The 72,089-nt window shown below is 36.5% G+C and overlaps 1 non-coding gene across 1 annotated transcript; it reads left to right on the top strand.

Annotated features, from left to right (window-relative positions):
- The first annotated feature begins 26,483 nt into the window (after window positions 1–26,483).
- On the top strand, window positions 26,484–26,590 carry LOC118483597. The gene has a single exon (XR_004870884.1). It is a non-coding gene; the product is annotated as a small nucleolar RNA R71 (small nucleolar RNA).
- Window positions 26,591–72,089: the final 45,499 nt, after the last annotated feature.

Below are 72,089 nucleotides of genomic sequence, written 5' to 3' on the forward strand. Positions count from 1 at the left end.
TGCGGTACTAGCGGCACCATGATGTCCTCCATATGGACCTTCATGACAATGGCGGAGAATTCTTCGTGCTTCGCCACCATGGACACACCTTCGGATGAGTTGGTCAGCACACATTTTGAAAAGATAAGGATCTTCCCAAAAGTAATGCTTTACATCGGCAAAGAACTTCTTTCTTTGGTGATGTGGCCATCCCTTGGTGACTATACCGCTAGCTAAGTAATTAGCGTAGTCGGCATACCATGATTCTTGTCTGCTTTCCACCATCTCCAAGGATTCTGTTGGAAATTTTTCGTTGATCTGTTCGTCCCTGGTTGCCTCCAAAGCTGGGTCTTCTAAGCGTGAAAGATGATCTGCAGCAGTGTTTTCTGCTCCTCTTTTGTCTTTGATTTCAATATCAAATTCTTGGAGGAGTAGAATCCATCTGATCAAACGTGGTTTGGCGTCTTGCTTCTTGAAGAGGTATCGGATAGCTGCATGATCTGTATAGACTACAGTTTTAGAAAGAACAAGGTAAGAACGGAATTTATCAAAAGCAAATACCACTGCTAGTAATTCTTTTTCAGTAGCTGTGTAATTTTCTTGTGCATCATTAAGTGTTTTACTAGCATAATAAATTGGGTGGAAATGCTTTTCTTTTCTTTGTCCCAAGACTGCTCCAACAGGAAAGTCACTTGCATCACACATGATTTCGTAAGGTAATTTCCAATCGGGTGCTATCATGATAGGTGCATTGACTAGCATTTCCTTGAGGGTTAGAAATGCTTGATTTCAATCCTTGTCAAAGATGAAAGGTGCATCTTTTTCAAGTAATTTTGTTAGAGGTCTTGAAATTTTTGAAAAGTCCTTGATAAATCTTCTATAAAATCCGGCATGTCCTAGGAAACTTCTGATTGCTCTAACGGAGGAGGGTGGAGGTAATCAAGAAATAGTGTCTACTTTTGCTCGATCAACTTCCATTCCTTCGCTCGAGATTTTGTGACCGAGTACTATTCCCTCTGTTACCATGAAATGGCATTTTTCCCAGTTAAGGGCGAGGTTAGTTTCCTTACATCGGGATAGCATTCGTTCGAGGTTATCGAGGCATTGGTCATATGAATCTCCAAAGATAGAAAAGTCGTCCATGAAGACTTCCATTGTTTTTTCTATCATATCATGGAAAATGGCAACCATACAACGTTGGAATGTTGCAGGTGCATTACATAGACCAAATGGCATGCGTCGATAGGCGAAAGTTCCGTAGGGGCATGTGAAAGTTGTCTTTTCTTGGTCTTCAGGTGCTATTGGAATTTGAAAGTAACCTGAAAAACCATCCAAGAAACAGTAAAATTTATGACCGAATAATCGTTCTAACATTTGATCAATGAAGGGCAAAGGGAAGTGGTCTTTCCTCGTTGCTTCATTTAATCGTCTATAGTCTATACAAACTCTCCATCCTGTGACGGTTCTTGTTGGTATTAGTTCATTCTTCTCATTAGTAATTACCGCTATACTTACTTTCTTCGGGACTACTTGGATGGGACTTACCCATGGACTATCGGAGATAGGATAAATGAGTCTGGCGTCAAGTAGTTTGATGACCTCATTTTTAACCACTTCTTGCACGTTGGGATTTACTCTACGTTGTGGTTGTATTACTGTTTTGTAGTTATCGTTCATTAAAATTTTGTGCGTGCACATGGAAGGACTTATTCCTTTGATATCTACAAGCTTCCAAGCGATCGCATTTTTGTGTTTTCTAAGAAGGTTAATTATTTTTTCTTTTTCTACACTACTTAACTTAGACGAATAATTACAGGTAAATTACCATCTTTGTCTAGAAAAGCATATTCCAAACCTTTCGGAAGTTCTTTGAGCTCAATGGGTGGTTCTTTAGGAGACACCTTATTTTGTGGCTCATCTAGATCAAGAACTTTAAAGGTTTGTTCTATGGCGACCTCTTCATCTTCAATTAAGGGATCATTATTGCCAAAAGGATATTTCATTGAACGCTCAAGATCTATGCTCCTTTTGAATGCCCCTAACTGAAGAGGTAGATTGTTAAACTTCCGGTTTTTCAAAGCTTCATGAGTTTTTACAAAAGGTCTTCCCAAGACTAGAGGAGCGTCATCGAGGATGACAAAGTCGGTTGGAATAACCATTTAATTTGTTTGAACCAAAACATCCTCAACCACACCGATTGATTTTATTACTTTCCGATTAGATAGAAAAATGGGTATTTGAAGTGGAGAAAAATCACTAATACTTAATTTTTCGAAAATGTAGTTAGGCATTATGTTAACACAAAGATCTTTATCAATGGTGACATTACTAATAAATAAATTTTGAAAAAAACATGGAACCGGTGTAATGTTAATTTCAAAAGGATTTTCTTTTATTAGTGAGGTTTGATCATTAGTTAACTTAAGACTTACCAATTCTTCAATTTTAGTGTTAGTGTTAGTGTTCAACTCTTTTAAAAACTTAGCATGAGTTGGTACTAAACAATGATTTTCGAAAAAAGGTGACAAGAGATTAATTTCTTCAAAATTAGACTCTTCTTGAATTTTAACGTTGTCGGCCTCACCTTTTTCATTGTTTAACTCATGAGTCGGTTTTTCACTTATTTGTTCTTCCATTTTTAACTCTTCAACTATCGTTTCCCTTTTTAATTCGAGACTCCTCTTCCCTTGCACGAGATTCTTTTATGCAACGTTCGATAGTTTTAAGTTTTTCAATTATCCTATCGGCTATTTCGGTGATAGAGTAAAGATCGGGATTCTCAAAGCTTGAATCCGGTTGTTCGATCCTTGGTTCCTCATAATACTCATATGAAGTAGATGGTTCATACCATTTTCCTTCATTGTAAGTATATGATGGATAAGGGTCGCAACTTTGCTCTTCATAGTACTCATATGAGGTGGATTGTTCACGCCATGATTCATCATAATAAGTGTATGAAGGTGGTGGCTCATATCTTGAGTTTTCAAAGTATGAGTATGAAGGCTCATACCTTGGTTCATAAAAATATGAGTATGAGGGAGAAGGTTCATACCTTTGGTCTTCATAGGATGTATATGAAGTTGATGGCTCGTACCTGGGATCCTCATAATAGTTGTATGAAGTGGATGGTTGAAAGAAGTTACAATATTGTACCGAGTGCGGGTTTCCACAATTAGTGCAATAGTCTCTCATATAATCATCCTCCTCATAGGTGTAGTTGTAGCCTCCTGAGTATTGATCCATAAGAATCACTCAACAGACTAAAACTGAGTCTCGGGGCCAGAAAACAAAAACAAAGACGGAAATAGAAGCTGGACACGGCCCCGTGTTCAGTGGACACGGCCCCGTGTTCAGGGTCTCGTTGAGCACGGGGGCGTGTTCAGTGGACACGGGCCCATGTGCAGACTCTGCATCTGGGTATCTAACTAAAAATATGCAGCACGGGGGCGTGTTCAGTGAGCACGGCCCCGTGTTCAGGCTACTGTAAAAGCAAACTAAACTAAAATGCAGAAAAATGTGCACGCGTTTTAAAAAGGTTTTGAAAAACTGATTAGGCCGTCGATTTTAAGCTTTCTTAAAATCCTTGTGTCCCCGGCAACGGCGCCAAAAACTTGATGTGCGTAAGTGTGTATATGATTTAGGTATATATTTTAAGCCCTTTTTATACTTTAGCCAAGTTTTAAATTTATAAAACACGATATTTACTAACACTAAACACACATATGGGCAAGTGCACCATCGTGGACGTAGTATAGTGTTGGTAAGATACCGAGGTCGTCCAAGGACACAAGAGCTTTTAGTACCGATTTATCCTCAACGTCTAAGCAAAACTAACTAAATGCTGAAAAATAAAATAAAAACAGATAGACAAGATGAATCACTTGGATCCGACTCGTGTGTTAGTGTAACCTTTGATGATTTTCGCACTTTTGCACTTGTTTAAGAGATTATCTTAGTTATCGTAGTAGGCCCCTCTTTTGAAGGCGACGTTAGTCTCAACCCGGTAGTTTGAGTCAGCAAGGATACAATCCTAAAGGGTCGGATTATTGAAAGATAATTAATTAAGTTATTAATGCAAATTATGGTAGGCCCCTCTTTTGGAGGTGACGTTACCCTCGACTAAGTAGTCTAAGTCAGCAGGGATACAGTCCTAAATAGTCGGGTTATAGTATTAATAGTAGTTAACTTATGAGGGGATCAAAGAGTTTGGACCCCCACCATCCAATACCTTTGGGTATTGAAGGAGGTCCTACTAAATTTGACCCAGGTCCCTTGCAGGACCTCTAAACGCTGAACAAGGGCAAGACTCTTACCAAACTGTTCCCTTAACCCCCGACCAGGTAGCCAACATACCTCCATATAGACCGTGGAGATATGAATGGTGAAAATCTTTTATTTTATATAGACAGTAAAATAATGGCAAGACACCACGGATAAACGATAAGGAAGAATCACCTTCAACATAAGAAACTAGTTATTAAAGTCATTAATACAAAACCAATTAAGAAGTGCAAAAGATTAAAAATAAAAAGTATTATACTAAACACTTGTCTTCACCAAGTGATGTAAGAGACTTAGGCAAACATGGCCTTGATTATCAAGAACTCTTACGATCAATCTTGGATCCCGAGACGACTCACACACTCTATGATGGACAATGGATGATGGTGGTGGATGATGGTGTTGTGATGGTGGTAGGTGGTGGATGAAGTGTAAGAGAGGTGGTGTGCCAAGGGATGAGTTGCAATGGCTCCAAGCACTCCTATTTATAGGCTGAACAGAAGCCTGGGCACGGCCCCGTGTCCGCTGGGCACGGCTCGTGCCCGTAATTACAATAAATGCACCTACAGTACTTTGGCCACGCCCCTGTGTTCACTGGGCACGGCCCGTGGTGGGCAATAGAAGCTTCTACAGGTTTGTCTTTTCTGCTACTTCTTGGGTACGGCCCCGTGCTCATTGAGCACGGGGCGTGTTCAGTCTCCTGTCTTCTCTGTTTTGCTTGGGAGGATGTTGTCGAGGGGTCGGGCAATCCACTTTTGTTCCTTTTCTTATATTTATATTATATTTTGCTGTCTTTTTGCGTCTTTTGTTAATTTGAGCTCATTTAATCCTGAAAATACAAAAGGAAGACTAAAGTACACTTTTTCCAACATTAGTACTTAAAAAGGGTTAGTTTTATGCCTCATTTGATTTAATTTATATGTTGCATTTTACACACATCAGGTTTTTATAGGAAGGTTTGGCTGGCATATCTTGTTCATATGCATGCCCCTTTTCTATTTATAGACACCTTTCTTTGGATGTGAATTTTTTATACTACCACGAAAACACGACAGATACCTAACATGAAATTCAGGTTTATTTAAGTATAAAGGGTTTGGGTCAATCTCGTATCAAACTCGCAAACATGTTTAACTAAACGGGCTGTGTTTGTGTCAAAAATTTTCTATAAAATTTGTTTCTTTTTATTTTCAAAAAGTTAAATTTGTCGGGTCTTTTCTACCAATATTTTAAAACTGAAAAAAATTTGATATAGTTTTTATTAAAAAAAATATAACTTTTTAATGTTTGTTTGAAGTTATAACTCTTTTGTCACCCCTAAATTATTCGAATGCGGTAGACTATTCATTGACAACTTTCGTACAATGTAAAAGATGATAACTTACTTGATTTTTTTTTAATTTGTCCAATTAGGTATCTATTTTTCAAAATTTTAAGGTCTTCACAAGTGATCAAGGGGATGAATGGGATTAAGGTTGATGGTCTATTTTTCAAAATATGGAGTGACTTTATAATGGATGTGGAAATGGGTTGTTGGATATACATGTTAGTAAGTGTTTGTTACTTCATAAATATATAAAAAGAATCACTTATTATATTAATCGATGTCATGCATAACGGGTTTTTGTAGGAAGGTTTGGCTGGCTTATCTTGTTCATATTGTCACACCCCCAAAATACCACCAAGGGAATGTCCCTGTTAGGCGTATGACGTACCAATAATGAGCCAGTAATTACATTGAACGCGTACAAGTTTCAAAATTAAATCCTTAATTATTAATGTAAAATACCATCAACGAGTTTAAATGAAAACCAACATGTTCAGCGAAAGTAAATAGTAAACCAATGTTAAACTGTTTCATAAACCAATGTATGATATTAAGGGGCTGTTTGGTAGCCTCTTAATGACCATTCAGATGCTACCTCTTAATGGTTTAAAACCTCTGAATGAATAAGAGGTAACCTCAAGTCTGAATGGTAAACCATCACATGTCACATTCTTCTACCTTCTCATTTGTAAAATTCTTAATGGTTCCATTAAGAGGTAGTCTCTTAATGACCATTAAGAGGTAGCCTCTTAATGACCATTAAGAGGTAGCCTCTTAATGACCATTAAGAGGTAGCCTCTTAATGACTATTCAGATGCTACCAATCAGCCCCTAATAGTTCAATCACATGAATCCCTCTAGTCGACCCATGACCACTCCAGCTACTCCAGACAACAAGTTCTAATCCAAGACATGTAACGACCTACAAGCATGCAGACAAGTGTGTCAGACGATGCTGGTGAGTTCAAAGTTTTGTTAATGCGTTTAGTTACCAGGTATGTGTATAAAACAGTTCAACAGTTCAATAATTTGATTTTATGTTGTTATTAACTCGATTACCGCAGATGGCTAGAAGATGTATTTGCCCAACCAAAATGTCTCTATCAAAACATTGGTCATGCTTTAAGGAAATTAGTTCACGCTCGTCCTCCCCGGTATGGTGTAAGGGTGTCAAACCTAATAGCGCTATCAAGTAATAACCTCGTTGCCTCCCGGCAACTATCGGTAGATGTAAAGGGTCTTATGTGATAGACAATGAGTGTAATAACAAACATCCCATTAACATGACGTTCCTCCCCAGAACTTTACCCGATATCCCTCCCCGGGATGCATGCTTGGAAAAGAGCAGTGAACTCACCTTTGGTTTGTTGGGTAAGATTAGTTACTTGTTTAACAGTTGATCACAAACGTCCTAACATGGTTAGCGACAACAATCAGTCTCAGATGCACATAATCCGCATATTACACGTATAGTTATTTTACGTATTCCTTGTTCACATAATACATGGTTATTTTACATGTAACACACTTATGTAACTCAAGTCATATCAGTTAATTCACTAACCCAGTAACATCAAGTAATCACTTAGCATGTAATGGCCCACCAAGGCTTCGGCCCACACATTGGAGTTGTACCAGATTACCCATTTCCATTATAAACATAGCTCACATGCTAATTTCTAGTCTATAAATTAGGCTAATAACGGCCTAAAACACAATACACACTTACATATATTACTCACATGCACTTCAAGCCCAATGTGAAATCAGGTTAATTATGTAATTCGTTCACCAATAGCCGAGGGGTGCGGCCCAATAATCATCCAGCCCATTTAAGTGTGCGATAGCCCGAGAAAGTGTGCGTGCCACCTGATAATACTGTGCGACCCAAGAAAACCTAAGCCCATCCTAGTGTGTGACTTGGATTAGCCTATGCGTCTCAATTCCACTGTGCGGCCCAACGGACCTCCCCCATTATATTACTAGAGTGTGCGTTTGGGCCTGTTTAAGCGCTAAGCCCAACTTAAGTATACGACATAGCAGAAGTGTGCAACCATGCATGCACATTTATGTAAATTCCCATTATTCCTATTTATCAATTTATTTTTCATTAGCAACAACTAACAACAACCATCCCCCCCCCCCAACCCGATTAAGCAGTTACAAAGATTGTAGTTTATAAACCCTAAAATATCAATTAATCTTTACTAACTGATTCTATTCCACAACAACCTATCAACACACATCACAAGCATATCCTGAACATAATAGTAACTTTACCATCGAACTCACAAATATTATCTACCACCTGTTCTTCAATCCACATAACATAAAATATCATCATGTGATCTTTGACTCTAGCTTAACATCCTATCCAATCAATTGCACTAGACCCAAGAACATTCACCTTCGAAACTCTAGTGCACATGGATTCTAATTAATAACTGGATCACCCAAGTCAATTCGAGACATGCTAGAACACGGGTGGACCCCTCCCCCAAGTCCTTCCACTAATCAAGTACCATCAGATTCACAAGTCCACGCCACATCTAATCATCTTGCAATTCCACATGTGTTTGTACTTATCCATTTAGTTCATGCATCCAATCATGTTTTACTTTTTAATCACACTCATGCAACACATGTAATCACATATTCTAACACAACTAAAGTTATGCACACACATACCAGTTATTAAAGTGAGAGGGATGATAGATTCCGCATGAGGTAGGGCTTCGTCCAAAGTGTATTGCCGTCGACATCAAGGGGAAGCACTGGGGTTTGTGATAATGTGACTACTAACTTAAAACCACGTACAAACTATCATGTATGTACGTGTATATTTTCTTTTCCAATAGTGGCCGGCCCAAGTTCCAATTCTTCATTTGGGCTTAACTTTATACGTGTATTATTATGGTATAACAAGTGTGTGTAAGTTCGGGTTGGGCCTCAGTTATGTGGGCCTGGGGTAAAGCAAGATGGGTGTGGCCTCAGGCCCAAACGTGTGTGTGAGTGTTACGCGAGTTTTGCGGATCAAAAGTATCAAGTAATTCGCGGCCCAAATTAGTTTAGTTCTCTAAATTAGCTAATCGACACGTAAAAGTGTTTTAACGGTTTCTTGTAGTTAATAAGTCAAACACAAGTAAACATACTCAATCACGTTTTACATTTAGCAAGTATATTACATACACGAATGTTTAATAATTTTTATCATCGTAAGGGACATGAAACAGAAATAATAAGAAACAGGATCGTGTGACTAAGAGGCACTGACCATGAAAGTTTGGGTTGTCACATCATCCCCAACTTGAAAGAAATTTCGTCCCGAAATTTGATAAGTAAGCACAGAGAAATGAAGTGATAAATCAAGATTGCTGCAGATTTTCCCTAGGTGCCACATCATCCCCAACTTGAAAGGGAATTTTGTCTCAAAATTCGTCGATGATATCAGAAGTCGATACAACTGTTTGAACAACTAAGGATACTAGAGCTTACTCCGATCATTGCGTTCCCACGTGAACTCCGGTCCACGTCTTGAGTTCCGACGAACTCTCACGATTGGAAATCGACTGTGTTAAAGATGGGTTCCTCAACAAGGGTACCACCAGCGTTTGATCGGGCAAACACTGCCTTAGATCTGAGACGTAAATGATATCATGCACGTTACCCAATTCGTCGGGTAACTCAAGTTTGTAGGCGGCGTGACCAATTCTTTACAGAATTCCGAATAACTCAACGTAACGTAAATTAAGCTTTCCACGCTTCCCAAGTGTACCACACCCTTCCATGGTGAGATTTTCAACATGATACGACCATCTACAACGAACTCCCAGTGTTTCCTAAGCTTATCGTCTTTCCTGACGGTCACTCGTTGCCGCCAAACAATTCCCGATCCAAGCAATCTTCCCAAGAGTTTCGAGTACAAGTCCTAGACCTTTGATTGGGTTGTCATCCTCCCTAATCCAACAAGGAGATTAACATTACTGCACATGCAATGCCTCAGACAGAGCTGTCTGAATACAAGAATGGTAACTGCTACGGTAGAACTCAGCCAAAGGTATGTGTCCTTCCACACTAAGTCAATCACACACATGCTCGCAGCATGTCTTCGAGTGCCAGGAAAGTTCGTTTTCTTTATCGTTTGCCCAACGGTGATAAGCAATGCTTTGGTCCTGACATGAGCCAAGGGTGTTGTGTATTACCTGACATAAATCATGCATATATCAAATTCAGAGGTAACAGGAGTTGGCACCTCATACCTAAAAGCCGCCTCTCTCAGAGGAACATTCACAACTGTGGAGACTCGTCAGTTTTCTTGATTGCAAGAAAGTGTGCTGGTAACGTGAGACCATCAACAATCACCCAGGTGATATTGTTTCCGTTTCGAGTTGTAAATAGACTAGTGACAGAATCTATGGCAGTCTGTTCTTATTTCCATATGGATGTTCCTGGTTGCCGATACTCCACCTTGACCTTCCGACTAGTCAATCATCATTCCCATGCACAGCTAGGTGGGTCTTCATGCCCGATCACCAGTACAAGATTTGTAGACCCCAATGTCTCTTCATCAAGATCCAGACGACTAGAATATCGAAGCCGGTGTGCTTTGCTCAACACAAGTTCCGTAAAGTTGCGGTATAACGAGATCCACCCACATTCATGGAGGTGGCGAATATCATCCGACCTGCCAAAGGTTGCTCCTCCATGTCCCGCATGGGTTCAATTTGAAAATCCTCTTCCTTCAGTTCTCTAGTTTGAACAGAGCCAGTTTGAACAGAGAGAGTCTGATCAGGTAAGTTAGAGTCGACAGTGAGCTGCAAAGCTCGTGCACATTCAAGTTTAACAGTCGTAATCATCCAAAAGCTCTATCCAGCGATGCCATTAACTGATTTAGCTCTTTCGAAACCAGGTTACACGGGAGACCCTTGTGATCGGTCTAAGCAGTGCATTTGGTACCGTCCAAGTAATGCCTCCAATTTACATCCAAAGACCATGGTTTCCACCACTGTTTATGTGTCGTGCAATTCTTCTTGTAAGTCTATTACGTAAACTATCACCTTCTCGTGTTGCATCGGCGTGTAACTGGGACTTTGATTCGAACCATCATGATATACCTCTAAATCACCTGCACCCTCAGGTAGAGACGATGCTCAGTGTATTGCAGAGTTGGGATTCGAAAGCTGAAAAGACGTCCTCCTGTTTTGTCTTTCACGAACACAGCACCCTGCTGTGCTTAAGAGGTTACAACGGCGTAATTTTTGAAAATCCCTGGATGAATCTGCGATAGTATCTAGCGAAACCAAGGAATTGCTGTATCCCCGCAGGAATCTTTGGTGTCGATCATTTTTCTAACCAAAATGGGTCTTAGCGAGCTCCACGTGTATTCCCACTTTGTTGATTATATGACCAAAAAGGTATCTCTCACATCCAGAAGTTACATTTATCAGGACTTCACGCGGTGTGGCTCCTCCTTCAGGAGCTCTCAAACAAGATACAAAGCTGCCCATGATGTTCCTTTCTCCTGGAAATGATTCAACATGTCATCAATAAGCATAGTCGATTCATGTGATCCATACAGCTATTGGTGTGATAATTAGCTCGAAGGTCTTGGAATACAACGTGGAAATGGCCACACTGCGTTTGGTAAGCCGTTGCAGGCACATTCTCCCCTTAGACTACCTTCTGACAATAGCTCATTTGTTATTCAATCCTCGAATGGAAGCTCGACCCCCATAACTGGTCGACATGTTGTCAATATATGGTCGTGGCAAACGATTCTCAACTGTCGCCTTATTGAGTTCTTGATAATCAGCACACACACGAAAAGGCTTATCCCCACGAATATAACTGAGCTCCCCAAAGCGAAAAGCTAGGTTCAACAAAACTCCTGTCCAATAGTTCCTGAAGTTGATTAGGCAATTCTTGCAACCTTCCTGGTGTAAGACGATAAGGAATACTAGTAACAAGGGCTGCTTCTGACATGATACCGATCTGATATTCCACCAAACGATGTGAAGGTAAACCTGATGGTTCTTCTGGTAGCACTTAGGAAGAAATCACGAACAATTGGTGGATCCTCGATCCTCTTTTCCTTAGCCTTAACATCAGTAACGAGTGCTAACATAGCGGAATACTCCTTCCGTTGACACCTCTGGACTTTCATTGTAGAATTGATGCTAACCTTTACACAACTCTGATACTTTGGAACAGATGACGATTCTCCACTAGGGAGAGGGATATGCAAAATTTTCTCCTTACTGGGTGTATCTGCGTGATATCTGGATAACCAATCCACACTAACTATTGTGTCAAAACCATCAAGGATAGTAAAAGGAAGGTCGATGTGAAACACTTGTCCCACAAGGTCGAGTTTGCATTCCATCGAACATATGAGGTTTCAATTGACTTGCCATCGGTCGATTCCACAACAAGTTGGTTTCAAGAAGCATCGGGGTTAAATAGAACAGAGACGAAGCGTTTAGCTTCCCATTCAAGCTACCATGTTGCTATTACGCCTAGTATAGCCTATGCCAATACTAAATGTCCTTCCATGAGCTTCATTTCCAGTGTTGTTTTCGTTACGACAATTTCCAGTACTGTCGTCGTTCCCTTGGTTGTTGTCACCTTGACTTAGCAACTGTCAATTCTTTTCGAAGTCATCTTTGTTTCCCTGCTGTACGCTATGATTATGAGTACCTTGATGTTGTCGCGACTGTTGCCTCTAATATTGTTGCTTGTAATAGTGTCCTGCGTCCTTTCACCAACAAGGTCCATCTTTTCACATTCCGTGCCACGTCCTAAGGCACTACTCATGGTGCGGGCGGTTACACATTCCGCTCTACAGTCAATCGTCATCAATTTTGTCCCGATTGGTTCGTGAGAGTCGACTCCCATGAGTCGCTGGCTGGGGTTAATGATTCAATTGGAGTTAAATCGTTGTTGTTCGTTGCCGGTAACTAGGGTCATTCAAATGCTGAAGTCGGAAAGGTACTACGTTTACCCTCTTGTCCATCATTCTTACAAGTTGACTGAGTAATACACGGTATGTCGAGAGAGTGTTGCAGAAGTGATCCCACTTCGGGATTTAAAACGTCAATACGTTAAGTTCCCACAAACAAACGAAGAAAAGTGAGAAAGGTATAGACCAATCATTTTCGTTGCAACATCCAACTCAAGGATGTTCGGGTAAGAACCTAACATTCTACATAGTTCGCTAGGCGTTCAGGTGGGTGTTCAGGTAATACTCGACCGCATCGAGATTCGAAAGGTTTCAGAGGGAAATGAAAAGATCACGTTCAAGTAGGGGACAATCACTACCACGACTCCTATAGACTGTTGTATTTCACACCGATCAAATAACGGAACAGAACCCCTTTTTCACTTGTTAAGCCTCACTGGGACTCGCATGCACCACACATCATTATGTGTGCACCCACAATAATATTGTGATTTGCATGCTCATCTCAGCTCCTCCTAACTCATGTCAAATAGTTCCTCAACCTCAAGTAGCAAACAAAGAACATCACGAGACGTAAGTCATGAATGTTTAGGGAAATACCACCCTATCAGTCACATAACACATGCAAGTAATACATGAATTCATACTGTTGTGCTAAACGTGCAATCACATGCAATATCATATGTAAGTGTTCACTAGTTATGCAGTACAATGAGTATATGAGAGACGAACCTAGCAGTCTGGAGGTGAGTGTCATGGTCGATTTCGGATCTGTTTGGTTATAGTCTGGTTTTATAAAAACGTTTTAAAACCAAGTTCACTATAACCAGTAGCTCTGATACCAAACTGTCACACCCCCAAAATACCACCTAGAGAATGTCCCTGTTAGGCATGTGACGTACCAATAACGAGCCACTAATTACATTGAACGCATACAAGTTTCAAAATAAAATCCTTAATTATTAATGTAAAATACCATCAACGAGTTTAATTGAAAACCAACATGTTCAGCTGAAGCAGATAGTAAACTAATGTTAAACTGTTTCATAAACCAATGTATGATATCAATAGTTCAATCACATGAATCCCTCCAGTCGACCCATGACCACTCCAGCTACTCCAGACAACAAGTTCTAATCCAAGACATCTAACGACCTACAAGCGTGCAGGCAAGTGTGTCAGACGACGCTGGTGAGTTCAAAGTTTTGTTAATGCGTTTAGTTACCAGGTATGTGTATAAAACAGTTCAACAGTTCAATAGTTTAGTAATTTGGTTTCATGTTGTTATTAACTCGATTACCGCAGATGGCTACAAGATGTATTTGCCCAACCCCAATGTCTATATCAAAACATTGGTCATGCTTTAAGGAAATTAGTTCACGCTCGTCTTCCCCGGTACGGTGTGAGGGTGAAACCTAATAGCGCAATCAACTAATAACCTCGTTGCCTCCCCGGAAACTATCGGTAGATGTAAGGGGTCTTATGTGATAGACAATGAGTGTAATAACAAACATCCCATTAACCTGTCGTTCCTCCCCGGAACGTTACTCGATATCCCTCCCCGGGATGCATGCTTGGAAAAGAGCAGTGAACTCACCTTTGGTTTGCTCGGTAAGATTAGTTTCTTGTTTAACAGTTGATCACAAACGTCCTAACATGGTTACCGACAACAATCAGTCTCAGATGCACATAATCCGCATATTATACGTATAGTTATTTTACGTATTCCTTGTTCACATAATACACAGTTATTTTACATGTAACACACTCATGTAACTCAAGTCATATCAGTTAATCCACTAACCCAGTAACATCAAGTAATCACTTAGCATGTAATGGCCCACCAAGGCTTCGGCCCACACATTGGAGTTGTACTAGATTACCCATTTCCATTATAAACATAGCTCAAATGCTAATTTCTAGTTTATAAATTAGGCTAATAACGGCCCAAAACACAATACACACATATATTACTCACATGCACTTCAAGCCCAATGTGAAATCGGGTTAATTATGTAATTCGTTCACCAATAGCCGAGTGGTGCGGCCAATAATCATGCAGCCCATTTAAGTGTGCGATAGCCCGAGAAAGTGTGCGTGCCACCTGATAATACTGTGCGGCCCAAGAAAACCTAAGCCCATTCTAGTGTGTGACTTGGCTTAGCCTATGCATCTCAATGCCACTGTGCGGCCCAACGGACCTCCCTCATTATATTACACGAGTGTGCGTTTGGGCCTGTTTAAGCGCTAAGCCTAACTTAAGTATATGACATAGAAGTGTGCAACCATGCATGCACATTTATGTAAATTCCCATTATTCCTATTTATCAGTTTATTTTTCATAAGCAACAACTAACAACAACCATCCCACACAAAACCGATTAAGCAGTTACAAAGATTGTAGTTCATAAACCCTAAAATATCAATTAATCTTTACTAACTGATTCTATTCCACAACAACCCTTCAACACACATCATAAGCATATCCTGAACATAATAATAACTTTACCATCGAACTCACAAATATTAGCTACCACCTGTTCTTCATTCCACATAACATAAAATATCATCATGTGATCTTTGACTCTAGCTTGACATCATATCCAATCAATTGCACTAGACCCAAGAACATCCACCTACTAAACTCTAGTGCACATGGATTCTAATTAATAACTGATCCACCCAAGTGAATTTAAGACATGCTAGAACATGGGTGGACCCCTCCCCCAAGTCCTTCCACTAATCAAGTACCAACAGATTCACAAGTCCACGCCACATTCAATCATCATGCAATTCCACATGTGTTTGTACTTATCCATTTAGTTCATGCATCAAATCATGTTTTACTTTTTAATCACACTCATGCAACACATGTAATCACATATTCTAACACATCTAAAGTTATGCACACACATACCAGTTATTAAAGTGAGAGGGATGAAAGATTCTGCATGAGGTAGGGCTTCGTCCAAAGTGTATTGCGGTCGACATCAAGGGGAAGCACTAGGGTTTGTGATAATGTGACTGCTAACTTAAAACCATGTACAAACTATCATGTGTGTGCGTGTATATTTTCCTTTCCAATAGTGGCCGGCCCAAGCTCCAATTCTTCATTTGTGCTTAACTTAATACGTGTATTATTATGGAATAACAAGTGTGTGTAGTTCGGGTTGGGCCTCAGTTATGTGGGCCTGGCGTAAAGCAAGATGGGTGTGGCCTCAGGCCCAAACGTGTGTGTGAGTGTTACGCGAGTTTTGCGGCCCAAAAGTATCAAGTAATTCGCGACCCAAATTAGTTTAGTTCTCTAAATTAGCTAATCGACACATAAAAGCGTATTAACGGTTTCTTGTAGTTAATGAGTCAAACACACGTAAACATACTCAATCACGTTTTACATTTAGCAAGTATATTGCATACACGTATGTTTAATAAGTTTTATCATTGTAAGGGACATGAAAGAGAAATAATAAGAAACGGGATCACGTGACTAAGAGGCACTGACCTTGAAAGTTTGGGTTGTCACACATATGCATGCCCCTTTTCTATTTATGGAGACGATTCTTTGGATGTGAATTTTTGATACTAACACGAAAACACCACAGATACCTAACATGAAATTCAGGTTTATTTAAGTAAAAAGGTTTCGGTTCAATCTCGGATCAAACTCGCAAACATGTTTAACTAAACGGGTTGTGTTTGTGTCAAAAATTTTATATTAAATTTGTTTCTTTTTATTTTCAAAAAGTTAAATTTGTCAGGCCTATTCTACCAAAATTTTAAAACTCAAAAATAAATTGATATAACTTTTTAAAATAAAATATAACTCTGTTATGTTTGTTTGAAGTTATAACCCTTTTGTCACCCCTAAATTATTCAAATGCGGTAGACCATTCATTGACAACTTTCGTACAATGTAAAAGATGATGACTTACTTGATTTTTTTTTTCATTTTTCCAATTAGGTATCTATTTTTCAAAATTTTAAGGTCTTCACAAGTGATCTAGGGGATGAATGGGATTAAGGTTGATGGTCTATTTTTCAAAATATGGAGTGACTTTATAATGGATGTGGAAATAGGTTGTTGGATATATATGTTAGTAAGTGTTTGTTAGCTCATAAATATATAAAAAACAATCACTTATTATATCAATCGATGTCGTGTATGACGGGTTTTTGTAGGAAGGTTTGGCTGGCATATCTTGTTCATATGCATGCCCCTTTTCTATTTATAGAGACATTTCTTTGCATGTGAATTTTTGATACTAACACGAAAACACGACAGATACCTAACATGAAATTCAGGTTTATTTAAGTATAAAGGGTTCAGGTCAATCTCGGATCAAACTCGCAAACATGTTTAACTAAACGGTTGTGTTTGTGTCAAAAATTTTCTATTAAATTTGTTTCTTTTTATTTCAAAAAGTCAAATTTGTCGGGTCTTTTCTACCAAAATTTTAAAACTGAAAAAAAAAATTGATATAATTTTTAAAATAAAATGTAACTCTTTTATGTTTGTTTGAAGTTATAACTCTTTTGTCACCCCTAAATTATTCGAATGTGGTAGACCATTCAATGACAACTTTCGTACAATGTAGATGATGACTTATTTGATTTTTTTTTTCATTTTTCTAATTAGGTATCTATTTTTCAAAATTTTAAAGTCTTCACAAGTGATCTAGGGGATGAATGGGTTTAAGGTTGATGGTCTATTTTTCAAAATATGGAGTGACTTTATAATAGATGTGGAAATGGGTTGTTGGATATATATGTTAGTAACTGTTTGTTAGCTCATAAATATATAAAAAACAATCACTTATTATATCAATCGATGTCGTGTACGACGGGTTTTTTTAGGAAGGTTTGGCTGGCATATCTTGTTCATTTGCATGCCCCTTTTCTATTTATAGAGACCTTTCTTTGGATGTGAATTTTTGATACTAACACGAAATCACGATAGATACCTAACATGAATTCAGGTTTATTTAAGTATAAAGGGTTCGGGTCAATCCCGGATTAAACTCGCAAACATGATTAACTAAACGGGTTGTGTTTGTGTCAAAAATTTTCTATTAAATTTGTTTCTTTTTATTTTCAAAAAGTTAAATTTGTCCGGTCTTTTCTACCAAAATTTTAAAACTAAAAAAATTGATATAATTTTTTAAAATAAAATGTAACTCTTTTATGTTTGTTTGAAGTTATACCTCTTTTGTCACCCCTAATTATTCGAATGCGGTAGACCATTCAATGACAACTTTCGTACAATGTAAAAGATGATGACTTATTTGATTTTTTTTTTTTTTCATTTTTCCAATTAGGTATCTATTTTTCAAAATTTTAAGGTCTTCACAAGTGATATAGGGGATGAATGGGATTAAGGTTGATGGTCTATTTATCAAAATATGGAGTGACTTTATAATGTATGTGGAAGTGGGTTGTTGGATATATATGTTAGTAAGTGTTTGTTAGCTCATAAATATATAAAAAACAATCACTTATTATATCAATCGACGTCGTGTATGACGGGTTTTTGCAAAAGTTTTGGCTGGCATATCTTGTTCACATGCATGCCCCCTTTCTATTTATAGAGACCTTTCTTTGGATGTAAATTTTTGAAACTAACACGACAGATACCTAACATGAAATTCAGGTTTATTTAAGTGTAAAGAGTTCGGGTCAATCTCGGATCAAACTCGCAAACATGTTTAACTAAACGGGTTGTGTTTGTGTCAAAAATTTTCTATTAAATTGGTTTCTTTTTATTTTCAAAAAGTTAAATTTGTCGGGTCTTTTCTACCAAACTTTTAAAACTGAAAAAAATTGATATAATTTTTTAAAATAAAATGTAACTCTTTAATGTTTGTTTGAAGTTATAACTTTTTTTGTCACCCCTAAATTATTCGAATGCGCTAGACGATTCAATGACAACTTTCGTACAATGTAAAAGATGATGACTTATTTGATTTTTTTTCATTTTTCCAATTAGATATCTATTTTTTAAAATTTTAAGGTCTTCACAAGTGATCTAGGGGATGAATGTGATTAAGGTTGATGGTCTATTTTTCAAAATTTGTAGTGACTTTATAATGGATGTGGAAATGTGTTGTTTGATATATATTGTAAGTAAGTGTTTGTTATCTCATAAATATATAAAAAAATCACTTATTATATCAATCCATGTCGTGTATGACGGGTTTTTGTAGGAAGGTTTGACTAGCATATCTTCTTCATATGCATGCCCTTTTTCTATTTATAGAGACCTTTCTTTGGATGTGAATTTTTTATACTCACACGAAAACACGACAAATACCTAACATGAAATTCAGGTTTATTTAAGTATAAATGGTTCGGGTCAATCTCGGATCAAACTCGCAAACATGTTTAACAAAACGGGTTGTGTTTGTGTCAAAAATTCTCTATTAAATTTGTTTCTTTTTGTGTTCAAAAAGTTATATATTTTTTTTTAAAATAAAATATAACTCTTTTATGTTTGTTTGAAGTTATAACTATTTTGTCACCCCTAAATTATTCGAATGCGGTGGACCATTCATTGACAACTTTTGTACAATGTAAAAGATGATGACTTACTTGTTTTTTTTTTTTTCATTTTTCCAATTAGGTATCTATTTTTCAAAATTTTAAGGTCTTCACAAGTGATATAGGGGATGAATGGGATTAAGGTTGATGGTCTATTTTTCAAAATATGGAGTGACTTTATAATGTATGTGGAAGTGGGTTGTTGGATATATATGTTAGTAAGTGTTTGTTAGCTCATAAATATATAAAAAACAATTACTTATTATATCAATCTATGTCGTGTATGAGGGGTTGTTGTAGGAAGGTTTGGCTGGAATATCTTGTTCATATGCATGCCCCTTTTCTATTTATAGAGACCTTTCTTTGGATGTGAATTTTTGAAACTAACACGACAGATACCTAACAAGAAATTCAGGTTTGTTTAAGTGTATAGAGTTCGGGTCAATCTCGGATCAAACTCGCAAACATGTTTAACTAAACGGGTTGTGTTTGTGTCAAAAAAATTTTATTATATTTGTTTCTTTTTATTTTCAAAAAGTTCAATTTTTCGGGTATTTTCTACCAAAATTTTAAAACTGAAAAAAAATTGATATAATTTTTTTAAATAAAATGTTACTCTTTTATGTTTGTTTGAAGTTATAACTCTTTTGTCACCCCTAAATTATTAGAATCGGGTCCACACTTCGATGACAACTTTCGTACAATGTATAAGATGGTGACTTATTTGATTTTTTTTCATTTTTCCAATTAGGTATCTATTTTTCAAAATTTTAAGGTCTTAACAAGTGATCTAGGGGATGAATGGGATTAAGGTTGATGGTCTATTTTTTCAATATATGGAGTGACTTTATAATGGATGTGGAAATGGGTTGTTGGATATATATATGTTAGTAAGTGTTTGTTAGCTCATAAATATATTAAAAATAATCACTTATTATATCAATCGATGTCGTGTATGACGGTTTTGCAGGAAGGTTTGGCTGGCATATCTTGTTCATATGCTTGCCCATTTTCTATTTATAGAGACGTTTCTTTGGATGTGAATTTTTGATACTAACACGAAAACACGACAGATACCTAACATGAAATTCAGGTTTATTTAAGTATAAAGGGTTCGGGTCAATTTCGGATCAAACTCGTAAACATGTTTAACTAAACGGATTGTGTTTGTGTGAAATATTTTCTATTAAATTTGTTTCTTTTTATTTTCAAAAAGTTAAATTTGTCGGGTCTTTTCTACCAAAATTTTAAAACTGAAAAAAATTGATATAATTTTTTAAAATAAAATGTAACTCTTTTATGTTTGTTTGAAGTTATAACTCTTTTGTCACCCCTAATTATTCGAATGCGGTAGACCATTCAATGACAACTTTCGTACAATGTAAAAGATGATGACTTATTTGATTTTCTTTTCATTTTTCCAATTAGGTATCTATTTTTCCAAATTTTAAGGTCTTCACAAGTGATCTAGGGGATGAATGGGATTAAGGTTGATGGTCTATTTTTCAATATATGGAGTGACTTTATAATGGATGTGGAAATGGGTTGTTGGATATATATATGTTAACAAGTGTTTGTTAGCTCATAAATATATAAAAAACAATCACTTATTATATCAATCGATGTCGTGTATGATGGTTTTTGTAGGAAGCTTTGGCTGGCATATCTTGTTCATATGCTTGCCCCTTTTCTATTTATAGAGACCTTTCTTTGGATGTGAATTTTTGATACTAACACGACAGATACCTAACAAGAAATTCAGGTTTATTTAAGTGTAAAGAGTTCGGGTCAATCTCGGATCAAACACGCAAACATGTTTAACTAAACGGATTGTGTTTGTGTCAAAAATTTTCTATTAAATTGGTTTTCTTACTTTCAACATGTTAAATTTGTCGGGTCTTTTCTACCAAAATTTTAAAACTGAAAAAAAATTGATATAATTTTTTAAAATAAAATGTAACTCTTTTATGTTTGTTTTAAGTTATAACTTTTTTGTCACCCCTAAATTATTCCAATGCGGTAGACCATTCAATGACAACTTTCATACAATGTAAAAGATGATGACTTATTTGATTTTTTTTCATTTTTCCAATTAGGTATCTATTTTTCAAAATTTTAAGGTCTTCACAAGTGATCTAGGGGATGAATGCGATTAAGGTTGATGGTCTATTTTTCAAAATATGGAGTGACTTTATAATGGATGTGGAAATGGGTTGTTGGATATATATGTAAGTAAGTGTTTGTTATCTCATAAATATATAAAACACAATCACTTATTATATCAATCGATGTTGTGTATGACGGGTTTTTGTAGGAAGGTTTGACTGGTGATGTGCGTTAGGTGTAATATATTTTTGATGTATATTTTAAGCTCTTTTTACACTTTTAGCCAAGTTTTAAATTTATAAAACATGATATTTACTAACACTAAACACACATATGGGCAAGTGCACCCATCGTGGACGTAGTATAGTGTTGGTAAGATACCGAGGTCGTCCAAAGACACAAGAGCTTTTAGTACCGGTTTATCCTCAACGTCTAATCAAATCAAAAAGTTAGAAAAGATTTTTAAACTAAGAAAATAAAAACTAACTAAATGCTGAAAAATAAAAATAAAATAAAAACAGATAGACAAGATGAATCACTTGGATCCGACTCGTGTATTAGTATAACCTTTGATTATTTTCGCACTTTTGCACTTATTTAATAGATTATCTTAGTTATTATAGTAGGCCCATCTTTTGAAGGCGACGTTACCCTCAACCCAGTAGTTTGAGTCAGCAAGGATACAATCCTAAAGGGTTGGGTTATTGGAAGATAATGAATTAAGTTATTAATGCAAATTATGGTAGGCCCCGCTTTTGGCGGTGACGTTACCCTCGACTAAGTAGTCTGAGTCAGCAGGGATACAGTCCTAAATAGCCGGGTTATAGTATTAATAGTAGTTAACTTATGAGGGGGTCAAAGAGTTTGGGTCCCCGCCATCCAATACATATGGGTATTGAAGGAAATCCTACTAAATTTGACCCAGGTCCCTTGCAGGACCTCTAAACGCTGAACAAGGGCAAGACCCTTACCAAACCGTTCCCATAACCCCCGACCAGGTAGCCAACATACCTCCATCTAGACCGTGGAGATATGAATGGTGAAAATCTTTTATTTTATATAGATAGTAAAATAATGCCAAGACACCACGGACAAACGATAAGAAAAGATCACCTTCAACATAAGCAACTAGTTATTAAAGTCATTAATACAAAACTAAATAAAAAGTGCAAAACATTAGAAATAAAAAGTATTATACTAAACACTTGTCTTCCCCAAGTGATGTAAGAGACTTAGGCAAACATGGCCTTGATTGTCAAGAACTCTTACGATCAATCTTGGATCCCGAGACGCCTCACACACTCTATGATGGACAATGGATGATGGTGGTGGATGATGGTGTTGTGATGGTGGTGGGTGGTGGATGAAGTGTGAGAGAGGTGGTGTGCCAAGGGATGAGTTGAAATGAAACCAAGCACTCCAATTTATAGGCTGAACAGAAGGCTGGGCACGGCCCCGTGTCCACTGGACACGCCCCCGTGCCTGTCTGACACTCTCTCTCTTCATTAATTGTAATTCGAAATTACAATTAATGCGCCTGCTGTACTTTCGCCACGCCCCCGTGCTCACTGGACACGGCCCCGTGGTGGGCAATAGAAGCTTCTATAGGTTTGTCTTTTCTGCTGCTTCTTGGGCACGGCCCCGTGCTGGCTGAGCTCGGGGCGTGTTCAGTCTTCTGACTTCTCTATTTTGCTTGGGAGGATGCCGTTGAGGGGTCGGGCAATCCACTTTTGTTCCTTTTCTTGTATTTATGTTAGATTTAGCTGTCTTTTTGCTTCTTTTGTGAATTTGAGCTCATTTCATCCTGGAAATACAAAAGGAAGACAAAAACACTCTTTTTCCAACATTAGTACCTAAAAAGGGTTAGTTTTATGCCTCATTTGATGTAATTTATATGTTGCATTTTACACACATCAAATACCCCCACACTTGAACTTTTGCTTGTCCTCAAGCAAAACTCTTTAATATGTGGCTTACACTCCCAAATGGAATGGGTGGAAGAGAAGGTTTTGGCTTGTCATAGAGTGTTGAGAATCCAAGATTTTTTTGGGTTTTATTTTTATTTATTTACAATCCTATTCGTTGTGATTTATTTAGAACGTTTCATAGGATAAATTACTTATTTGGGCATAACATGCCTTTTTTAAAATTCCATTTATATACAAGTTCACATACCTCACGGGAGAAATCACTCACACTCGGCCGAAGGTGTATTTTTAGTGAATCACTCGAGAGTGGCATGGAACTTATTCCTACCATAAGCTTGCCAAGCAATCAATCATCCTCCTTTTTAACTTGTTACCTTTGTAAATATCAAGAGGACTTTTTGTGTATAGGCTTGGGCTAAAGGTGAGTGAATGGGTTAGTAGAAAAAGGCGAAAAGCGTAAAAAGCATCGGTTTTCATAAAACACTTTGTTTTAGTGACTTTTTATTTTGAAGTATTTTTCCAAACAAGCTTTTTGTTTTAAGAGCTTTGTTTGTTTATTTCTAGCTTCATCATTTTTTTTTATAGTCACACGAAAACCGAGCTTGTTACTAAAATTAAGGGTAAAAATAAAAAGGGTTTTTTGGTGGGTAAAAAGGTTTTAGGGTAAAGAAATGAAAGGTTTATGCTCAAAGGGGTTAACTAGGGGGATTTTTGGGTAGGTGGTAAAAAAAATGAAAAATAATGGTGTAGAAAGAAAAGTGGTTAGTCCTAATGCCTCCATCATTTACTTACTTGGGTTTAAGTTGGTAAGGACCGGGAATGAATCGTCGTGGCAAGTTCTAGAGTCGTAAGAACCAAGCGGCTATTCACACAAGAAACGAAAAATGAGCATTTAGTCTAAAGATGTAAATTTGTATGCTCAATAAAGGCTCAAAACTCACTTTTGTGGGAATGAGTTTTTATGTGATCAAGTACATATAATCAAATTTTAACTAAGCTTGTCATGCCGTTTCATAATTTTCTAATGTCGGTTCTTATTATCACGACACTCTCAGTTGTAAATTTGTAAAAATATAACCTTATTAATATTAGGATTCGTAACCTAAACTTTAGACAAGTAAAAAAAAATGAAAATTTTTGAAAAAAATTGGGGTGTTTAGTGTTCCAATAGATTTTTGTGTAAGGCTTGTTATTAGGACTTGCAAAATTTCAAGATTTTAGCATCCCCCCACACTTAATTTACACATTGTCCTCAATGTGTCCCAAAAATAAATTTTTAGGTTGATTGGATGTGTAATATGGTGTTAAAAGCAAACATCTATGTTACTGGCAGTCTGGACACGGCCCCGTGGGGACCGGACACGGCCCCATGTTCAGGTGCCAGTAACGAAAATTAAAGAAAAGAAACAGAAGCCTGGACACGGGGGCGTGTCTGGTGAACACGGCCCGTGTCCAGTTACCTGAACTGGGCATTTTTCTGCAGGGGGTTCAGCACGGGGCCGTGTTGGTTGGACACGGCCCGTGTTGAACCTTCTGTATTGGAGTAATTGATGTCGGTTGCCTTGTTCTTGTGCATGGGGTCATTTTTCTCGTTCCCTTTTCATCCTTTACCACCACGAGTGTGTTTTATTCCTGCAAATTTAAACTAAAAGATTAAACTAAACTAAGGATAGTTCCGCGGAATGCCTCCGTGGTGGGCCACGTTTAAAAGGGTCCTTGGCTAGACCCAATGTGAGGTTATATATTTTCCGAGTGGGATGTTTGGCATCCCATGTTGCACCGTCGGAGAGCAGCATCCAAACTCGAATCAATAACCTTCATGTAGTTGATCGGGTCGTCGTCCTCTATTCTCTTCCCAACCCCGAATTTTACTTCATCATCCCCGTACCTTAGGGTGAGCGTTCCGTCATTCATGGCTACCACTGCTTGTGCAGTGGCAAGAAATGGTCTCCCTAGTATGAGGGGGACCTCGGTGTCTTCCTCCATATCGAGTATGACAAAATCGGCCGGATAGACGAATTTGTTTACCTTTACTAGGACATTTTCGATGACACCTTGTGGGAATTTGATGGATCGATCAGCAAGTTGTATGCTCATTTTTGTAGGACCCGTTGTTCCTAAGCCGAGTCTTTTAAACATTGATGAGGGCATGAGGTTAATGCTAGCCCCAAGGTCGGCTAGTGCATTACGAACGGGGGAGTCCCCGATTGAGCAGGGAATCGCGAAGCTTCCAGGATTGATTTTCTTTTGGGGAAGTTTGTTGAGTACGAGGGCAGAGCATTCTTCGCCTAAGTTAACTAATTGCAAAGTTTCAATTTTCTTTTTATGAGTAAGGAAGTCCCTCATGAACTTAGAGTATTTGGGCATTTGGGTTAGGACATCAATAAAAGGAATATTGACATGCAATTGTTTTAATAGACTTTCGAATTTTGCGAATTGCTCACTGGTCTTTTGACGAATTAACCTACCGGGGTACGGAACTCGAGGAGCCTTGGCAGGCTCTGATGATGGAGGGGAGTTCTTCTCCTGCAGAGGCGGGGGTACAGTCTCTTCTGTCGGCGGTGGCGCTTCCGCAGGCCCCACGGTGCGGTTTCGTAACGTGATGAGATGAACTTGCGCTTTTGGGTTTGTTTCGGTATTGCTTGGTAATGCACCTTGTGGTCTCTCAGAAAAATTTTGAGCTAGTTGATTTAATTGTTTTTCTATGTTTTGAATACTAGCTTGTTGATTTCTAAAATTTGATTCTAATAGTAGAAACCTTTCCGAGTTTTTCTTTTCAGTGTCGGAGATGAGGCGAGATACAGTATCTTCAAGCCTTTCTCGTCTACCTTGTTGTTGAGTGAAATTTTGTGACTCATTTCTTGGTTGTTGAAAGTTTGTTCGTTGGGTTTGTTGGTTACTACTATTGCCGGGCTCTCTCCAACCAAGGTTTGGGTGGTTCGCCATCCTTGGTTGTAAGTGCCCGTTGGAGGACCCGACGGCCTAGGTCTATTATCCATGTAGCTTACCGACTCTTGTTGATCGTCTGTTTCTTTCATACACCTCTAATTTTCATGTGGCCCACCACACCCTTCACAAGCCATAACCGAGACTGTTTTTGTCATTTCCAATTTTTTTTATTTTTGAAGAAAGGGCCTCGATTTGGGCTTGTAAAGAAGTGCTTTCATCAACCTTATGGGCGCCCGGGGCAATAGATTTATTGCCTCGGGGGGTGTGCCACTGAAAATTGGTTTGAGCAATTTCCTCAATTTGATTATATATTTCATGCGGGAGGCGATTACCTAAAAGTCCCCCGGAGCTAGAGTCAAGTGTCTGCCTTGTGTGTGGCAACAACCCATTATAGAAAGTGGATACTTGTTGCCATATCGCAAGGCCATGATGTGGACACTTTCGCAATAGTTCCTTGAACCTTTCCCAAGTTTCATATAAGGATTCCCCGTGCTCTTGTGAATATGTATTAATTTCAGTCATTAATTTAGCCGTTTTAGCGGGAGGGAAATACTTATATAGAAATTTTTGGGCTAGTTCATCCCAGGTGTTTACCGATCTAGCTGGGAGGGCGTTGAGCCAAGCTTTTGCTCGGTCTTTTAGTGAAAAAGGAAACATTCGAAGGCGGATGGCGTCATTTGATGCTCCATTGATCCGAAAGGTATCACATATTTCTAAGAAATTAGTAATATGTAGATGGGGATCCTCGTCCGCAAGCCCATGGAAGGTTGCGGAGTTTTGGAGCATTTGTATCAAATGCGGCCGAACTTCGAAGTTATTGGCTTCAAAATCGGTGCATTGATAGCGGCGCCTAGGTTACCTACGGTGGGTCGTAGATAATCCATGAGGGTACGTTGGTTCGCCATTGGAGGTGGATTCCCCGAAACTTTCTGTTGGTTTTTAGCTTTTAGTCTTTTTCTGAGAAAGCGTTCGGGTTCTTCTAGAGGTTCTTTTATGTCCTTATTAGAACTGGAGCTCACACACTATGTAGAATGGCGTCTGGTTCCAAGTCCTGCAATAAAAACAGAAAAGAATGCTGGTCAGAAGGTTCACCACGGCCCCGTGCTCAGTGAACACGGCCCGTGGTCGGAGTTACAGTGTTTGTTTTCCAGATTCAAGTTACTGGAGAGTTGGACACGGCCCCGTGTTGCACCTACACGGCCCCGTGGTCAGCCTTCTGTAACTTGGAAAACTAAAAACTGCCAGTGACTATGCTGGGCACGGCCCATGTCCGACCAGGCACGGCCCGTGCTGAGCTCTGCAGAAGCTGAAAAACTAAGAAAATCCTAAAAAATTAAAAAGAAAAATAAAAATATGATTAGGCCGTTGATTCCTAACTTTCTTAAAATCCTTGTGTCCCCGGCAACGGCGCCAAAAACTTGATGTGCGTTAGGTGTAATATATTTTTGATGTATATTTTAAGCCCTTTTTACACTTTTAGCCAAGTTTTAAATTTATAAAACACGATATTTACTAGCATTAAACACACATATGGGCAAGTGCACTCATCGTGGACGCAGTATAGTGTTGGTAAGATACCGAGGTCGTCCAAGGAAACAAGAGCTTTTAGTACCAGTTTATCCTCTACGTCTAATCAAATCAAAAAGTTAGAAAAGATTTTTAAACTAAGAAAATAAAAACTAACTAAATGCTGAAAAATAAAAATAAACCTTTGATTATTTTCGCACTTTTGCACTTATTTAAGAGATTATCTTAGTTATTGTAGTAGGCCCATCTTTTGAAGGCGACGTTACCCTCAACCCAATAGTTTGAGTCAGCAAGGATACAATCCTAAAGGGTTGGATTATTGGAAGATAATGAATTAAGTTATTAATGCAAATTATGGTAGGCCCCGCTTTTGGCCGTGACGTTACCCTCGACTAAGTAGTCTGAGTCAGCAGGGATACAGTCCTAAATAGCCGGGTTATAGTATTAATAGTAGTTAACTTATGAGGGGGTCAAAGAGTTTGGATCCCCGCCATCCAATACCTATGGGTATTGAAGGAGATCCTACTAAATTTAACCCAGGTCCCTTGCAGGACCTCTAAACGCTGAACAAGGGCAAGACCCTTACCAAACCGTTCCCTTAACCCCCGACCAGGTAGCCAACATACCTCCATATAGACCGTGGAGATATGAATGGTGAAAATCTTTTATTTTATATAGACAGTAAAATATTGCCAAGATACCACGGACAAACGATAAGAAAAGATCACCTTCAACATAAGCAACTAGTTATTAAAGTCATTAATACAAAACCAAATAAAAAGTGCAAAAGATTAAAAATAAAAAGTATTATACTAAACACTTGTCTTCGCCAAGTGATGTAAGAGACTTAGGCAAACATGGCCTTGATTGTCAAGAACTCTTACGATCAATCTTGGATCCCGAGACGACTCACACACTCTATGATGGACAATGGATGATGGTTGTGGATGATGATGTTGTGATGGTGGTGGGTGGTGGATGAAGTGTGAGAGAGGTGGTGTGCCAAGGGATGAGTTGAAATGAAACCAAGCACTCCTATTTATAGGCTGAACAGAAGGCTGGGCACGGCCCCGTGTCCGCTGGACACGCCCCAGTGCTTGTCTGACACTCTCTCTCTTCATTAATTGTAATTCGCAATTACAATTAATGCACCTGCTGTACTTTCGCCATGCCCCCGTGCTCACTGGACACGGCCCCGTGGTGGGCAATAGAAGCTTCTATAGGTTTGTCTTTTCTGCTGCTTCTTGGGCACGGCCCCGTGCTGGCTGAGCACGGGGCGTGTTCAGTCTTCTGACTTCTCTATTTTGCTTGGGAGGATGCCGTTGAGGGGTCGGGCAATCCACTTTTGTTCCTTTTCTTGTATTTATGTTAGATTTAGCTGTCTTTTTGCTTCTTTTGTGAATTTGAGCTCATTTCATCCTGAAAATACAAAAGGAAGACAAAAACACTCTTTTTCCAACATTAGTACTTAAAAAGGGTTAGTTTTATGCCTCATTTGATGTAATTTATATGTTGCATTTTACACACATCATATACCCCCACACTTGAACTTTTGCTTGTCCTCAAGTAAAACTCTTTAATACTCACACGAAAACACGACAGATACCTAACATTAAATTCAGGTTTATTTAAGTATAAAGGGTTCGGGTCAATCTCGGATCAAACTCGCAAACATGTTTAACAAAACCGGTTGTGTTTGTGTCAAAAATTCTCAATTAAATTTCTTTCTTTTTATTTTCAAAAAGTTAAATTTGTCGGGTCTTTTCTACCAAAATTTTAAAACCGAAAAAAAATTTATATAATTTTTTAAAATAAAATATAACTCTTTTATGTTTGTTTGAAGTTATAACACTTTTGTCACCCCTAAATTATTCGAATGCGGTAGACCATTCATTGACAACTTTCGTACAATGTAAAAGATGAGGACTTACTTGTTTTTTATTTCATTTTTTCAATTAGGTATCTATTTTTCAAAATTTTAAGGTCTTCACAAGTGATATAGGGGATGAATGGGATTAAGGTTGATGGTATATTTTTCAAAATATGGAGTGACTTTATAATGGATGTGGAAGTGGGTTGTTGGATATATATGTTAGTAAGTGTTTGTTAGCTCATAAATAAATAAAAAACAATCACTTATTATATCAATCGATGTCGTGTATGACGGGTTTTTGTAGGAAGGTTTGGCTGGCATTTCTTGTTCATATGCACGCCCCTTTTCTATTTCTAGAGACCTTTCTTTGGATGTCAATTTTTGAAACTAACACGACAAATACCTAACATGAAATTCAGGTTTATTTAAGTGTAAAGAGTTCGGCTCAATCTCGGATCAAACTCGCAAACATGTTTAACTAAACGGGTTGTGTTTGTGTCAAAATTTTTTTATTAAATTTGTTTCTTTTTATTTTCAAAAAGTAATTTTTCGGGTCTTTTCTACCAAAATTTTAAGACTCAAAAAAAAAATTGATATAATTTTTTAAAATAAAATGTTACTCTTTTATGTTTGTTTGAAGTTATAACTCTTTTGTCACCCCTAAATTATTAGAATGGGGTAGACCCTTCGATGACAACTTTCGTACAATGTAAAAGATGGTGACTTATTTGATGTTTTTTTCATTTTTTCCAATTAGGTATCTATTTTTCAAAATTTTAAGGTCTTCACAAGTGATCTAGGGGATGAATGGGATTAAGGTTGATGATCTATTTTTCAATATATGGAATGACTTTATAATGGATGTGGAAATGGGTTGTTGGATATATATATGTTAGTAAGTGTTTGTTAGCTCATAACTATATAAAAAACAATCACTTTTTATATCAATCGATGTCGTGTATGACGGGTTTTGTAGGAAGGTTTAGCTGGCATATCTTGTTCAAATGCATGCCCCTTTTCTATTTATAGAGACCTTTCTTTGGATGTGAATTTTTGATACTAACACGAAAACAAGACAGATACCTAACATGAAATTCAGGTGTATTTAAGTATAAAGGGTTCGGGTCAATCTCGGTTCAAACTCGCAAACATGTTTAACTCAACGGGTTGTGTTTGTGTCAAAAATTTTCTATTAAATTTGTTTCTTTTTATTTTCAAAAAGTTAAATTTGTCAGGTCTTTTCTACCAAAATTTTAAAACTAAAAAAAATTGATATAATTTTTGAAATAAAATGTAACTCTTTTATATTTGTTTGAAGTTATAACTCTTTTGTCACCCCTAAATTATTCGAATGCGGTAGACCATTCAATGACAACTTTCGTACAATGTAAAAGATAAGGACTTATTTGATTTTTTTTTCATTTTTCCAATTAGGTATCTATTTTTCAAAATTTTAAGGTCTTCACAAGTGATATAGGGGATGAATGGGATTAGGGTTGATGGTCTATTTTCCAAAATATGGAGCGACTTTTTAATGGATGTGGAAATGGGTTGTTGGATACATATGTTAGTAAGTGCTTGTTAGCTCATAAATATATAAAAAACAATCACTTATTATATCAATCAATGTCGTGTATGACGGGTTTTTGTAGTAAGGTTTGGCTGCCCTGGTTCTTATGCATGCCCCTTTTCTATTTATAGAGACCTTTCTTTGGATGTGAATTTTTGATACTAACTCGAAAACAAGACAGATACCTAACATGAAATTCAGGTGTATTTAAGTATAAAGGGTTCGGGTCAATCTTGGTTCAAACTCGCAAACATGTTTAACTCAACGGGTTGTGTTTGTGTCAAAAATTTTCTATTAAATTTGTTTCTTTTTATTTTCAAAAAGTTAAATTTGTCGGGTCTTTTCTACCAAAATTTTAAAACTGAAAAAAAATTGATATAATTTTTTAAAATAAAATGTAACTCTTTTATGTTTGCTTGAAGTTATGACTCTTTTGTCACCCCTAATTTTTTCGAATGTGGTAGACCATTCAATGACAACTTTCGTACAATGTAAAAGATGATGACTTACTTGAATTTTTTTTATTTTTCCAATTAGGTATCTATTTTTCAAAATTTTAAGGTCTTCACAAGTGATTTAGGGGATGAATGGGATTAAGGTTGATGGTCTATTTTTCAAAATATGGAGTGACTTTATAATGGATGTGGAAATGGGTTGTTGGATATATATGTTAATAAGTGTTTGTTAGCTAATAAATATATAAAAAACACTCACTTATTATATTAATAGATGTCATGTATGATGGGTTTTTGTAGGAAGGTTTGGCTGGCATATCTTGTTCATATGCATGCCCTTTTTCTATTTATAAAGACCTTTCTTTGGATGCGAATTTTTGATACTAACACGAAAACACGACAGATACCTAACAAGAAATTTAGGTTTATTTAAGTATAAAGGGTTCGGGTCAGGGTCAATCTTGATCAAACTCGCAAACATGTTTAACTAAACGGGTTGTGTTTGTGTCAAAAATTTTCTATTAAATTTGTTTCTTTTTGTAGGATCGAGATTCGATCAATATGAGTCGTTCTGAGTCAAATTTAGGTCGCTGGATAGGCGGAAACAATCTAGTAACCTTGAATCGGTGTTAGAATGTGAGTATAAGCAGAGAAATACACTTTAAACTAGTTTTCCATTGATATTAAACGTTTTTACATCCAGAGAAACCGGCCGCACTTCGTGACAGATTTCACCAGAATGTTACAAATGAAAAACCCAACATCCCTATTTATAGGGTTTCCAATTCGCACGAGACAACATGTTCACTTCACACGAATTTGAAAAGTCCAATTCGTGCGACCTGGCCATACATAAGCCACTTCGTGCGAGCTGGTACAATACATATAAAATTACACTTTTAGCCCTATTACATGCTATTGACACGACTCAGAAACTGATGACGTAGGCGATAGACATTGTGCACCAACAAACTCCCCCTTGGATATTGCCGCAGTCTTTAGTCAACCTGTCTTCAAAACTTCCTTTCACAGAGACTTGAACTTTTCTTCTCTTTGCTTCGGTTTCTTCAGTAACAACTTTCTGAGCTTTTCATTCTCTTCAACAGCTCTCTTTTCCTCTTCAGCTAATCTTTGTACAACTGTATATCTTGCAATCTTGTCTTTCTCTTCACATTCCTTTCTCTCCTTTTCAGCTTTCAGAGCCTCTTCTTTTTCAATCTTTCTCCACTTTGACGACCATGCATTTTCAGAATTTATTCCATTCTGAAAACATATCGTTGCAACTTTTCGAAATTGCAGAGCTTGATCTTTTTCTTCAGCTTTATAACCAATCTTGTTCACAAATAAACATTCGATATCCCTTGCTGAGCAGTTCACAATCCACATTGGATCATACAAGTGATCTGCAAGATTGTTTCTTCTATGCCTGTAACTGGATCTATCCTTTTGACTTTCTTCGGATAGTGTGGCTTCCAGTGTTTAAAATCTTTGAACGCTTCAAACTTCATTAAACCCCACGTAGGCATATCGCGTTCACTGACAGGATAAGACAATGTTCTGACTTTGGGCAGTTCTTCTACATCCCACCATGGCAGAGACATTATATCTTGAATATACTTGAAGTACTGAACACCGAACTCTCTTCGAATTGCATAAGCATTCACTTGCGGCAAATACCCCCAACTGATTATATCTCCCAAAGAAACTTCCCTGTCTCTCTTGTAATACTTCAGTGGCCTTTTGAATTTCCTCTCTGTATCTTTTCTAGAACCATTTCTTTCTTTCTTCGCGCTGTTCATCCTTCGACATTTCATGAAAACTTTTATTCTTTATACTTTCTACAACCTTCCTTCTTAATTCATCTTCATTCGCTTGACTGAAAAACTCTGCAAGCGTCGGAAAATTAGAAGTATCAACGTTCACATTCTCAGACTATTCTTCATCACTCCAGTCTTCAACTTCTACTTTGTCATAATTATCAGCATCTTCAACGTACTTATACTGATATTCTGGCTGCTGATTAATATCAATTTGATTCAACTCTTCTTCAAAATCAAAGTTGAAATTAATATCTTCAATGTGCGTCATCTTGACAATATCAGCTAAAGTATAAGTATGCAAGATTTCTCCTTCTTCTACATTGTGTTCAAGACGTAGAATCAATCTTGTAACATGATCATCACTTTCATCAACATTCTTTGTATCATCATGCTCCCCCTCACCACTTGCATTCTCTGATTCTTCATTGGCATCATCATGAAGATATTCATCAATCTTTTCTTTATGAGACGCTTCAGTGACTTTTATGCCTGTAGTACCTTGATCATCGTCATCGTTGCCATCATCATCATGATCACTATTTGTAGAATAAACATCATCTGCATCATCTTTCATAATATCATCATCATCTTCTTCTTCATCATCTTCTTCATCCTTGTCAAACTCACCAGAAACTGATGATATCGGACAAGTATCAAGAATAGACGTTTCAGGAACTTTTTCCGGCTCAGACATTACAATTGCCCTTTCAGTTACTTCAGCAACACCTTCAATTGGAACACCTTGCCTTTGTTTTTCATTTCAGCTTCGATCTCAGCTTTACGTCTAGCTCTGACTTCTTCAAGCTCAATCTCTTCAAATCTTTGTTCAACTGGCTTTCTGATCAAGTTTTCCAGCACTTTCATCATCATGTACGATTCATGTTCTTTCTTTGCATTGTTGGCTTCTAATTCTTTGTTCTTCAGCTTGAAGTATTCATTCTGCTCATCTCTTCGAGCTTTTTCTTCTTCTAACTCTGCTATTCGAACTTTCAGAATATCAATGTCTGCATGATCGGCTTCAACCCTTTTCAACAAAGATGAATTTTCAACTTCGACAGACTTGACACGCTTTTCTGACTTATTTGTCTCAACTAACACCTCTTCCACCTTCTTTTGTAACTTCTTCACAACATCATCAGTAACAAAATTAAAATCTCCAATTTCTTCAAGAGCTATATTCTCTGGAATATGTGGAAAATCTTTAAATCCAGACGATCCAGGAGTCGTTTGAATTGGTGGTTGTATGGTTGGTGGTGTTTGTAGGATGTGTGGTGAAGTTATAACAGGTTGTTCATGAATTGGTGTAGAAATACGAAGTTGTGGTGAAAATTGCAGGGATTGTAAAATATCAGGTGATGGTTGTCGTTGTGGTGATGATGGTTGTTTTTGTGGTGATTTTGGTTGTGGTTCAGATGGTGGTGATTGATGTGGTGGTGATGATTGTTGTGGTTCAGCTTGTGGTGGAGGTGATGGTGGTTGACTTGATTCCTGGATAGGTTTTGATTTCAGCATTATTTTCAACTTTCGCACTGCTGGAGATAAGACATGTTTCCTTGAGTTAGATTTCTTTCTTCCTCCAAAGGGTGGTGTCTTTTCTACTTGAACATCTTCTGTTGTTGGATCATAAGTTTCGTCATCATCATCATCATCATCTGTACTCCTCTTTCTTTTCTTTTTTATCAATCTATCTCTTGGAAAGAAGTTTGCTTTGATCCATCTATCAGCTTCAGCATCAATATCACTTTCTTCAGAATCAGAAGAACTCTTTTCTTTATCATCAACTACCTCCTCACCAGCTGCCTCCCCACCTTCCACAGTAACATCAATATCTCTCATCAACTGTTCAGTTTCAGGAGATAACTGATCTTGATTTCCTTCAACATTTGCTTCTGTTTCATCTACCTCTGGTTCATCAACCAACATTGTCTCGATAGCTTTCTTCTTGCTTTTCTTTTGAGGTTGTGAAGACGAACCTTCTTCAGCTTGAACTTTATGAGTTCTCTTTCTTTCTCTTTTCTTCTTTTGTAAACCACTTATTACGTGTTTTAACAAACTCTTCTAACTTTGTCAATTCATCAGCTGCACTCTTTTCTTTCATTTCTGCGTCATTTCTCCACTTCAAATGGTTAACTCGATCTGGATCTTCGTAATTAGCACTCTTGATGAATCCAAAGAATTCTGCCTTTGTCTTTGGTTCTGGCCAATTCGTGTGATACTTGGATAATCTGATCAACGTCTCATTATCCATGTGATTCAATACCAACAGATCATTATCTTCATCTTTCACAAGATCAGGATAAGCATGATCAAGCGTCATTTGCACGAACCTCGGATACATCCAACTTCGACTTTTAGAAGTAATGTTCTCTTTCATGTAGTGGAAAGCGATTCTTGAAAAGTTATACTTTTTGTTCAACACTAACGCAGTCACCATACACATCTGTTAATCTTTCATCACATCATATCCACCCTTTCTATGACTAAGTGCGTGAATCATTGAATGAATGAAAAATTTGTACGGTTTTGTGAAACATGCTTTCAAATAGTTTATGTTGTTCAATGGACCACTGTATCACATTCTTAACATACAACCTTTAACCATTCTCTCTGGAAATCCTGTAGGTGAATTTTCATCATCCGGAAAATCTAACACTTCTCTGATAAGCTGTTCTGTGATGATTATTTCTTTATCTTCACCATTAAGACTAACAATTGAAGTTATCACATCATTCGCTTCATCATACTGAGCATTCTTCCAGAAATAAGCAATATGGGATCTGAAAACACTGTGCTGATTCGTCAACGCCTTCTGAATCGGTAAACGCTTCATAAACTCCAAAATATCCTTGAATACATCCATCTTTGGAAGCTTTTCATCATAGACACAACAAATGTTGTGTGACGGATCAAATTCAACAATCGAAGCATGAAACATACAATAGAAACACAAGTTAAACACTTTTGAACAATTTTCAAAACATAACATCATTCACACGAAATGGTTTCATGCCAATTGACCATTTCATGCGATTTGGTATTTCAAGCTATGTGGCCATTCTCAAACGATGTGAACCTCCAAACGATGTGACCTTCATACGAAATGGCCATTCAAACGATTTGGTGTTTCAAATGGTTTGAACAGTTTCAAACGATGTGACTTTCAAACGATTTGGTCAGTTTCAAACGATTTGACCCTCAAACTAATTGACCATGTCATGCGATCTGGTCATTACTTGATTTTCAAACGATGTGGAACCTTTACCCAGTTTGGCCTTTTCATACGAATTGACTCGTCACTTCGCTTAAACACAAGTTCATGAACAGAAAATTTACAGGAAATCAAATGTGTTTTTATTATGAAATTGAAGATCTAGATTTGTTTTACAATGAATTCCGATCATGTTGGTGTATTTTTTATTTGATTTAGACTATTACATAACCCTAGATCTAAGTTCAAAGGTTTTGTTCATCGGAGTTCAAGCAGATTTTAAAACATGTTTTGATCATGAAATTGATGACTTAGATCTGATCTACATTACATTCCGATCACACTGATATGTTTTTCAATCAATTTGGACCACAATATCACCCTAGATCTAAGATTAAAGTTCTGTTCATCGAAGTTTAAGCGATTTCAGTTAGATTTGGTTCAAATCGACATCAATCCTTACCTTTCCCATGTTATAAGTTGTACCAACCAACTTATGCAGAGATTACGATCAACAAAACAACAAGATTCAGGCTTGAATCTCAAGAAATCGACGAATCGCCTCAGATCGCTTGAATTCGCTGAGTTTGGTGCGGTGTGGAGAGAAAATAAGGTTTCATGCGATCTGGAGTCCCCTTTACATAGAGGGACCAGTTCGCTTGAAATGAACATTTGAGGTGATGTGGCCAATTCGTACTAGTTGGCTTAGTTAAAACATTTAGCCATTTCGTGCGAGTTGGTCATTTCGTGTGAGCCAACACTTTTCAAAATTTTTGAATTTTTCAACTTTTTTTTTTATTTTTAACTATTTACCATCACACCCAGTTAACCAAGTCCAAGTTAATGACCCTGGTCAACTGTTTAGCCTGCCAAGTCCAAGTTAATGACCTTGGCTGACCAATTTCTAATCTTGCTGACTTTTTGAAACAGATTAAGTTCAAATTAATGAACTTTTAAACTTTTCGAGCAATTTACCAAAAATTTCTCAAACTTTTTCTTTACCAACCCACATTATCCAACTTGTTTAGCACTGTGAGACTTTGATCATTAGATCCCCAACGTCTGTTGTCGAAAAATAAGATGAAACATCAAATCTTTTTGGATTTTTCAACATTTTGCTAAACAAACAATAAATCTTTTTGGATTTTGATAAACAATAAACCGTACAAACATATTTTTGGTGAGCGTGTTAGGGGATCATATGAGCTGCTGACAAGATACAAGTACCGTTAAGCTTTGATTTCATACTAAGCATTAAACAATTCACAGTAATTGCCGATATACTAATCCAATTTAAATTCTCACACAAATTTCAATTTGTTTAGGATACGAATTAGTGTTTTAAGGCTTAACTTATACGCGTGTACCATCTCAGAATACACTCCCGTATCCAGACCACTATATTCAGTCTTACAGGTGAATGTACACTAATGATATCTGTAATGGGTGAATGCGAGGCCATGAGAGCTCAGGCTAGAACTTCCTTCAATCAGAGAGATGATGGCTCGACTTTAGGTGGGTCCCCTTTGGGGATCTTCTTTTCAACAGCACATGATTAGCATTTTTCAATGTTTCATCATTTTTTATGCTGAGGGTGAGCTTTTAAGAATAAAGCTGTGCAGAGTATTATACGAGGATTAGGCTATTGCTCCCGCAAAATCAGAAGTCCTGGTATAATACCCTAGATATCATCACGTACATAGACCTAGTATGTCAGAAATAGAGTATTTCAAACAGGATTTCAGGGGTTACCTATATATCCGAGAGATGTTCCCCACATAATACGTAATAAGCAAGAAATGATTTAGGTTTATATCCCAAACAAACTTACTAAATGTGTAAAAACCTATCGGAATATCATCAGCGAGACTGCTTAACACAATTAAACTATACAATTCTTTAGCGTATTGCAACTGTCTAGCTGATGTACTATCATTTCCCCTATTTCACAACAAAACTCATTTTTGTCTTTTTTCAATGTTTTCGGATTTTGAAATTTTATCATGTTTTTGTATTTTCTGTAAAGTTTCTCCCCCTAAAATCAAAAACATATTTTTGTGTTAAAACTGTACAGAAAACTTGACAACAAGATGCAGATCACTTCTGATCGCCGTCCTCCTCGGCTTCACACTCTATCACCCTCCAAGAAAACAAATTTTCAACCCGTTCAATTTTAAAAGATAGTTAAATCTTGTTTTATCAAAGGGTTCTGTGTAAAAATCAGCTCTCTGATCATCGGTGTGTATATGATCAATTCGAATCAATTTTTTCTCATAACAGTCGCGGATAAAATGATGTCGAATCTCAATATGTTTCATTTTAGAGTGATGCACCGGGTTTTTAGTTATATTAATTGCTGCCTCATTGTCCACAAAGATTGGCGTGTCTAAGAACTGCAAACCATAGTCCCTCATTTGCTGCTGGATCCAGAGGATCTGAGAGCAACAGCCGGAAGCTAAAACGTATTCAACCTCACAGGTTGAGAGAGCGATTGTGGTTTGTTTCTTGCACTGCCAAGTAACAAGCCGAGTTCTGAAGAACTGGCAACCAGCAGTTGTGGACTTTGCATTTAGCTTACAGCTCCCGAAGTCAGAATCAACATAACCAGTAAGAGAAAAGTCACCAGATTTAGGATACCACAAGCCGGTGCTTGGGCAACCTTTAAAATACCATAGAATTCTCTTCACAATCGTCATGTATGACTGTCTCGGACTTGACTGATATCGGGCGCAGAGGCAAGTTGGATACATGATGTCCGGTCGAGACGTAGTCAGATACATTAATGATCCAATGATCGACCGATAGTGCGTCTCATCCACTTTTTCACCACTTTCATCCGGACATATCCCATGATTTTGAGCCAGGGGGGTTGATATTGGAGTTGATTCGGACATGTTGAATTTGTCCAGCACATCATTCACATATTTCGTCTGGTGTATGAAGATTCCATCGGGCATTTTCTAAACCTGAAATCCTAGGAAGAACTTCATCTCCCCCATTGAACTCATTTCAAACTTTCTCTTCATAACCTTTTCGAACTCTTTTCACAATTCGTCTTTTGTCGATCCGAAGATTATGCCATCCACGTAAATCTGCACCATGAGTAGATGTCCTGCAACCACTTTTGTGAACAAAGTGCTATCGACAGTCCCTCTGGTGAACCTGTTGTTCAGAAGATGCTGGGAAAACGTCTCATACCAGGCTCTCGGGCCTGGTGTAGTCCGTATAACGCCTTGTCGAGAAGATACACCTTGTCTTTGTGCACTGGATCAGTAAACCCCGGTGGTTATCCAACGTACACTTCTTCTTTGATCTTTCCGTAAAGGAATGCAGATTTGACATCTAGTTGGTAGAAATTGAATCCTTTCCAAGGCGCGAATGCCAGGAAGATTCTAATTGCCTTGAATCGAGCAACGGGCGCATACACTTCAGTAAAGTCGATCCCTTCTTGCTGACTAAAACCTTGGACTACCAAACGTGCTTTGTTCCTTACAATGACCCCTCTATCATCCCGTTTACACTTGAAGACCCACTTGGTCTTGATCAGCTTCTGATCTTCTGGGAGATCAACCAACTTCCACAGTCTAAGTTTTTCAAATTGCAGTAGCTCCTCCTGCATTGCATTTACCCAGCTTTCCATGGTCAATGCTTCTTTATATGTTCTCGGCTCAACCTGGTAGATAAAACATTTCAATGAGAATTCTATTTGTAAAGGAGCGATAGATGAATAAAAACTTGTAAGCCCTTTGTTGATTTGATCGCGCGTTTTCACGCCACTTTGAAGATCACCAATGATTTGTTCTGATGGATGGTAAGACAAAGTTCACGGCATGACTGTATTAGGTACGCTCACTTCCGATTGCAAATTTGTTATGTTCTGATCATCCGGGTGATCAACAGCTTCTGAAGTTGCAATATTTGGTTCCTCGTCAAAAATCAGATCGGCTTCCGATTGTGTGTCGTTAGATTAATCAAATATTGGAGCTGGTTCTTCTGGGGGTTCGTGTGCAGTTCCACTTGGACCGGCCTCATGATCATTTAAACCCTCGGTGGGCGGAGAAACTACCAACGGTCTTGGCACTTGTTCTTGTGAAAGAGACTGTTGTTGTTGGTATAAGAATGCGAGTTCCTCCTCACTCGGCTCTGTCGGCAAATGGAACGAATCCCAGAGTTTATCATAATCAAATAGCAACCTGTTTCCGGGAAGTTGTTCCGGAGCAGTAAACTTCTGACAGTCAAGGTGCTGAACTTGTATGATCTTTCCCAAACACCGAACAAATACTCTCTTCAACGGACTTGCATAACCTACAAAAAATCCTTCGTTAACTTTCGCACCAAATTTACCGTCTAGATCAATGAAAGTACATGGTGATCCAAATGGATCTAAAAATTTTAAATTTGATGTAACAGTTCAAAACAAGTTTTCTTGTGCTTTTTCACCGTAAGCACACGATTTAGCGTGTAACATGCCGTACCGACTGCTTCACTCAAGAAATATATCGGTAGCTTCGAATCTGCTAGCATTGTACGAGCTGTTTTAATCAACGTACGATTCTTTTGTTCTGCGACATCGTTCTGTTGAGGAGTATATGGTGCGCTGAATTCATGAAAAATTCCTTTATCGTTGCAGAATTCGAGCATACGATTGTTTTTGAATTCTGTGCCATTATCGCTTTGAATTCGTCTGATCGACAATTTGTACACATTCTCCATCTTTCTCAATAGTTTCATTAAAGTATCAAATGTTTCGTCTTTCTTCTCGAGAAAATTCACCCAGGAGAATCTTGTATAGTCGTCAGTGACAACTACACAGTATAGGTCTCTACTTATGCTCTTCATATTTACCGGTCCGAATAGATCCATATGGATTCTTTCGAGCGGTAATCTGATTGAGTTCAAGAGCTTTTTCGGGTGCGACTTCTTTGTTTGCTTACCTTTCTTGCATTCAACACAATCATCGTTTAGATGGAAGTTTTTCAGATTGACACCTTCTACAAGATCATTATGAACTAAGAAGTTCATTTTTCTGACATGAATATGCCCCATTTTCCGATGCCACATTATAGATTCTTTCTCTGTTGCCTTTGTTTTACTCACGAAACATTGTGCTTTCTTATATGTTGTAGTTGCGGTGCTCATGTCTAGAATGTAGAGATCGTTTTCTCGTGGAGCACGCATCAACACCATATCTTCAAGGATTTTAAATCCTGGTTTGAGAATCATACACTCATCTTTTGTGAAATGAACCGTGAACGATTTGTCACAAATCTGTGAGATGCTCAACAGATTGTTTTCCAATTCGGCAATGTAATTCACTTTCTCGAACGATATAACTCCATTTGTGAGTATTCCTTCACCAACGATTCTACCACCTTGAGTTCCCGCAAAACCTACATATCCTCCATTTATTGATTTAACATCATAGAGTAGTGCTAATATTCCCGTCATGTGCCTTGAGGCGCTGCTATCCATGATCCACTTCGAAATAATTGACCTCGGAAGCCCCTGCACACATCAATCAACATTTTAGTTAAACAAAGATGCCTAAGATTTTTTAACATTTGGTACACTACCAAATACAATATCATGAGCTACTTGGTCAACTTTTGGAAGGTTAAAGATAACATTTGGAACATCAGGTTTTGTTTTTGACTTTAGAGTTCCCTCCTTGATAGGTGGGAATTCTTCAATCAACTTGTCTAAATCAAACTCAAGTTTCTCAACATCGGTTGCAAAAACTTTTGTTTCAGATTTTAAAACCTTTTCCATTTTCTTTTCATCAAAAGATTGTTTAGGTTTTTCCACCCATGATTGATTTTGGAAAATCTTTGTTTTTGGATAAACCTTTGAAGTCTTTTGTGTTTTCGAAGATTCACCAATTTTAAAAGTTGATTTTGGTTTGTCCTCGGACTTCAAAGATTCACCGCGTTTCAGAATACGTACAGGGGATACCATCGGTGATTTTCCCTTAACATTTTTTAGAACTTTTGGTTTTGGTTTCTGAAAAATTGGTTTTATGATCTTTTTAACACATTACTTTGCCATATTCAACAAAAGTGGATCTGTTGGTCTCCTCTTTCAACTTTTTGGCTGCTTTGAAATCATCAACTGCTTTCTGACTAAAGATATAATCTTTTTGAGCTACTGTATTCTTACCCGCCACAAACACATCACTTAACTTTTCTTTTGTCTTAACCTCTTTCTTAGCCATTTTTTTTTTCTCAAAACCGACACCTTTCTTTTTGAAATTGTTACCATGTCATTTGTTATAACCATTGTTACCCACCCATTCATTTTTTCCCGGGTTGTTTGGTTGTTGTTTCACAAAAGATTTTTTCGGTTTTGATAGAAACGCGTTGTTGTTGACTTCTGAAATATCAATTTCCACAAGTTTAAACACTTTTTCAACATTTTCAAGGTTTGCATTCTGAATTGGGTACTCAAAATCAGTATAGAGTTTGTCAGTTCCGGTCATTGTGTAAACCACAATGATCGAATCATCATCCATAACTTTATCTGATTTTGGGATGAACTTATCCAGAAAGTTTCCATCATCTTCAGAATCTGAACTTGAATTCTCAAAACGAGTTTTGACAGTTTTGAAATTACTGTTATCACTCTCTTCATCCAACACTTGGTCTACAACTGTTTTCACAAGTTGTGACTCGTTGTCGATGTCAGATAGAGAGAATGTAACATCTATGTTCTCCGGTAATTCATTCTCCTCTGTTCTCAATTTGAGATTTAATGCATCTTCCACCCCATCTGGATACTTCTGAGTATAATGATTCAACATTGAGGGTGGAACGTTTTTGAAATCAGCTTGTTGAGGAACAATCTGATCAATCACATATGACGATGAAATATAACTGATCAGCTTTTTATCAACTCTTTCTGTTTCAATTCGCATCAGTTCAAGTTCCTTTTTTTAGAGATGGGATTGTGTCCAAATGAATGTTAATCGACGTCTGCTTGTCCATTACTGTAGCTTTAAGCAAATTCACAATTTTATCATTTTCTAAACTCTCAGTTTGAATTGCTTTAATTGATCGTGACAAAGTGTCGTAAGCTTCTTTAACATCATTAAAATCAAATTTTAATTTATCGTGAAACTTTTTCAATTCTTGAAACTGTTTGTCTTTTTCAAGAAAATCCATGCATGATTTTAAATAGTTTTTGCATGGTGTTTCAGGAATTGGATCAATCTTTTCAAAAACCTTTTCTTGATTGTCATTTTTACTTCCTCTTTTACCAATCTCTCCGGACTCGGACTCAGACTCCTCTCTGGATTCGGATTTCTCAATTTCTAACTTGCCATCAGACTCAGACTTTGTCACACCCTGTCTGTTGCGGAAGCGTATGATGTGTGACTAGTTTAATATCATTTCATTCAATCGTAATAAACAACTACATGATCAAAACGATGTTCATCCATTCATAAAATTTATATATTACAAACATTGTTTATTCAAGTTTTTAAAACACAACCTTCGACTAGGTTACAAACCAACAAAAGTGGATGACATCTAAACTTCTAGTTACGACACCAGCGTCCAAGATCCATCCTGTTACCTGAAATACATGTAATTTTGGAAAATCTCAACAAAAAGTTGAGCGAGTTCATGCGTCTTGTTTGTATAATGTAATTCTTGTAAATCTTTGAGAGACTCCTTTGTAAACAGGTATGAAAATCGTGTGTGGACATGAATGTTTTACAAGGATTTTAAGGCATGTGAGGACATAAGGAGCACTCATTATGGCTCATAGGGAGCACTCGTAATGGCTCATAGGGAGCACTCGTAATGGCTCATACCCTTGTCGGTTTTCCTCGACTGTGTCGATTAACCTCGACTGTGTCAATTAACCTCGACTGTGTCGATTACCCTCGACTGTGTCGATTAACCTCGACCGGGACTCCGAAGCACTATTAGGTACTAGTTGTGACCATGAGTGGGGTTCGGCCGTACCCGTTAGATCTAACCCTCGTCCCTAATTATGTATTTACAACTTGGTACTAGTTTTTACCAAGAATTTATGGCATTTCAATATTAAGTCTAAGCTCACATGATCTAGTATTTCAAAGGCGTTTCCTACCATTTAAGCATTTGTAACATGTATACCCCCGAGTGTTATAAAACTAAAAAACAGTTAAAGAAAAGGGGGAGCACGAACTCACAGTTTTGCGTCTTCAGTACTCGTAACTCAAATCTCGTCAGCAAATACGACTACCTACAATGTGCTAGGGTCTATTAGACGAGCGGACCGTGCCTTGCCTTAGTATTCATGTTTTGAGTTACGTTTTCTTTATGTCTTTACATCATCCAGAGTTATAATACTTTTCAAGTATTTGTTTTCGTGTTTCCTTCCCAAGGATGGGAGTATTTCATACCTGTATTCTTGTATTCTTGTATCTGTAGTTTCCGAAATAATATCTTTTCACTTAGAAAATATACGTAGACTTGTTTTGCCCAAAAATAATGTATCGTCAAGAAAATAAATATTTTCCTTCAAAAATCATATATCTTCTAAATATTCTAAGAAAATATATTTTTACTTCCAAAAGTAATATATTTCCTCTTTGTCGAAAATATGATACACTTTGTAATAATAAAATCACACTTTCATTTCTTTTGTGTCCAAAATAATATTTACCAAAATACCTTGTAATTGTACTTCTGGAAGTATTTCGTAAGTTATGTTATTGCGTTCGGTTTCACAATATCAAATGTGTAGCTTATATATTTCATTCCATGAAATTTTTGGTATTATTTTGGATTTGTAAGTTCTTGGTATTTGTAAGTTATACTATTTTCCTTAAAATAATATAACTATTTCACATATTCACACACAATGTCTTTAATGTAAATATATATTCTAAATACATATTTACCCATTTTTATTTGTAAAAACCAACCTCGAATGCTTGTATTTTTGTTACAAAAATCTATGGCAAAGTTTATATGGAAAAGCATAGTTAAAAGTACACTTGTAAAACACTTGTTTACAAAATATTTTCTCTGTGTTGGTATTTTTTGAAAATTTTGCCGTAGTTTCCTTTGTAAATGGAGGTTTCCATGCTTTCAAGCATATCATTTTCTTTTGCAAAATCATCACCAATCATCCACAAATCATTCAACACTTACCATATGTCAAAAATACGAAATTTACACTATGTCATGAACTTGAAACCTTGTAAAAATTTGTAGTAACTTACTTGTATTTTTTTCTTGTTAACAATATGTTTCTAGATTTTATTTAACACTTAAAACATGTTTATTTCAAGTTTATGTTTAACATAAAGGATGATCATTACAAATTTCTCAAGATCTATCCTTACACTTGCTAGATCATGTGTTTAATCATCATCTAGCAAGCTTCATATGGTGATCTACACCACAAACACAAGAAATCATCAAACAAACTCAATACATACACTAGAACAACTTGATCTTCATGTTTTAGAGCTTTATGTTCATGTTTATGCTTATGTTTCTTTATGGTCTTTAGTTTACCAAGTTACTTCATACTTTAACCACTAAAATTGTGAGTAAAAACAAGATCAATGGAACTTACTACTAGCACTATGGTTAGGGAAGAACAAGAGGAGAAATGAGGTGGATAAAAGCACTAGAGAGAGGTCGTTCAAGCTCCAACGCCTCCTAGCTTCCTAACTTGGCTCCTAGCACCTTTGGACCTCCTTAGAATGGTTGAGAATGGTGGAGAGGTGGTGGTGGTGTGGTGGCCATAGGTTATGGGGAAGGGAGGAGGTTCTTTAATGTTGAAGATGATGAGAATGATAATGTAATATTTTAGTAGTTTTTATAAAATTCTAGTGGCATATGGCATCTTTTGTTGGAATATACTCCAACATGATCTAATAAAATATGGAAATCAAATATTTTATGGGGCCCTTGTCCCTTAACCGGCCTAACTATGGGGGGTAAAGTGTAATTTTTTTCAAGTATTAGTTACTTCATTCTAGTTAGAAGTAATGCTGCTAGTTAGATACTTTAGGTATTTAGTGTTTATGAGATGTAATAAGATGTTCAGTGACCTTAACTAGCTTCATAGCACTAAAATAATGCTTCTAGTAAGAATTCGATGTTTCAGGTAATGTCCGGTTGTTCGGTTCGTTACTGTTCTTTACAGTGCTATGTTGCGCAGTTTAGTATGTGCTTTATGTAGTCCTTTATGACAGTTTCGATTCCCGGCATTTCGGAAAGTATTCGGGACCATTATATCATAATTCTGCATTATATTTTGGAGTTTAAATGCTGAAAATAGCTGAATTTTGGTTATTTTCGGCAGAATTCTGCACTTTTAGTGTGTTTTAGGCACTTTCCGCCACTTTATCTATCACCTAGAAAAGCAGTTCTGTGGTCCTTACTTCCCTACGCACTATACTAGTGTAATACATCATCTCTGGCTCATACTGGGCCTCATAATATTGTTTGTCTATTCGTCAGCATTTTTTTGTTTGTCTGGTAATAGTGCCAATTCTGTTCTGTGTATCATCTGAACTATCTCGTGTTGCATGTTGCAACGAATAAAGTCTTGTATCATGAAATGCCATTGTATGTATATAACAGTAATCAAAATTTCATTTGTGTTGTAAACTAGACTATGCACGATTATTTAAGCACAAATTACTGTTTAATTAGTGTACGAAATGTACGCAAAAGTGACGGTTGTCACAGTCTTCCCCCGTTAAAAGAATTTCGTCCCGAAATTCAAGCGATGCCATCGGTCGCAGGGGAGTTGTGAATCAAATATGGTCACTTATGTTTTAAAATTTGTCTTCATGTTCCCATGTATCTCTAGGTCATGTTATGAATTCTACCATACTCAAGTAAATCAATCATGTCTTTTTTGTATCTTGTGGACTCTTGGTTCGTAACCTTAACAGGTTTCTATAGTAATTCTTGTCGTTTGTCATTGACGTGAATCTTATTTGTGGGAACTACTACTGTTCCTTGAGTCAGACTCCTTTAAAGACTAGACACATAGAATGTGTCGCAATCACTATCTTTTTCTGGAAGTTTCATCATGTGAGCAACGGTTCCGATCCCTACATCGGGGATTCAACCTTTTTGTTTTGCAAATCACACTACGCCTTCTCTAGGCGAGGCTCCCATTAAAGTCATACTTCTTATCTCAAATTCTTACGATTTCCGCCGCTCATCGGCGTAATCTTTCTGTATTTCACGGCTGTCTCGATATGATCACGTATCTGAACGACCTTGCCTCTAGTTTTTCCTGGACCATCTCGGACCAGTAGATTGTTTATCTTCGGTCTCCGTTCAACACGACGGGGATTGACTTATTACGTTCCATCTAACGCTTCACACGTAGCGGTTTAAACGGCGGTGTGGTAAATACTGTTGTAGGAAAACTCTACTAAGGGCAAGTGAGTGTTCCAACTTTTCATCAAAGTTTATCACACAAGCACGTATCGTGTTCATAGTGTCTGCATCGTTCAGTAGCTTAGTCCATCTATGTTAATATTCAAGTTCTTACGATCAACAGTGTGCTGCAATCTTTGTGATCAGTAGAGATCGTGCAGCGTTTTCTTTCAGGTAATGACGTCAAATTTGCGGCGCACAATACTGTATCTAGCTCAAGGGTTCTTCTTATGATTCCTTAATCAATGTGCCGCGTATGAAATGTTGTGGTCTCGTTGCATCGACGTGCAACCGAGACTTTGTCGAGAAGCGTCACATTATTGCAACTCTAGCTCCTTAGCTCTTGGTTGCGGGGTTGGCATGAATCTCATTCTTTATCCACCATGTATCTTCTCACTTCGCGTATTCGAAATCCACTTTTCGTCATCATAGCACATAACTGTTCTTTTCTCTAAGAGTTGCAAGGTAAATTGCAGCTGTTACTCACGACCTTCCTTGGTCGTTGGCCATATAAGAATGTAGTCAATAAGTATAATCATGATTTATCCAGGTATGGCTTGCACGTTCGATTCATGAGGTCCATGAATATTGTCGATGCATGTGTTAAGCCAAATGGTACGACAAGGAACTCCTAATGCTCGAAGCGAGTCCTAAAGGTCGTTTTAGGGATATTTCCTTCTTGTATTCACAGTTGAGGACACCTTGTCCTCAAGTCGATATTCGAGTAGTAACTAGATCCTTATGATTTGTCTGTTCATGTCATCAATCCTTGGCAAAGGATTCCAATCCTTGATATTCAGTTCTTTGGAATTTATGCAAAATGGAAACTATCAACTTTCTCCTCATGTCCTTAACTAAGGATGTCATGTCCTTAATTTCCTCTGTCTAGTAGCTCTTGCAGTTATATCGGAGGATTATGCTTCTTGGACGAAACTAGTTGGTAAGGCGTCATCTTGTCACTGGTGTCGCTTCTGGCACGAGGCTCATCTTAAACCTCTCTTGTCGCTGCAGAGGGGCGTTCCTTGCATGTCTTCAGAAAAGGCTTCTGGAACTACTTCCATCACGGGGATGTTCTCGGGCTCTATACTTGGATATCCAATCCATGTTGACTATCATTTTATGACTTCGCAAGTCAATGGTAACAGAAGGTTTTGGCCTTCTGAATCCCTAAATACAATCCTTAATCGCTTCGACTGCTTAAACTAGCCTTCTATATGCCCATTTCTAAAGAATACGGGACATCTATCTTACTCGAAACTAGGCCAAGCAGTTTCTTAAGTTCTAATCATGCAAGGTAAAAGTTGATGCCAGTATTAATTAGAAATAGATGCATAGGATTGGTTAATAGGGAACGTACCCGTAACTGCATCTGGATCCTTGCGTGCTTCACGAGTTTCGATCGTGAAAACCCTTCCTTGCTTGTTTCTTCCTAGGGCAATCTTTCCTAAAGTGCCCTGCTTCACCACATTTGTAGCAACCTGGTACTCTCTTATCCCTGCCATCTGGGTCCTTCACCTAACAGGCGTCCTTGTTGTGCCCTTCTTTTCCACACTTTCCGCACTTAGGCCTCAGACACCGACCTTCATGGTGGAAATTGCATTCCCCGCACCTCCGCTTAGTCCCCGAGTAACCTTTACCACCGGCCTTATTAGTGGCTCCAATAGTTTTCCTACCATGCGGAGGATTCACTTTCTTTCTTTTGTTTGTTTTAGAGCTTCCATAGCTGACTTGCGTGCCCATCTTTAGGTTTGAAGACTTCCTTTTCTTGTTGCCTGATGACTCCACATGAGTCTCTTTCTTGTTATCCTCAGATTCCGAAAATTTCCCCATGCGTAGAGCTTCTTCAGTAAGAGTGACACTCAAATCGATAGCTTCTTCAATGGTCGAGGGCTTTGAGGAAGTAACGATGCTCCTGATCTGAGGTGCAAGTCCCCAAATGAATCGTTCAATCCTTTTGAATTCTGGTTTGACTAAGTAGGGGACGACTCTAGACAAGTCGTGAAATTGCTGGACATATTCAGGAATCTTCGGTCCGTCCATTTTCAAATTCCAGAACTCCACCTCAAGCTTCTGGATTTCAGCCCTAGAACAGTATTTCTTTTCCATCATTTCCTTGAGGTCGTCCCAGCTCAGTGCGTAAGCAGCATCTGCACCAAGGGTCTGAACCTGAAGGTTCCACCAGGAGAGTGCGCCATCTAAAAATAACCCTGAGATAAAGGTAACCCTCTGCTGGGGTGAACAGTTACTCATTCTTAGTACGGAGTCAGTCTTTTCAGCCCAACGGACAAATGCTACGGCACCTCCTGTGCCATCAAAATTCAGTGGCTTGCAGTCCAGGAATTGTTTATAGGTGCAGCCAGTTGGAGGGTTATTTCCGGTAGTGCCACCGCTGTGTTCGGAGCGGAGGGCTTTATGTCGTGGAATTTCCTGTAAGATTCGTTCTTGAAGCTCGGCTTCTGTTCTTGGTAACGTACTGGTGTTTGTGTCTCGTCTGGGCGGCATTCTTTCTGTTAAAAATATGGGATGGATTAGACAACATTCCATAATTGTCTATAGCACCATAAGTAAACAGGTAATCACCCAATATCACATGTATATATAAGCATCATTGTATGAGCGAGGAAACGATTACTGAGCCTTCACATAGGCTTGGTGACTTGGATTGTTGTTTGTAATAATGTATTCGAGGCTACATCGCCTTGGTCATACAAGTTTCATAAAGTGGTAGAGTGTAATGTCACTGAATCTTTCTGAATGTTATTCCTCCTCTCTTGCTTAAATATCGTTCCTCAAACATCTCGTACACGGGTAGTCACGAAGTAGGCAAGACAGGTTTCCTACTTTATAATGTGCTAAAGCACTGGTCTAGGTATTGTCCTACCATTTGAAGGTTTGAACAGCTAGAGTTTATTTTTGTGATCGTTAGCTTGGCCCGCAGAGTCCACCAGGATTTCCATGCACTACAAGTCGTTATTACGTGGGTCCCCGTAATAATAAATTATCTTGCACAGTTACCCCAATTTCCTCTCGTCCAAGCAGATGATCAATCAAAGAGGGGACACTACTGCCCTTATACCTCTGTCATGAAAGGACCTTTGCGATGGTCCACGCGCTAACACTCGTTATCGTTACGCGCGTATAGGCACGGTGATAGGAATAAAGAGAATTCCTAGTAGTTGGAGGGGCACCTTTGAGATGAATACTTCATTTTCCTTTTCTGGTCAAGTATGTCATCAATCTTGCTTCACATAAGCCGTAGGGATCTCGTCCTGTCGATTAAGAATTCATTCAAGGTTGCCGCCTCTGCCCCGTCATCATCACCATAGTCAGGCACCTTCACGATCGAGAGGGAAGAGCAGCCATTTCCTACGGAAGCAAGCTCAGAATCTTGTTTGGTAATTACTCTAGCTATGAGCTTTGCAATGAACGCGAGGTCGATAGCTTCATCGTGCGAGTTACGTACAGTACTAGGAGTCAGAGTCGAAAGTATCTAATTCACGTCAATAATCATTCCGTACACTTATTCGTATGTATTCACGTCAATATTTATTCTGTACACTTATTCGTATGTATGTATTGATAAACAAATATGTTACTTAACATATAAAGGCATTTCGATGCATCATATTTCATATAACTCTCATTTTTTTTGGGGGGGGGGGGTTTATTTTTCTGGTTGTCGATTCACGACAAAAACACTACTTGGTACTAGTTATCACCAAGAGTGTATTTTAGCTTTGGCAAGTAACTCGTGTAGACTATGCCTTAATTGCCACCTTATCTTGAGGGTATTCCCTACTAATGTCCTTGCCTTGTCTCTTTCTGAAAAAAGTGTTTGACTCGTGGATCTTGACGCTTACGTGAATGCAATGAAAACCTTTTTGTAAAATGTTTTCGTGAGAGACTCTAGTGATTGTAGTCTAGACTCGAGAAGCAATCCTAGTTCACTACAATCGAAGCTCTGATACCAAACTGTCACACCCTGTCTTTTGCGGAAGCGTATGATGTGTGACTGATTTAATATCATTGCATTCAATCGTAATAAACAACTACATGATCAAAACGATGTTCATCCATTCATAAAATTTATGTATTATAAACATTGTTTATCCAAGTTTTTAAAACACAACCTTCGACTAGGTTACAAACCAACAAAAGTGGATGACATCTAAACTTCTAGTTATGACACCTGCGTCCAAGATACATCCTGTTACCTGAAATACATGTAATTTTGGAAAACCTCAACAAAAAGTTGAGCGAGTTCATGCGTCTTGTTTGTGTAATGTAATTCTTGTAAATCTTTGAGAGACTCCTTTGTAAACAGGTATGAAAAGTGTGTATGGAAATGAATGTTTTACAAGGATTTTAAGGCATGTGAGGACATAGGGAGCACTCGTTATGGCTCCTAGGGAGCACTCGTAATGGCTCATAGGGAGCACTCGTAATGGCTCATACCCTTGTCGATTTTCCTCGACTATGTCGATTAACCTCGACTGTGTCAATTTACCTTGACTGTGTTGATTACCCTCAACTGTATCGATTAACATCGGTTGTGTCGATTAACCTCGACCGGGACTCCGAAGCACTACCAGGTACTAGTTGTGACCCTGAGTGGGGTTCGGCCGTACCCGTTAGATCTAACCCTCGTCCCTAATTATGTATTTACAACTTGGTACTAGTTTTCACCAAGAATTTATGGCATTTCAATATTAAGTCTAAGCTCACATGATCTAGTATTTCATAGGCGTTTCATACCGTTTAAGCATTTGTAACATGTATTTCACCCTCGAGAGTTATAAAACCAAAAACAATTAAAGAAAAGGGGGAGCACGAACTCACAGTTTTGCGTCTTCAGTACTCATAACTCAAATCTCGTCAGCAAATACGACTACCTACAATGTGCTAGGGTCTATTAGACGAGCGGACCGTGCCTTGCCTTAGTATTCATGTTTTGAGTTACGTTTTCTTTATGTCTTTACATTATCCAGAGTTATAATACTTTTCAAGTATTTGTTTTCGTGTTTCCTTCCCAAGGATGGGAGTATTTCATACATGTATTCTTGTATCTGTAGTTTCCGAAATAATATCTTTTCACTTAGAAAATATATGTATACTTGTTTTGTCCAAAAATAATGTATCATCAAGAAAATATATATTTTCCTTCAAAAATCATATATCTTCTAAATATTCTAAGAAACTATATTTTTACTTCCAAAAGTAATATATTTCCTCTTTGTCGAAAATATGATACACTTTGTAATAATAAAATCATACTTTCGTTTCTTTTGTGTCCAAAATAATATTTACCAAAATATATTGTAATGGTACTTCTCGGAGTATTTCGTAAGTTGTGTTATTTCGTTCGGTTTCACAATATCAAGTGTGTAGCTTATATATTTCATTCCATGAAATTTTTGGTATTATTTTGGATTTGTAAGTTCTTGGTATTTGTAAGTTATATTATATTCCTTAAAATAATATTTCACATATTCACACACAATGTCTTTAATGTAAATACATATTCTAAATACATATTTACCCATTTTCATTTGTAAAACCCAACCTCCAATGCTTGTATTTTTGTTACAAAAATCTATGGCAAAGTTTATATGGAAAATCATAGTTAAAAGTACACTTGTAAACACTTGTTTAGAAAATATTTTCTAAGTGTTGGTATTTTTTGAAAATTTTGCCATAGTTTCCTTTGTAAATGGAGGTTTCCATGCTTTCAAGCATATCATTTTATTTTGTAAAATCATCACCAATCATCAACAAATCATTCAACACTTACCATATGTCAAAAATATGAAATTTACACTATGTCATGAACTTGAAACCTTGTAAAAATTTGTAGTAACTTACTTGTATTTTTTTCTTGTTAACAATATGTTTCTAGATTTTATTTAACACTTAAAACATGTTTATTTCAAGTTCATGTGTAACATAAAGCATTATCATAACAAATTTCTCAAGATGTATCCTTACACTTGCTAGATCATGTGTTTAATCATCGTCTAGCAAGCTTCATATGGTGATCTACACCACAAACACAAGAAATCATCAAACAAACTCAATACATACACGAGAACAACTTGATCTTCATGTTTTAGAGCTTTATGTTCATGTTTATGCTTATGTTACTTTATGGTGTTTAGTTTACCAAGTTACTTCATACTTTAACCACTAAAATTGTGAGTAAAAACAAGATCAATGGAACTTACTACTAGCACTATGGTTAGGGAAGAACAAGAGGAGAAATGAGGTGGATAAAAGAACTAGAGAGAGGTCGTTCAAGCTCCAACGCCTCCTAGCTTCCTAACTTGGCTCCTAGCACCTTTGGACCTCCTTGGAATGGTTGAGAATGGTGGAGAGGTGGTGGTGTTGTGGTGGCCATAGGTTATGGGGGAAGGGAGGAGGTTCTTGAATGTTGAAGATGATGAGAATGATAATGCATTATTTTAGTAGTTCATTCTAGTTAGAAGTAATGGTACTAGTTAGATACTTTAGGTATTTAATGTTTATGAGATGCAATAAGATGTTCGGTGACCTTAACTAGCTTCATAGCACTAAAATAATGCTTCTAGTAAGAATTTGATGTTTCAGGTAATGTCCGGTTGATCGGTTCGTTACTGTTCGTTACAGTGCTAAGTTGCGCAGTTTAGTGTGCTTTATGTAGTCCTTTATGACAGTTTTGATTCCCGACACTTAGGAAAGTATTCTGGACCATTATATCGTAATTCTGCATTATATTTTGGAGTTTAAATGCTGAAAATAGCTGAATTTTGGTTATTTTCTGCAGAATTCTGCACTTTTAGTGTGTTTTAGGCACTTTCCGGCACTTTATCTATCACCTAGAAAAGCAGTTTTGTGGTCCTTACTTCCCTGCACACTATACTAGTGTAATACATCATCTCTTGCTCATACTGGGCCTCATAATATTGTTTGTCTATGTACTGAACTTCGTCAGCATTTTTTTTTTGTTTGTCTGGTAACGGTGCGAATTCTGTTCTGTGTATCATCTGAACTATCTCGTGTTGCATGTAGCAACGAATAAAGTCTTATATCATGAAATGCCATTGTATGTATATAACAGTAATCAAAATTTCATTTGTCTTGTAAACTAGATTATGCACAATTATTTAAGCACATATTACTATATAATTAGTGTACGAAATGTACGGAAAAGTGACGGTTGTCACAGACTTCTCATTTGACTCCTTTTTGACTGACGCAGACTCTTGTGTTGTCTCTTTGGTATCATTTTTATCAGAGGATGTTTCAGTTTGATCTACCTCTTGCAGCTTGATCATGAGAGCTTTATCTGCAATTTCTTTTAACGTCTCTTCATTGATTTCTTTTGAAACATCTATGATCTCTTGAACATGAGTTTTTTCAGCTTCATATTGTGGGCAAAAACCCGTAGTCGGTTCTCCAAAGAATCCTGCAAAAGAATCAAACACATTAGAAGGCATTATAGGTTTAAATGTATTCGTAATGACCTCCTGTTCAGACTGATAATAATAAATTGCTGCTGCAGCCTCTTCTAATTCTGCATAACTTTCGTCAGTTATCACTTCACCGACTTCTTCAACTATTTCCGGAACATCTATCTCTTTAGTAATCTCAGGCATCATTGCAAGACCCCCACCTAGAATGTATTTATACCAACTGAAACCTTTTGGAAGTTTTTCATCATCTTGATTTACCAAAAGAGCTTTTTCAGTTTTGGATGGACTGTTCTCGATTTGAGGTCTTGGATTGAATGGTGTTTGACTGTTTTTGTGATAGATGGCCTGCCAGTAGAAATCATTAGCAAATGGATTCTGATGATTGATGACCTCTCGGTTTGGACATTCACGCTTGAAGTGTCCTTTTTCTTTGCACTTGAAGCAAGTCACCTTTGATTTATCAAATCCAAGCTTCGGATCAGGACCTGCGAGACTACTACGACCGGTGATTTCCATAAATCTCTGAGCTCTTCTCACTATGCTCGCCATTCCCCACTTTATGTTGATGAGCTCCATCTCCTCAGGATCAATTTGATCGTAATCCTCTCTCGTCATGTCAGGGTTACCAATTCTTCTGGCCACTAGATTCTCGTACGACTCAAGCCCTAAACCAAGAAGTGCTATGTGCTGCTTTGCTACAGATTCAGTAAAATCTTGACCGTTTTATGTTCACAACAATATTGCACATTATCCCATGAGCATAACTCTGGTTGTTCGATCCTGATGAACTGTGAGAAGAAACTTGTTCTTGAGAACTCTGAACCTTAGGATTTGGTTCGTAGTTTTGAAATGGTGAAAAACTGTTGTTAGACGTGTTTTGAGATATTCCCGAAGTAGAATCTGCACTGAATGATGTTTGGATCTTTGGACTCGGAGTAGATGCTGCAGATGAGCTTCCTTTGTAGTAAAGCTCTTGAGCTTCAATTTTCTCGATGAATGTACTCAGATTGAAACCAATGTATTCCAAATTGTTCACCATTAAGAATGTACCCCACACTTCTTGAGGCAATGCATCAGCTAACTTATCAACCAACTCTTCGTTTCTTTTTTCTATTCCCAAACGCTTCATGCGAGTCATTCTGATGCTGTAGCAATACCAAGATATCTTCCTTAATTGCTTGTTGTAAGATACTCATCATCTTCTTTTCGGCTTTGAAACTTTCTACTTCAACTGGAGTTAACGAGTTAAGTGTTTTTTCAATATCAGCTTCATTCAAAGGAACTACATATTTTGTCTCAATTTTCATCCAACATTCAAGATGATTCGCCTGAACCCATGTGCACAATCTATCTTGCCACCCTGAATAGTCTTCAATGTTGAGCAGTTTCAGTGGTTTTTGCATTGTTCCGAGTTCGTTCTCCAAATTCATGTTCTGGGCTATACTCTTCGGAGATTGAACAGGCATACCACTACCAAACAATGCTTTGTAAAACTCATGGTTATCCATTTTATACTTCGAAAAATTTTTCAGAAAAAATTTAAGTTTTGAAAACTTTGATTTTTAAGCGGACTGGTACTTCCAAAGGATCTGGACTTTTAAACAAATTGACTTTCAAGTGAACTGATGTGTTTCAAACGACCTGAACTGTTCAAACGAACTGGATGGTCCAACTCGTGCGAAGTGATCACACTTTTAGAAACTTTCAAATGATCTGGTCCAATTCGTGCAAATTGGACAAGATTTTCATACGGTCTGAACAAAATTCAAATGATCTGGTTCATTTCGCACGATTTGGACAATATGTTTACATGATCTGAGGTTTTTGACACTTTTGGATCAGTTTTAGTTCAATTTTAGGTCTGTAACTTTGAAGGATTGATTAAAATGGTGTTTTACACATTATATACAAAATTCAGTCCATTTTGTCCGTAAATTCGTCCAAATATCCAAGAAAGAGTAGAAGTAGAGAGTTCTAAACCATTCAAAACACTGATTTCAGCTGATTTGACTCATCCTGAGCTCTGATACCACTTGTAGGATCGAGATTCGATCAATACAAGTCGTTCTCAGTCAAATCTAGGTCGCTAGAGAGGCGGAAACAATCTAGTCACCTTGAATCGGTGTTAGAATGTGAGTAGAAGCAGAGAAATACACTTTAAACTGGTTTTCCATTGATATTAAACGTTTTTACACGCAGAGAAACCGGCAGCACTTCGTGACAGATTTCACCAGAATGTTACAAATGAAAAACCCAACACCCCTATTTATAGGGATTCTAATACGCACGAGACAACATGTTCACTTCGCACGAATTGGCAAAGTCCAATTCGTGCGACTTGGCCATACATAAGCTACTTCGTGCGAACTCGTACAATACATATAAAATTACACTTTTAACCATTTTACATGCTACTGATACGACTCAGACGATGACGTAGGCGATATACATTGTGCACCAACAATTTTTATTTTCAAAAAGTTAAATTTGTCGGGTCTTTTCTACCAAAATTTTAAAACTGAGAAAAAATTGATATAATTTTTTAAAATAAAATGTAACTCTTTTATGTTTGTTTGAAGTTATAACTCTTTTGTCACACCTAAATTATTCGAACGCGGTAGACCATTCAATGACAACTTTCGTACAATGTAAAAGATGATAACTAACTTTGATTTTTTTTCAATTTTCCAATCAGGTATCTATTTTTCAAAATTTTAAGGTCTTCACAAGTGATCTAGGGGATGAATGGGATTAAGGTTGTGGACTATTTTTCAAAATATGGAGTGACTTTAGAATGGATGTGGAAATGGGTTGTTGGATATATATATGTTAATAAGTGTTTGTTAGCTCAAAAATATATAAAAAAACAATCACTTATTATATCAATCGGTGTCGTGTATGACAGTTTTTGTAGGAAGGTTTGGCTGGCATATCTTGTTCATATGCATGCCCCTTTTCAATTTATAGAGACGTTTCTTTGGATGTGAATTTTTGATACTAACACGAAAACACGACAGATACCTAACATGAAATTCAGGTTTATTCAAGTATAAAGGGTTCGGGTCAATTTCGGATCAAACTCGCAAACATGTTTAACTAAACGTATTGTGTTTGTGTGAAATATTTTCTATTAAATTTGTTTCTTTTTATTTTCAAAAAGTTAAATTTGTCGGGTCTTTTCTACCAAAATTTTAAAACTGAAAAAAATTGATATAATTTTTTAAAATAAAATGTAACTCTTTTATGTTTGTTTGAAGTTATAACTCTTTTGTCACCCCTAATTATTCGAATGCGGTAGACCATTCAATGACAACTTTCGTACAATGTAAAAGATGATAACTAACTTGATTTTTTTTTTCATTTTTCCAATAAGGTATCTATTTTTCAAAATTTTAAGGTATTCACAAGTGATTTTGGGGATGAATGGGATTAAGGTTGATGGTCTATTTTCTAAAATATGAAGTGACTTTATAATGGATGTGGAAATGAGTTGTTGGATATATATGTTAGTAAGTGTTTGTTAGCTCATAAATATATAAAAAACAATCACATATTATATCAATCGAAGTCGTGTACGACGAGTTTTTGTAGGATTGTTTGGCTGGCATATCTTGTTCATATGCATGTCACTTTTCTATTTATAGAGACCTTTCTTTGGATGTGAATTTTTGATACAAACACGAACACACGACAGATACCTAACATGAAATTTAGGTTTATTTAAGTATAAAGGGTTCGGGTCAATCTTGGATCAAACTCAAAAACATGTTTAACTAAACGGGTTGTATTTGTGTCAAAAATTTTCTATTAAATTTGTTTCTTTTTATTTTCAAAAAGTTAAATTTGTCGGGTCTTTTCTACCAAAATTTTAAAACTGAAAAAAAAAAATTGATATAATTTTTTAAAATAAAAGGTAACTCTTTTATGTTTATTTGAAGTTATAACTCTTTTGTCACCCCCTAAATTATTCGAATGCGGTAGACCATTCAATTACAACTTTCGTACAATGTAAAAGATGATGACTTATTTGAATTTTTTTTCAATTTTCCAATTAGGTATCTATTTTTCAAAATTTTAAGGTCTTCACAAGTGATCTAGGTGATGAATGGGATTAAGGTTGATGGTCTATTTTTCAAAATATGGAGTGACTTTATAATGGATGTGGAAATGGGTTGATGGATATGTATATATGTTAGTAAGTGTTTGTTAGCTCATAAATATATAAAAAACGATCGCTTATTATATCAATCGATGTCGTGTATGACGGGTTTTTGTAGGAAGGTTTGGCTGGCATATCTTGTTCATATGCATGCCCCTTTTCTATTTATAGAGACCTTTCTTTGGATGTGAATTTTCGATACTAACACGAAAACACGACAGATACCTAACATGAAATTCAGGTTTATTTAAGTATAAAGGGTTCGGGTCAATCTCGTTTTAGACTGGCAAACATGTTTAACTCAACGGTTTGTGTTTGTGTCAAAAATTTTCTATTAAATTTGTTTCTTTTTATTTTCAAAAAGTTAAATTTGTCGGGTCTTTTCTACCAAAATTTTAAAACTGAAAAAAATTGATATAATTTTTTAAAATAAAATGTAACTCTTTTATGTTTGTTTGAAGTTATAACTCTTTTGTCACCCCTAATTATTCGAATGCGGTAGACCATTCAATTCAATGACAACTTTCGTACAATGTAAAAGATAATGTAAAAGATGATAACTAACTTGATTTTTTTTTTCATTTTTCCAATAAGGTATCTATTTTTCAAAAATTTAAGGTATTCACAAGTGATTTTGGGGATGAATGGGATTAAGGTTGATGGTCTATTTTCTAAAATATGAAGTGACTTTATAATGGATGTGGAAATGGGTTGTTGGATATATATGTTAGTAAGTGTTTGTTAGCTCATAAATATATAAAAAACACTCACATATTATATCAATCGAAGTCGTGTATGACGGGTTTTTGTAGGAAGGTTTGGCTGGCATATCTTGTTCATATGCATGCCCCTTTTCTATTTATAGAGACCTTTCTGTGGATGTGAATTTTTGATGCTAACACGAAAACACGACAGATACCTAACATGAAATTCAGGTTTATTTAAGTATAAAGGGTTCGGGTCAATCTTGTTTTAAACTGGCAAACATGTTTAACTCAACGGTTTGTGTTTGTGTCAAAAATTTTCTATTAAATTTGTTTCTTTTTATTTTCAAAAAGTTAAATTTGTCGGGTCTTTTCTACCAAAAATTTAAAAGTGAAAAAAAATTGATATAATTTTTTAAAATAAAATGTAACTCTTTTATGTTTGTTTGAAGTTATAACTCTTTTGTCACCCCCTAAATTATTCGAATGCGGTAGACCATTCAATTATAACTTTCGTACAATTTAAAAGATGATGACTTATTTGAATTTTTTTTCAATTTTCCAATTAGGTATCTATTTTTCAAAATTTGAAGGTCTTCACAACTGATCTAGGGGATGAAGGGGATTAAGGTTGATGGTCTATTTTTCAAAATATGGAGTGACTTTATAATGGATGTGGAAATGGGTTGTTAGATATATATATATGTTAATAAGTGTTTGTTAGCTCATAAATATATACAAAACAATCATTTATTATATCAATCCATGTCGTATATGATGGTTTTTGTAGGAAGGTTTGGCTGGCATATCTTGTTCATATGCAAGCCCCTTTTCTATTTATAGAGACCTTTCTTTGGAAGTGAATATTTGATGCTAACACGAAAACACGACAGATACCTAACATGAAATTCAGGTTTATTTAAGTATATAGTGTTCGGGTCAATCTCGGTTCAAACTCGCAAACATGTTTAACTCAACGGGTTGTGTTTGTGTCAAAAATTTTCTATTAAATCTGTTTCTTTTTATTTTCAAAAAGTTAAATTTGCCGGGTCTTTTCTTCCAAAATTTTAAAACTGAAAAAAAAAATTGATATATTTTTTTAAAATAAAATGTAACTCTTTTATGTTTGTTTGAAGTTATAACCTTTTTGTCACCCCTAAATTATTCGAATGCGGTAGACCATTCAATGACAACTTTCGTACAATGTAAAAGATGATGACTAACTTGATTTGTTTTTCATTTTTCCAATTAGGTATCTATTTTTCAAAATTTAAAGGTCTTCACAAGTGATTTAGGGGATGAATAGGATTAAGGTTGATGATCTATTTTTTAAAATATGGAGTGACTTTATAATGGATGTGGAATGGGTTGTTGGATATATATGTTAGTAAGTGTTTGTTAGCTCATAAATATATAAAAAACAATCACTTATTATATCACACAGTGTCGTCTATGACTATACACGGGTTTTGGTAGGAAGGTTTGGCTGGCATATCTTGTTCATATGAATGCCCCTTTTCAATTTATAGAAACGTTTCTTTGGATGTGAATTTTTGATACTAACACGAAAACACGACAGATACCTAACATGAAATTCAGGTTTATTTAAGTATAAAGGGTTTGGGTCAGTCTTGGATCAAACTCGAAAACATGTTTAACTAAACGGGTTGTGTTTGTGTCAAAAATTTTCTATTAAATTTGTTTCTTTTTATTTTGAAAAAGTTAAATTTGTCGGGTCTTTTCTACCAAAATTTAAAAACAGAAAAAAAATTGATATAATTTTTTAAAATAAAATGTAACTCTTTTATGTTTGTTTGAAGTTATAACTCTTTTGTCACCCCTAAATTATTCGAATGCGGTACACCATTCAATGACAATTTCGTACAATGTAAAAAAAGATGATGACTTATTTGATTTTTTTTCAATTTTCCAACTAGGTATCTATTTTTCAAAATTTTAAGGTCTTCACAAGTGATCTAAGGGATGAATGGGATTAAGGTTGATGGTCTATTTTACAAAATATGGAGTGACTTTATAACGGATGTGGAAATGGGTTGTTGGATATGTATATATGTTAGTAAGTGTTTGTTAGCTCATAAATATATAAAAAACAATCACTTATTATATCAATCAATGTCGTGTATGATGGGTTTTTGTAGGAAGGTTTGGCTGGCATATCTTGCTCATATGCATACCCCTTTTCTATTTATAGAGACCTTTCTTTGGATGTGAATTTTTGATGCTAACACGAAAACACCATAGATACCTATCATGAAATTCAGGTTTATTTAAGTATAAGGGTTCGGGTCAATCTCGGTTTAAACTCGCAAACATGTTTAACTCAACGGGTTATGTTTGTGTCAAAAATTTTCTATTAAATTTGTTTCTTTTTATTTTCAAAAAGTTAAATTTGTCGGGTCTTTTCTACCAAAATTTTAAAACTGAAAAAAATTTGATATATTTTTTTAAAATAAAATGTAACTCTTTTATGTTTGTTTGAAGTTATAACTCTTTTGTCACCCCTAAATTATTTGAATGCAGTTGGCCATTCAATGACAACTTTCGTAAAATGTTAAAGATGATGACGAACTTGATTTTTTTTTCATTTTTTCAATTAGGTGTCTATTTTTCAAAATTTTAAGGTCTTCATAAGTGATTTAGGGAATGAATGGGATTAAGGTTGATGGTATTTTACAAAATATGGAGTGACTTTATAATGGATGTGGAAATGGGTTGTTGGATATATATATATGTTAGTAAGTGGTTGTTAGCTCATAAATATATAAAAAACAATCACTTATTATATCAATCGATGTCGTGTATGACGGGTTTTTGTAGGAAGGTTTGGCTAGCATATCTTGCTCATATGCATGCCCCTTTTCTATTTATAGAGAGCTTTCTTTGGATGTGAATTTTTGATGCTAACACGAAAACACGATAGATACCTAACATGAAATTAAGGTTTATTTAAGTATAAAGGGTTCGGGTCAATCTCGGTCTAAACTCGCAAACGTGTTTAACTCAATGGGTTGTGTTTGTGTCAAAAATTTTCTATTAAATTTTTTTTCTTTTTATTTTAAAAAAGTTAAATTTGTTGGGTCTTTTCTACCAAAATTTTAAAACTGAAAAAATTGATATAATTTTTTAAAATAAAATGTAACTCTTTTATGTTTGTTTGAAGTTATAACTCTTTTGTCACCCCTAAATTATTCGAATGCGGTAAACCGTTCAATGACAACTTTCGTACAATGTAAAAGATGATAACTAACTTGATTTTTTTTTCATTTTTCCAATAAGGTATATATTTTTCAAAATTTTAAGGTATTCACAAGTGATTTAGGGGATGAATGGGATTAAGGTTGATGGTCTATTTTCCAAAATATGAAGTGACTTTATAATGGATGTGGAAATGGGTTGTTGGATATATATGTTAGTAAGTGTTTGTTAGCTCATAAATATATAAAAAACAATCACTTATTATATCAATCGATGTCGTGTATGACGGGTTTTTGTAGAGAGGTTTGGCTGGCATATCTTGTTCATATGCATGCCACTTTTCTATTTATAAAAACCTTTCTTTGGATGTCAATTTTTGATACTAACACGAAAACAAGGCAAATACCTAACATGAAATTCAGGGTTATTTAAGTATAAAGGGTTCGGGTCAAAAATTTTCTATTAAATTTGTTTCTTTTTATTTTCAAAAAGTTAAATTTGTGGGGTCTTTTCTACCAAAATTTTAAAACAAAAAAAAATTGATATAATTTTTTAAAATAAAATGTAACTCTTTTATGTTTGTTTGAAGTTATATCTCTTTTGTCACCCCTAAATTATTCGAATGCGGTACACCATTCAATGACAACTTTCGTACAATGTAAAAGATGATGACTTATTTGATTTTTTTTTTTTTCAATTTTCCAATTAGGTGTCTATTTTTCAAAAATTTAAGGTCTTCATAAGTGATCTAGGGGATGAATGGGATTAAGGTTGATGGTCTATTTTTCAAAATATGGAGTGACTTTATAACAGATGTGGAAATGGGTTGTTGGATATGTATAGATGTTAGTAACTGTTTGTTAGCTAATAAATATATAAAAACGATCACTTATTATATCAATCGGTGTCGTGTATGACGGGTTTTTGTAGGAAGGTTTGGCTGGCATATCTTGCTCATATGCATGCCCCTTTTCTATTTATAGAGACCTTTCTTTGGATCTGAAATTTTGATGCTAACACGAAAACACGATAGATACCTAACATAAAATTCAGGTTTATTTAAGTATAAAGGGTTCGGGTCAATCTCGGTTTAAACTCGCAAACATGTTTAACTCAACGGGTTGTGTTTATGTCAAAAATTTTCTATTAAATTTGTTTCTTTTTATTTTCAAAAAGTTAAATTTTGTCGGGCCTTTTCTCCCAAAATTTTAAAACTGAAAAAAAATTGATATATTTTTCTAAAATAAAATGTAACTCTTTTATGTTTATTTGAAGTTATAACTCTTTTGTCACCCTAAATTATTCGAATGCGTTGACCATTCATTCAATGACAACTTTCGTACAATGTAACAGATGATGACTTATTTGATTTTTTTTTCTATTTTCCAATTAGGTATGTATTTTTCAAAATTTGAAAGTCTTCACAAGTGATCCAGGGGATGAATGGGATTAAGGTTGATGGTCTATTTTTCAAAATATGGAGTAACTTTATAATGGATGTGGAAATGGGTTGTTGGATATATATATATATATATATATATATATATATATATATATATATATATATATATATATATATATATATATATATGTTAGTAAGTGTTTGTTAGCTCACAAATATATAAAAACAATCACTTATTATATCAATCGATGTCGTGTATGACGGGTTTTTGTAGGAAGGTTTGGCTGGCATATCTTGTTCATATGCATGCCCCTTTTCTATTTATAGAGACCTTTCTTTAGATGTGAATTTTTTATGCTAACACGAAAACACGACAGATACCTAACATGAAATTCAGGGTTATTTAAGTATAAAGGTTTCGGGTCAATCTCGGTTCTAACTCGCAAACATGTTTAACTCAACGGGTTGTGTTTGTGTCAAAAATTTTCTATTAAATTTGTTTCTTTTTATTTTCAAAAAGTTAAATTTGTCAGGTCTTTTCTACCAAAATTTTAAAACTGTCAAAAAATTGATATAATTTCTTAAAATAAAATGTAACTCTTTTATGTTTGTTTGAAGTTATAACACTTTTGTCACCCCTAAAGACCATTCAATGAAAACTTTCGTACAATGTAAAAGATGATGACTAACTTGATTTTTTTTATTTTTCCAATTAGGTATCTATTTTTCAAAATTTTAAGGTCTTCACATGTGATTTAGGGGATGAATGGGATTAAGGTTGATGGTTTATTTTTCAAAATATGGAGTGACTTTATAATGGATGTGGAAATGGGTTCTTAGATATATATGTTAGTAAGTGTTTGTTAGCTAATAAATATATAAAAACAATCACTTATTATATCAATCGATGTCGTGTATGACGTGTTTTTGTAGCAGGTTTGGTTGGCATATCTTGTTCATATGCATGCCACTTTTCTATTTATAGAGACCTTTCTTTGGATGTGAATTTTTTATACTAACACGAACACACGACAGATACCTAACATGAAATTCAGGTTTATTTAAGTATAAATGGTTCGGGTCAATCTCGGATCAAACTCGCAAACATGTATAACTAAGCGGGTTGGGTTTGTGTCATAAATTTTCTATTAAATTTTATTCTTTTTATTTTCAAAAAGTTAAATTTGTCAGGTCTTTTCTACCAAAATTTTAAAACTGAAAAAAATTAATATAAGTTTTTAAAATAAAATGTAACTCTTTTGTGTTTGTTTGAAGTTGTAACTCTTTTGTACCCCTAAATTATTCGAATACGGTAGACCATTCAATGACAACTTTCGTACAATGTTAAAGATGATGACTAACTTGATTTTTTTTTTCATTTTTCCAATTAGGTATCTATTTTTCAAAATTTTAAGGTCTTCACATGTGATTTAGGGTATGAATGGGATTAAGGTTGATGGTTTATTTTTCAAAATATGGAGTGACTTTATAATGGATCTGGAAATGGGTTGTTAGATATATATGTTAGTAAGTGTTTGTTAGCTCATAAAAATGTAAAAAACAATCACTATCAATCGATGTCGTGTACGACGGGTATTTGTAGAAAGGTTTGGTTGGCATATCTTGTTCATATGCATGCCACTTTTTTATTTATAGAGACCTTTCTTTGGATGTCAATTTTTGATACTAACACGAAAACACGACAGATACCTAACATGAAATTCAGGTGTATTTAAGTATAAAGGGTTCGGGTCAATCTCGGATCAAACTCGCAAACATATTTAACTAAACGGGTTGTGTTTGTGTCAAAAATTTTTTATTAAGTTTGTTTCTTTTTATTTTCAAAAAGTTAAATTTGTCGGGTCTGTTCTACCAAAATTTTAAAACTGAAAAAAAAATGATTTAATTTTTTAAAATAAAATGTAACTCTTTTATGTTTGTTTGAAGTTATAACTCTTTTGTCACCCCTATTCGAATGCGGTTGACCATTCAATGACAACTTTCGTACAATGTAAAAGATGATGACTTATTTGATTTTTTTTTTTCTATTTTCCAATTAGGTATGTATTTTTCAAAATTTTAAAGTCTTCACAAGTGATCTAGGGGATAAATGGGATTAAGGTTGATGGTCTATTTTTCAAAATAGGGAGTGACTTTATAATGGATGTGGAAATGGGTTGTTGGATATATATATATATGTTAGTAAGTGTTTGTTAGCTCATAAATATATAAAAAACAATCACTTATTATATCAATCGATGTCGTGTATGACGGGTTTTTGTAGGAAGGTTTAGCTGGCATATCTTGTTCATATGCATGCCCCTTTTCTATTTATAGAGACCTTTCTTTGGATGTGAATTTTTGATGCTAACACGAAAACACGACAGATACCTAACATGAAATTCTGGTTTATTTAAGTATAAAGGGTTTGGGTCAATCTCGGATCAAACTCGCAAACATGTTTAACTAAGCGGGTTGTGTTTGTGTTAAAAATTTTCTATTAAATTTTATTCTTTTTATTTTCAAAAAGTTAAATTTGTCAGGTCTTTTCTACCAAAATTTTAAAACTGAAAAAAAAATTAATATAAGTTTTTAAAATAAAATGTAACTCTTTTATGTTTGTTTGAAGTTGTAACTCTTTTGTGACCCCTAAATTATTCGAATGCGGTAGACCATTCAATGACAACTTTCGTACAATGTAAAAGATGATGACTTGTAACACCTCGGAAATTCCTGTCCAATAAAATAAAGACACGTGTCATGAGAGACAAACGTGTCAGGAAAACCGGATCAAATAAAAAGATGTATGGTAGGATTTTAAAAGAAAGGGCGTCATGTTATTTAAAAATACCTCTGAACGGCCTAAGGGCGACATGTTATTAAAATACCTCTGAGCGACCAAATTTATAAAACCCAAGATCCTCAAATCGTTTGATACACATCTTATATATTAATCGGTTGCTTCTAAATAAATAAAGTTCCATCTTCTATATGGAATTTGGATTGTTAGGATTGTTACTACTAAAATACTGAATAGAATCCTTGTATAACGGGAATTGAAAGTAGTTAATTAGTTTGTTCAACCTTTAAGAGAATCCAAGATAAATTCTTGGTATTTCCGTCAAATTAAAGCCTTCACAAGATGCCAAAGTTTCAAGAGCATGCTAGGCATGCAAAGGCTGAGCAAAATGGTCCCTACATTGCAGAATGTCATAAGAATTCGGACTTGTAAAGATTGCATGGTCATTGCATGGATGTTCACAAAATTTTTGGTTCTGGTCATCGGTTACGGACCGTATGGCTTTAGGCTTACGGTCCATAAGGAGGGTACCTGGGCGATTTCAGCAAAGGTCGGTCACGGACCGTAACTGTATCAGCATACGGTCCGCAAGAGGAGCTTACGGACCGCAAGGCCTTAAGCTTATGGTCCGTAAGGCTGTCGCTGGCAGCAAGTTTTGGACAGCTGCATGTTCAGCCTGTTGTACCGACTTAGAATGGTGGTTTTCGAAACAAGGGTCTTGCTAGGCAGTATTTAGCCACATAGGGACATCTGGGATGATCTTGTAACTATCCTAGACTACCTTGGCATGATCTTGAGCCTCTTGGTTCACTATAAAAGGGACTTGAGTTGTGACTATTTTCCTTGCTCACTCACATTACACTCAAGGCATTCTCTGGAGCATTTCTGGACAGCAAGCAAGTTCTCACTAAGTCCCTAATCCTATTTAGGATCTTTGTAAGTGATCCTAATCATCCTTAATCCCTTTTAGCTTAGTTAATTAGCTAAAAGTCAAACCATCGTAATTAAGGTTTGACTTCGAGATTAGTCCATAATTACTCAGTAATATCTCGAATTAAAAATACCTTTAAGAAGGTAATTATGTGGATAACAAACCCTTAAAAGGATATTTTAAGATTCCCACTCTAACCATGTTAATTGTCGAGTCAAAGTATACTTTAAAAAGTCAACAGAATGTTTAAATCCAAATAAATGCATAATTAGCAATGTAGGATACATGCAACCTGTTTGATCATTAATATAACATGGTAACCAATTTAAGAACATGTCCCAACATGTTCAACTCGGCAATTTTCTGATTAGACCCGGTTTGGAACCGAAAGTTACATAGTTTGACTTTCGCTTTGACTTCAGTTCTGACCCGTTTTAGCCAAGAATAGGAATGCCTTAGAGCTTCTTTTGGACCTAGTAACATGTTGGTATAACCTCCTGTGATTATACGGCTTAGTTACTAGTTGTCTAATTATTATGCAAGTTTCCGTTAAATGCCATATGTTGACTATTATGCCCAAATATCCATAAAATGTGATTTTTTTGAAAATGTAAAAGAGTAAACATCTTAGTTACTGAATTATAAACTTGTACCCAAAATTTGACATCAGTTTAAGGTCTAAAATTTAAGTTATGCTCGTTAGCGTAATTAGAAGCTTTTTAGTAATTAATTAGCGTAATTAGCATATAGCCTAACTAAACCCAAATTTTATATCAAAACTTTATACCCACTGATATATAATAATATTTTGGGATTTTAAAGATTTTTATTTATTTTTAGGCTGAATATAACTTAGAATTCTAAACTTGTTTCGGTAATTGCCGGTTATGCCCTTTTTGGCTATACAATGAGTTTTATAAATCCTTTTAACCTCAAACCTTTTTCTACTGATTCATTATGATAAATGTATTATTTTGAGCCTTCTGGAATTCTAAAAATAGCAGCTTTTCTTTTAAAACCCGGAAATGACTCCAAATCGCCTTTTTAGGCATTTTTACGACATAGTCTATGTCAAAACTAGTTTATATGTATAAGGGTCAATACCTACTGATACATTCAGTAGAATTCTATATTATAACAGTAAACTAAAGATTGAAACTCAGACTTCCAGTTTTGACCTTTAGGGCTTATGTGAAATTACCAAAAATGCCCTTTTGGTGCATAAGATGGTTATAATTAATAAAATTCACATATATTTGATACTATACTGTTATAACAAAGTTAACTAAGTATATTTACTGATTTATTCAGATATATAACTCAGAATGTTAGTTTAACTCTTTTATACCCTTTTAAATGACCAAAACGCCCTTATGAGGCGTAATTTGAGTTTAAAATCATTCGGGGCATAATAGGACATATCTTACTGATATCACAACATATTTGGTGCATATAATCTCAGGAAACTTGTATATGAATTTTATGGTTACCCGTTACGCATTTTTGCGTTCGGATCGGCTTATGTAACTAGTTTACACATATTAGCCGAAACGGGTCAAACCGTATCATCTTTGTCTCAAAATCCGGAATGCATTTAGTTTAGCCATAATATACAAGTCTCCAAACTTGTTGGGTCTGAATCATGTTCCATTTCCGGTTTTCGCCTTTCATGCGATTAAACCGTATTTATCCTTTGAAACTAACCGGTCTAAGCTTAGGCTAAATTAAAGACCCGTTAGGATTCTAATAGGTTATTATAAACCTTCGTTCCAGAATAGGAGACCAGTAAAAGACACTTGCATTTGCTTATTGTGGTTTTATACTTGCTCAGGTAAATACTTTTAACTTATTTTCCCTTATACGGGCTTGGGGTACGGTATATAGAATACCGCTTGGTCGGGCAATTGACCCCAACTCATTAGTAGTTGGGTATTATCAATATGACCCGTTTGAAAACTGGTTTTGTTTGTTTTACGCCTTTGGGAGCTTAATGACCATGTCCCGGATATCCTTGGCATCATTTTACGAAATGGCCACGACCTTGACACGCGGGTGTAGGCGTACACCCGACAACGTGTCCATATTTGTTAAGGTATAACCGTTGGTTTCCCGCCGCGGTTTTTATACTATGTGGTGTGTCAATTAACCTTAAACCCGGCACGAACCGGAGACTGAACGCATAACGAACATGTAATTCTTTTACAAGATTAAACTTGATTAATTATCCCCAAGTTATAAAAAGTTTTGTGCCATGTGCATTTAAATTAAATTTTTCAATATTTTCAAAATGAGTCAGTTAAATTGTATTTACCAGTGTAAACTGACGTATTTTTCCCAAAAAGATTAAGTGCAGGTTCTACACGTAATAGGCTGGTTACTCCTTAGCATCGTTAGAGTCTCGCAAGCTTGGGATGCCATTCATCTGTTGAACAATTTTCCTTTTTATATGGATCCGCCTGTGGATCTATTTTAGCTACTATGTGATACTTGGATATTACAATATGTTTAGCTGAAATAAATCTATTTTATTGCTTCCGCTGTGCATTATAATTTGTGTTGTTTGACTATGATGATATCAACTACGTCACGTTACTCCCCCACCAGGCCCACCGGTGACACGTGGAAATTAGGGGTGTGACAGGTTGGTATCAGAGCCAACACTGAGTGAATTAAACACTAGCCTTTTGTGTTTAATCTCAGTACACGAATTGCACATTCTTCGAGTTCCGAGTCTAGACATCGAACATAAGACAAACTCTGTTTTGTTTTTGTTTTATTTGGTCTTTTATTTTATATATTTCGGTCATTGTCTTATTAATTGCAGGTCAAAATGCCGCCAAGATTTCTTCGAGGACGAGGCAAAGGCCCAGTCACGGGTCACGATCACGAAGCCGGACCATCGCACCGGCGAACACTCTCTATTACTATGAGTACGAGCCCACAAGAGCCGTGGAGACTCTATGTTGAGCCTGGGAGGCGATCAGTCTCCCAGTTCTTCGCCCCCATACTTGCATTCTTTCGGGCCCAATTCAGAAAATGAGCCCAATGACCTACCACCTTCATTCATACCTTTACAAAGATCGAATTCCCATCATTCGTATGGCGACCCAACCCCAATCTTCCAAAGCTGGTTCAACCCGGCTAACATCTTTCCAGAACCCGTGGGATTCAACCCACTAGGACATGAGGATCATTTCTCAGGAAACCACGATGATGATATGGATGAAGACACGGACCCCGTGGAGCCAGCGTCCGGAACACCAAACCACCCGATCGAAATCTCTGACGGATCATCCTTTCACGGATCACCTTATCGTGGTCCCGACAGTTATCAGGAGAGATTCAAACAATGGGACTGGTATTTCACACCGTCCGAGCACTCGTCGTCGTACCAGCAGCAGCAGCAGCAACAGCAACAGGATCCCTCCGAGGAATTCTCGATTCAGGGCAGTCACGCCGCCACCACCACCGCCAGTAGAGCAGCAGCTGCCTCCGGAGCCACCGAGGCGGAG

Source organism: Helianthus annuus, chromosome 10 (genome assembly GCF_002127325.2).
Source record: "Helianthus annuus cultivar XRQ/B chromosome 10, HanXRQr2.0-SUNRISE, whole genome shotgun sequence".
NCBI classification, from domain to species: Eukaryota; Viridiplantae; Streptophyta; class Magnoliopsida; order Asterales; family Asteraceae; genus Helianthus; species Helianthus annuus.